Consider the following 60,948-nt stretch of genomic DNA (forward strand, 5'->3'; position numbering starts at 1 on the left):
TGTTAAGTAACACGTTGAAATGGGTATATGCTTTCTTCTAGGCTATCTGATTTGCTGCCTGTTCTCATTCCCCCCTGCCCAAGTTAACTTTTCCTTCTGTCTCAACCTCTACACTGCCCCCTCGTTCTCCCTCTCTCAGACACTGAAGGGGATTGCTTTGGGTCACTCTGTCTCTCTCTCTTTCCCTTATCAGCTCTCTCCATTCCTCCGCTCTGTTCCCTCTTGTTTAAGAGGCTGTTGATTCAAACGTCTCTTTTCTGCCTATCAGCATGTGCCTCTGTGGTAACATGACCATCGGCGGTGCCAAATACCGTCCTCCTATGCAGTGGGATGCTCAGAGCTCAGAGCTGATGGAGCCATCCAGTTAACTGCGGGAGGCTCAAGTACAAATACCACATAATGCTCTGAGCGGCCAGCAAATGCTGCTGTCATCTGCATCTTATAGAGTGAGTTACAATGAGTAACCAGGAAGAGGTTCACTGTTTGCCAAAGGACAATTTGATGGGACTTATAGCACTCGATGAGCACACTGGCTTTCAGTAGAATCAAGTACAAATGTTAAGCCACTGAAGAGTCTCTTAATAGTCTGACTACAATAGTCAACCATTTTTCCTCAAAACACCTTCCTTTATCCATCCTTTATCAACCGAGGACTGAAGTCCAACTAAATTGGATCGCACCTCATTTAAATAAAACATAAACTTACATGTTCTCTTCCGTATCTGCAAAACAAAGCAGTGTTTTTCCTCTAAACTTTTTTACCTAGGAGACTTGAAATCTCCCAGCTGTCAGCATTTGAAAGTTGGCTTGGCAAAGGGAAGACACTGTTCCTTCATTGCACTCTGTCTCCTGCTCAGTAACAATGTCTCTCCAACTGACTACTATGTCTCGTGCCTGGCTGAACACAGCGCTCTGAGCTCGGCTTGTCTCCCCTGGCAATTCTTCTGTCTGAGGTGATCATGACAGCGTGATCATTTTGTCAGCCTTTGGGAGCGTAGACGCATTCACTCGGCCATAACCAGCTGTCAGTCCAGGCTTGACACTGTGTATGTGTGTGTATATGTGTGTGTGTGACGTGTGTGGGTGTGGGTGTGTGTGTGAGAGAGACTCTTATAGGCCCTGAATTTGTGGTTTTTTCATGAGCGAATATGCCTGTTCTTGAACATGAAAGGCTTAAAAGAGGGTGACATTTATGAGCACATCTGTCAGCACATGAATATTACATGCATGTGAGTTAACTAGCCCCTATTACGTAATAGGGCTACAATAAGATAATTTTATATTATTGATTCATTTTGCTTACTTTTATCAAATAAAATACTTTCCCCAGTATCCTCAATTTGCTTGCTTTGTCCTTATTAAGCCATGTTGCCTAAGGATAGTCACGTTCAACTGTTGGTTGTTCAGTCCACTACCTGTGTCTAGACTGAAATATCTCAAAAATCATTGGAAATGTCAACTATTAGATGGATTGCCATTCAATTTGGTACCCACATTTCCATGTACCAGCATCATCTGTTTAAAATGTCAGTTTATCCACTGCTTTGGTTTATGCAATAGCCTAACACTACTTACTGCAATACAGCCTTGGCGTCCTGAGGCACAGTATTAAGTGTGACACAATGTCTGCATAGCCCATAAAGCATAAGCAGTGAGTTAACAGAGCAGCAGATCCGGTCCCCGATCCACATAGGCACATCCACATTCGGGCAAAGTAATGAGAGGACTTGTGTTAAAACGGATTACTGAAAAAAAAAACATGTCTGAAATGTCTTCTATATAGACACACACTTCATCTTTTTTCATTTATAAAAAAAAAACATGATTATCATTGAATCTACATATTTTTGCATAAATTCTAGTCAAATCCACTGGTATATTCTAAGGAAAACCGCTCTGTTTTCAATTCCGGTCTTATTTACCCTCTATTGTGTCCTCATCTCTGCTTTCTTCTCTAGGCTCCATTCCAGCTCAGGAAGAATCATTGTCGCTGGCTGAGTTGGAGGATACCCTGTTGAGGAACCTTTTCTTGGGCTACCAGAAGTGGGTGAGACCCGTCCAGCACGCCAATGACACCATCACCGTTCGCTTCGGGCTCAAGATCTCACAGCTGGTCGATGTGGTGAGGAGACAACAACACAACACACACACACACACACACACACACACACACACACACACACACACACACACACACACACACACACACACACACACACACACACACACACACACACACACACACTCAGAGGAGTTATGTAGTGTAAAGAAATGTCAGCTTGTGTCAAAGGTTTACGGGTAGAGAATGGGCCCTCTTGGCTGTGTTTGCAAAAAAAACCTTGTGGAATTGGTCATGGTCAATTTTCTTGAAGTAGATTTTTTTGTTAAATGTACAAAGAAAGTTCAAGTGATTAAAAAGGACTTGGCCATTTCTGTCAAAAAGCCATTTTGATTTACCTGGAGTGTTCAACGGACTTTGATTAAAACGTCTGCATCTTATTTGTATGCAGATCGTGAGATTAATTTGCATTTTTTGTTAGTGAAAGATTAAGAACCGAAGAAAGGAAAATCAATAAGATCGGGCTGGCCTTTCTAAAGGTCAAGGCCACACTTTCCAAATTAAAAAAGGAAATATTAAAGACATGACCTCGGTTTAGCTTCTTCAGTGGGTTAGCTCTAGCTCTGTCCTTGCCATACATTATGAATCATATCAATATTAGATGGTTGAGGGTATTATAAACAGTCTCTGAAGTGATCAGATCCTGGGCGCCCTTGAGCCAAGTGGAGGCAGACAGAGAGGCTCTGGTGCTTCACGGAGACCACCGGTCTGAAACTGTGCGTGTATACCTGTTAAGCCAGCTCTCTGCAGACATTCAAATCGCTTTACGTAACATGGTTGATACAATCCAGGTACAGTACAGTATCATGAGGTTATGTTTTTGAATTGAAGAAAAAGGGGGAAAGGAGAGGGAGAAGAAGTGAAACTCACCCTCACTGCTACACATGAAGAAGAGGTGACATATCTGTGTAGGGGGGGACAGAAGGTTACTCTTTAATGTTAAGAAGCAGTGGTGTGCACAGGCTCTTTTAGGGGCAGGGGCGAAACATTTAAAAAAGGGCACATCCTCTATATAAACACATGGGAGGCCTGTGATATTGGGGTGAATATTAGCTTTGGTTAAATTAGGTGACACACATACACAGTCGCTCAATTCCCCCCTGGATGTGGCAACAAAGGAGCGTGGAAGGGCATCCCTTCAGATTGAAAACAGTGAGGGGCTTATGTGGTGCTACGTTGCCCCTATTGTAGGAGAAAAAGTTACATTTCTGCCCTAAGGTTAAACCAGAGGGGCACATGAGTTGCCAAAATGCACCTTGTATCATCTTAGGGCAAATGTTGAAGTTCCATTAGCCAACATATTAAATACACTGGTTTGAATAAAGATTTTAAAAAAGGGCACAAAAAGCTCACCGGATCAAAAGGGCAGGGATGGTTATTGCCTCTGTGCACGACAAACGACAAACTTTCTACAGAATCGCTGATTCCACCTTTATGGAAAACGTCATAAAGATGTGAAAGGTAATTCAAGGTAAGATGTAAAAAAAAACAGACATCAGAAGGGAAAGGAAAAATTATAGATGAGATATCAAAAAATAAGGCGCAACTCACTTTTCATACAGGACAATGTCAGGCAGCCATATAGTCTCTCGGATGACCAGGTTACAGAGTCAAAGAAAGGCAGGTTAGGGATGTAGCAGATGGAACGGGAGGTCAACTCTTGGACAGATGCTATAATGAGGACAGATGTGTGAGGGTAACGGAGCAGGAGGCTAAGGAGCAGAGGGATTTAAAGAGGGTAAAAAAAAGATGGTGGGGGCAGAAAGGTTCAAAGAGAGGTCCAAACTGGCCTTTCATAGCAGCAGAGGAAGTACGGTCATCAAGCTTTGAGGAACCAGAACAAATTCATTATTTAGGCATGGACACACACACACATAAACACACATACACACACACACACAAAGCTGCTACCCACAACTCTACAGGGGGCCACATTTTGACTACTACTTCTGCCATGCAGAAAAAAACATTTAGAAGAGTGCCATCTTGTGGTATAACTCAACTACTGGGGATAGGGAAAAAACCCTACCTCAGATCAATTTTTGTTCAGTGAGAATGGACAAGCAATCCTCTGCGCCTCTTGACAGAAGATAAACCCCAAAATCCATTCAGGAGATTTTTTTTTCTCTTCTGTAGTTTGGCTTTTTCAGCTTGTGCAAGGCTTTACTGCACAAACACTCGCCATCTTAAATCGAAAAGCTCTCAGACTCCCACAATCTCATTACTGTCTCTGTCTCTTATTCCTTTGCATCACCCTGTCTCACTCTCGTTTGTTATACAGTGTTCATAAATGTCTCATGGGCAGATGGGGCAGCATTACCTACATTAGTAATGCCAGTGATATTGGTCACAGAAGAGTAACTTGTGCTTCTCTCGCTCATTAAATGCAGTGTAGATGTACCCTGAGGCAAGGCACTTAACCCCCCACATGTTCCACTGCTCTTTCTTAAGTGGCATGCAAGAGATGCAATTAACCCACTTTGTAAAAGAAGCCCTCCTGTCTTACTAAGTTTACGTACTTTATTTTATCCCGCTAACTTTCTTCCCTCCAGCTTCTGGTTTGCTCCTCATTAGCCTTTCTTATCATTCACAGAGTAAACCCCGCTAAGATGTTTCAATAGTCAGAACTTCTTTCTTTTACTTTCTGCAGGATGAAAAGAACCAGCTGATGACGACAAATGTCTGGCTCTGGCAGGTAAAACCACATGTTTATATTGAAAAGAGTGATACATTTTTCTTTTCTTTTTTTCCTCTCTCTCCATAACAAGAGTGTTTACAGTCTGATAAGTTAATTTGATTCCTTTGCTCATCCCTTGATTAATCCACTTTCATCTAATAACTGATCATAACCATAGTATTACTATATTGATTATTTATATGATTATTTATAAAAGAATATAAGTGTAATTATTTTATGAATAAAGGGCTCTGGATTATATAATCTAAATATACCATGACATAATGATATAGCATCATCAAAATACATACAAAAAATATACAGACAATCTGTTAAAATAAATTAGTTTGCACAATAGTCACAATATCTCAGTTCGATCCAATTAGCAGTATGAAGGAGATTGGGGACTGTTCCTTTTACTCATTAGTTAGTAGATGCCTTAAAAAAAATTTACTTTGTAATTTGTTAGGTTAGACATGGACAAAGCAACATTCAATGAAAACCATTGTGTGTATTAGCTGTCAGTAGCCTAGTGCTGTCCATGGTGCTGAAATGATAAAGCTGCACATAGACAAATCAAGCTGCTTCCACAACTACTTTAAAGGATCATATTAAAATGTAGGCTTAATATTTGTGACTTGGCAACTAATCCTGCGTTCTCACTCATTATTTAAAGGAATGGATTGATGTGACGCTGAAGTGGAACCCAGATGACTACGGAGGGATTACCTCCATCAGAGTGCCATCAGAGACCATATGGCTGCCTGACATCGTCCTGTATGAAAAGTGAGTTATGCAGCCCTTTAATTAAAAAAAAAACGTAATAATTTTTTCTTTCCATTTTGATGGCTGTTTTTTTTCTTCAAATCTTACCTTGAGGTACCGTTCACATCTTTATCTTTATGACTTTTACCACAAAAGTGGAGATAGCGATTCTGGACAACACTTGTTGTCAAAATCAGTTAATATCTCCTCATGATCTGCCACCTGTCTGGAAAAAGATGCAGTGATAGTAAACAGCCTGGGACCTCTAAATGGGTATTTAAAAAAAAGGGGCCCACTGTAGCTACCAACATTCCTGCACAATAACACAGTACGGCCAGGCAGCGGATCATGAGGTGACATTCACTGATTCGGACAAAAAGTGATTCTGACTACAAGCATTTCACCAAAACTCACTTACTCCAGCTTTAAACTCATCTCCTCCTATTCCCTTTTCATCCCTCTATCTTCCTCCCAGTGCGGACGGCCGCTTCGAGGGTTCCCTGATGACCAAGGCCATCGTGCGCTGGGACGGCACCATCACGTGGACTCCGCCTGCCAGCTACAAGTCCTCCTGCACCATGGACGTCACCTTCTTCCCCTTCGACAGACAGAACTGCTCCATGAAGTTCGGCTCCTGGACCTACGACGGCAACATGGTGGACCTGGTGCTCACCGATCACTACGTGGACCGAAAAGACTTCTTCGACAACGGGGAGTGGGAGATCCTCAATGCCACGGGGCAGAGGGGCAGCAGGAGGGATGAGGTGTACTGGTACCCGTTTCTCACCTACTCCTTCATCCTCAAGAGGCTGCCTCTGTTCTACACTCTGTTTCTCATCATCCCCTGCCTGGGCCTCTCCTTCCTCACCGTGCTGGTGTTCTATCTGCCGTCAGACGAGGGAGAGAAGCTGTCCCTGTCCACGTCAGTGCTGGTTTCGCTCACCGTCTTTCTCCTGGTCATAGAGGAAATCATCCCTTCGTCCTCAAAGGTGAGTTTAGTCTAATCGTTTCCGACACTGAGCGGAACAGTTTGGTTTCGGCACACCGCGGACTCTTCATTCTTGCTGAGATGACTAGCCAAGGCGGTTGTTTCTCACATGGAAAGCATTATGTCGTCCAAGCAACTGAATGCAGTGTGATGCTCCACCCTTTTCGCTTCCTCTACGAAAGGGTGACAAAAATAGGTGCTGCACGGTTCGCTTATTTTGGTACAGTTTCAGACTTTTGACAATGGAAATGCAAATAAATGCGTCCTTCAGTCGCTGAGGATTAAGTGGGCTCACGTCAAAGTCGGTGTTCATTCAGAAGTTTCTACTGGGCAGTAATTTTAAAATCTATCCCACTTATTCTTGTGTTCAGATTATCCTAATTGGAATCTTTATTGCTACTTGCCCTAATTAACCCAGATCCCAGCAACAGCCCTCTCAATTAGCTGCAGCTTACACTACATGTCAACTCAATTGACATGCTATCGATTTCAGATAGATCTCAGTCAATTGCAGAACTCCACAGAAAAAAGCAGAGCTCAAAAAGAAAATATGAACACAATCACTGACTTCCATTTTATAGCAATGAATAGTGAATGTTAGCCAGATGACCAAACTGTTCTAAACTAATATTTGTAATGTGATTATTCAATATTATATGATGCATAAATACTTTTAAGAGGGCACTTCAAAAGATTACCCGGATGATCATCACATTTTAGAAACCTGTCTCCTGAGCCACATGACACATTATACAATGTTTTCACAGGCTGAGTTATTCAGGCATGTGCAGAAAATGGTGGATTGATCGATCCCTCATAGTATTTAAAAACATTTGACTGAAGTGTTTAACTGATTCAGTCTTTGTTCATTTCTCTGTCTCTAGGTCATCCCACTGATCGGAGAATACCTGCTCTTCATCATGATCTTCGTCACTTTCTCCATCATCGTCACCGTCTTTGTCATTAACGTCCACCACCGCTCCTCTGCCAGCTACCACCCCATGGCCCCCTGGGTAAAGAGCCTCTTCCTTCAGAGACTGCCCAGACTGCTGTGTATGAGGGGGCACACTGACAGGTAATACAAGATCAACTGTCAAATTGTGGGGAGAAATGCCTTTCTATACGCTTTCCAAGAGTAAGGGGAGAACATTAGCTTAGCTTTACACCAAGAGTGGTGATAGAGGGAAACAGCTAGCCTGTTAACCAGCCAAACAGTTAAAGGTGGGGTCAGTGATTCTAGACAAAGCTTGTGGTCAAAATCACTTTTTGTATCTTCAGGATCCGCTTCCTGTCCGTACTGTGTGCGTGCTGAAATAAAAAAAAATATGATGTTAATACACAGCCTAGGCTCTGTAAATTGGTATTCAAACAAAGGGTATGTAAACAAAGGGGGGCAACAGTAGCTAGCAACATGCCCATTTACTATTAACACTGGGTTATTTTTCAGCACACATGCAGTATGAACAGGTAGAAGATCGTTAGGAGATATTCCCTGATTTTGAACAAGCATTCTCCAGAATTGCTGTACCCACCTTAAGCAGGCAGTTAGCTGAGAAGAACCCAGTGCTGTGAGGTAGATTTTGTTACCTTTGGACTGAGCCAGGATATCGGTTTCCATTGTACAAAACATTAGAAGAAGACACACACCTGAAATACACAACAGTGAGTGTCCATTAATATCCTCAGATTCAACTATCCGGACATGGAGATGCGCAGCCCGGAGCTGAAGAGCCGCAGAGGTGTGGGGAGGAGGGGGGTTCCCGGCCCACAGAGAGGGCCTCTGGCAGGGAAGGAGGACGAGCACAGTGCCTGGCTGGCCATGCTAGAGAAAGCCACCAGTTCAGTTCGCTACATCAGCAGTCACATTAAGAAGGAGCACTTCATACGAGAGGTGAAGGAGGGGGCAAAAAAACACGAGGGGGGAAAAAGTGTCTGCATGCTTGTTTGTTTGACATCGTCTTTGAATATTTTATACTGCTACAGCGCCGCGCTTGTTAAGATTTCACTCCCAATTTATTTTTTAAGTCCTTACATAACAGTTTAGGTAACGATACAAAATAAGTTCTCCTTTTTTTCCTCTCTGAAAAAGTGCTTGAAGCTAACCCACACACAAACACTTCTGAACCTTTGTTTTTCTCTCTCTCCCTCTCTGTCTGTCTCATTCAGGTTGTTCAAGACTGGAAATTTGTGGCTCAGGTGTTGGACAGGATATTCCTGTGGGCTTTCCTCACAGTGTCCATACTGGGAACTGTCCTCATCTTCACCCCTGCTGTGCGGTTGTACCTCAGCACACCTTGACAGTCACACAAAAACTTACAGAAACAAAAAAAAACAGTTTCTTATTGTTGTCCAGTTGGTCTTTGAGTATGACTTATTGATTAAGCTCAATAAAACATGCTCACTGAATATTCCTAGCGCAGAAACAAACTTTGTCTGCCCCACACAGTATGGTTTGCGGCCCGTTGTGGCTACTGGGAATCATTCATTGTCTGGCCCAGGAGTGCAGAGGATTGAAAGCAATAAGCAGGTTCTAGTAGCGTGTATCGTTTGAATATCCATGTTTTGTTTATCTGTTACATTGGAAATATACATGCAGCAACATGTATTGAATCACTCCATGAATAGTGAGTTGTTATGTGTGTCACATGCACCATGTTGTCAAACCAGCTCTACTGTAAGTGCTGTATTAAGTATTACAATTATAATAAAAAAAAAAAAAAAGAAAGTTGTGTACAAAATACATTTACCAGTCCTGTTTTTATGACTAACTTAATGCTTAATGTGTTTTATGTATTCTAATCTTGCCCCTGTAAAGCACTTTGAGTGACCTTGTGTCTGAATTGTGCTATATAAATAAACTTGCCTTGCCTGACAACTAGGCATAGTGGACAACTACCCAGGGTGCACAATATTTTTGTGGTTCCATTGTGTGGACTGTTGTGCTTACATGGTGCAATTTTTCTGAAGAAAAGAAAATGCAGTAAACTACTTGACAACAATGGGGCAACAGTGGCCATTAAGGGCGCACAGCAAGAGGACAATCCATTCCCATTACTGTAAGCAAGAGTGTGGACCAGAGTACAGTATATGGAGTGGACCAGTGAGGCAGTGTTCTTGGCTGTAATGACACAGTATATCCACTGAATGGCAGCAAACATCTCCTTTTGCCACAAAAACAGCTGGTTTGGCTTCAAAACCTGCACGCTTCTCAGAAATAATGACGTGATAAGACTATTTTAATTATGGTTTTATTAAAACAACAAATAAGAATCTAACAATATCAAGACACATTTTAGGATGCCATGATACAGATTTGGCTTTTTTGTGGCCATGTCGTGATACTAATGGTGCATCTTCATTCAACAGCATCAACCCAGATGCATAGCTGCATGGGAGAAGGCTAAAGTTGTTAATATCTAACGGAGCAGGGCAAACACAGGGAGAAGGCACAGTAGGGTACACATATGTTCATTGTGTGCAATGAGATGAGTCACAGCATATGCTATTAAGCATTATTAAAAAATATATACTTTTATTAGTTTAAGTACATTTCTTGCAGTGGGGCGGCATTGTCATATAGCATTATACTACACTGTAAACTCCCCTCTGATCAGCTAAGTGTCCCTCGAGTTGTACTTTTTGCTAAAGGACACATTTCTAGCAATAATTATAGAAGGAGACAGATGAATTCCCCCCCGCCCTTTCACCTGGCTATGCACATTTGTCTATGCAAACCTTAGGGTTATTAGCTGCTGTAACTTTCTTGTCTAGCCCTCAGGCTTTTGTCACCCGCTATATATTGTTACAAGTGGCGGTCCCCGGATATATCATAGCATTTTTGTGCTTTGGCCTAGTTTTGGGGGAGACACGAGTTTGTTCTCTGACTTATTAAAAATGGCTGGCATGCTTAAGTGAAAGCCTGTTTCCCCTCCACTTTAACAGTCTGACCTCAGCCCACTCTTCTATTATTCACAGCTACAGATCTGACTCTGGCAGACAGGTGTGTGTGTGCGCAAGAAGGGCACAGCTTGTGAGTGCATGTGTGTATGTGTGTGTGTGTGTGTGTGTGTGTGCGCAAGAAGGGCACAGCTTATGAGTGTATGTGTGTACGTGTGTGTGTGTGTGTGTGTGTGTGTGTGTGTGTGTGTGTGTGTGTGTGTGTGAGACACAGACAGACTGTGACAGGGCAGGGTGTGAACCCCTCTGGATTCCATATAAATAAACAAGCCTTCAGGATGTTCAGCCTTCAGGTCTTTGGATGGAGTAAAAATCTGTGTGCATATGTGAGACACCCAAAATATTTTGAAGGGAACGCTTTCCAGCAGGAGCACATTTTATGAACTCAACATTTTCTTTCTAAATTCTACACTATTTTATGAAAATAAGGAAACAGCTGTGGACCATACGTAACACATTTTCTGCAATAAACTTAGTTGTGCCTCAGGAAAAACATCACCTAAACTTTGATGATAACCATACTACCTTGATTTAGAAAATTGACCAACAACGATATAACACTGTTATATAACAAATACAGTAGTTTAATGTGAGTGCCTAAGGTAGCAGCTTTGTGAAGCTCTACTTTTGCTGGAGTCCTAATATGCACACAATGAAAATGCTAATATGTTGCCGGTCTAATGTTTACCATGTTCACCATCTTGAGTTAGAGTGTAAGCATGCCAGCATTTGCTAATTATCAAAAAAACGAAGAATCCCAAATAATTAAAATCATAACTTGATGATGGCGCTTGATGAAGGACCAGGTGTTTACCAAAATTATTATAATTCATTCTGAGAGGGACATGAATGTCACGGTAAAGAATCCAATAGTTGTAAATAGGCCTACCTCTCTCCTAACTCTACAAATGGAAACCTCATGGTGGCGCTAGATGAAAAGTTAAGGGATCAACAAAATCACTAGAATTAATCTTCTGGGGACCAAGAAGAGCAATAGCTGTAAAAACCTTCATGGCAATCAATCCAATCGTTTTGGTTGCGATTGTTTCAGTCGAGTCTACAGTAATGGGCTGACCAACATATCAAGGCAGACAAACACGCTAACCCTAGACCCATGAAGCTAGGATGTATCTGAAAGAATAAGAAATGGTTCATTCGGAAGTTATTCAAACGGCTAATGGGCCATGAAGGAAATATATAGGCTACTCTGTATGGTGTCAACATACACTTTTTGTCAAATAATCCCTCTGAACAATTGTTTTATAGGGTCCCATACAGTCTGAATCCAGCCAATGTTCAAAGGCGGTATACAGTTTTTCCGTTGTTTGGTATTGACCTGGGAAGTGCATTCTTTGTTTTCTCAGAGACTGATGTACCGCTCCAGTAGCAATAAACAGGGAAAGATTGAACAGGTGATCACGAGAGCACTCGGGGGAATTCCGTGGTTTATGGAAAGACTCAATTTTCCGCTTCACAACTTTTATCACCGCTGTGAATCGAAGCTCATCTGGATGGATGGAAAAGGCTTGAAAAACACCTTCGGCACAAGCTCTGTCTCACATACATCCGTAATGAAGAAACTCAAGGTTGTACATCATGGGTAAATTATTGGGCGGAATCTTAACTCTGCGGTTGCAAGCTGCACTGGGAGAGAGCTGATTACGCATCCGATTACTGGTTGCATTTTACGAAAGCAGAAAGATGACCGCATCCCACCTGTGTTATCTCTTATAACATCACATACTAACTCTATGTGCTTTTGTGTGTGCGCGTGTGATCCCTGTCACTTTTTGACGACCCGACTCATTCCGCCGATAGCGTAATAAAAAGGGCATTGTAGGTGTTGAAAAAACATGTTCTATTATTGTGTGATGCTGCCTTTCAAAAGAAAAGGCTGCCAGATTTGGACATGACCTTTACCTTTTACGTCATGGGAGCAGACAACCAAACAGTGAAAAGTTGGTTTATATTCATGCAATGGACAGAGAAGCCGAACAGGCAAAGGAAAATGTATCTAAAGAGAGATTAGAACCTGTGCTACTGTGTGATATACTCTACCGCAAGTAGCCTACCAATGGTTGTGGATTTTAAGACAAATCTGCAGTGCACATACTGCATACAAATGTATAGGCCTACTATATGGTACTAAATGGTAAAGGTTGCTTTAAAAAGTTAAAGGTTAATCAATTGTCAGCCACATCAGTTCTGCAGTTCCTTATATCTCTACAGAGTTTCAGGATCTTTCAGCTAATTTATGTTGTCTTTTAGGAATAGTTCTAAGGTAAGCTATCTTTACTGCTTTGTTTTCCTCTAACTGCTATCCGCATACATTGATTCAAATGGATATATATATACTGTATATATATTACATATCACGATATAACAGACAGACTTTTAGCGTTTAGAGTTGAAGAGTTGGTGGAAACCAAAACAGAGTTAAAAGGAGAGTGAATATGGCTGTTGTAAGCAGAGGGTATTAGTTTTTCACATTTAGCAATTACTGATTTGTATGGCCACTATAAACAAGCTGTGAAGACAACACTGACATCAAGGCCGTTAGCAAAAATAATACTTATTTTATAGACTTATTATTAATGCCTTTTCAAGGGACAGATTTATCCTGGTAACTAATGGCGCTTTTCCACCGCATGGTATCAGCTCGACTCGACTCGACTCGCATTTTTGGCTTTTCCACCGCAATTTCATGGTACCTGGTACCACGTAGCGGCTGCTTTTTTGGTATCGCCTCGCTCTAGGTTCCAAGCGAGCTGAGCCGATGCTAAAAGGTGACGTCGGCAGACGGCCGGCCACTGATTGGCCAGAGACTATTGTTTGGCCAATCAGTGGCCAGAGACTACCGGCTTCATTCTGTTGTTTATTCTCCCCAACTCTCCGGGACTTTTGAGTGTATTTACGCCGCGTGCAGCCTTCTCTGGCTCTCTTTCGTTTGATTTGCATCACAGATCCGAATTTATTTTCCATATATTCGCTAAGCTCACCCAGTGTTGGTTGTTGGGGAAGTTACTTAACATACGAGAGGAGACATGTAGGGCAGCTAGCAGCTAGGCTAGTAGCCAGCTGGGACAGACATGATAGCGAGCGATTACATTACAAGCCTCGGACTGAACTGATTACCTCAATAAAATATTCAGGCTGAGACACGGCTTGCATTTGAAAACACGTATCCTGAAACAAGCACTAAACAGTCAACTTTATCATGCCCGTGTTTACGTAGGGATGTACGTGACGCATCCCTACAGCTGACTGTGTGGCACACATCGGGACAACAACCATCCCTTTTAATGGCACGTAGCAATATTCTTCTACTTCTTTTAGCAAACAGATACAAGGGGGGTATTTCTTAAACATTTTTCATCCGTGTTTTTGGCGGTTGGTTCAGTTAATAGTGCAACAACTGCTCGTAATTTCTGCTTTGCTACTTTGCTCCGGAGTAGGCTTTCAGCCCCTTACGACAACCCCGCCCACGTTCAGCAGGTACTATTTGCGGTGGAAAACGACCCGTGCTGCTACCAAACCAAGTTGAGTCGAGTCGAGTTGAGTCGAGTCGAGCTACATGTGCGGTGGAAAAGCGCCATAAGACAAAATGCTTTACGGCAGGCAGAGGGAAACATCCTGTGACACTACCGCCTTTGTCCAAAGGGGCCCCTAGAATCAGTATACATGAAAGATCTATGTAGCCACTTTGTTTTTTTGTGGATATGGCCGACCTGTTTCTTACTTATTCACACTTTTGCCTGGAGACGAGTTTGATTGATGGCGAGTCTGAACCATAATAGTGAAGTTTTGTGAGCCGGACAGTGAAACCATGAGCTGAACTCACTCACAATGTTCTTTGGCAGCGGCTTCATCCAAGTAATTTGTCTATCCATGCATGAACCACTCATTGTGATTTAACATGGTGTGGTAAGCATGAGACATATGCCATGGCACACGCCTCAGCATAAATCACATATCCAGCCTTATGCTTGGTGATTATGCTTGAGATGTTGTTTTTGATGATATTTATGGCATGGGCTTGGGGCTACTATGGAGTATATTAATGTGATGTGAGGGGTAAAGGGATGGAGGGGGTGGCGGTGGCTCATTCAGTCAGATCAGAACAGACAACACACCTACACAGGACTGCACTGTAAGTAAACCGGTGCATGCACAGTTACCTTTTCTCTTTTTACCCTTTGAACTTACGGAGAGAAACATATTTTCGATACCTCTGTATATCTGCAACATATTGAATAATTAACAATAAAGTTGACTTGATTTGACTTGACTTGAAAAAGAGACATATATATATACACGCACACACACACACACACACACACACACACACACACACACACACACACACATACACAACTCCAGCCGCCACTGCAGGCTATGGGCTCAAGACATCTATTTCATGTGAGCTGATGGCAGCATACATGTACAACACTGTGTCCGGACTGTAGCCAGAGGGAGACGGGGAAAGGCAAAGGGAGTGAAGGCGTGGGTTTACACACACACACACACACACACACACACACACACACACACACACACACACACACACACACACACACACACACACACACACACACAGTGAGGGTGAAGCAAACGGGAGTGGGTGAGTGATAGATAGTGAGAGCAGGAGAAACGCTGCGGGCGTTCTTGTAATGGTCTGAGGACATCACTGCATCTGACGCTCCCAGGCAGAGCTGCAACAGTTACAGAGCACGCACACACACACACACACACACACACACACACACACACACACACACACACACACACACACACACACACACACACACACACACACACACACACACACACAGAAGTGAAAGAGTAGGAGTGGGTACAGAGTGAAAGAAAGGAGGAAACTACAGGGAGTGAGAGACAGTGAATGGGTGACTAAGAAGACAAAAAGGAGAAGTAAATTACGACGATGATGCATAGAGGATAGGGGAAGCATATATGAGTAAGCCAACAGATCATAAGCACATCCCCGTTTAAGCTAATGAGGGCCACACACTGACTCCCGCACACTTGCACACATACAGACACACACTGGCACGCACGCGCACACACACACACACACACACACACACGTTTATACGGCTATACTTGTGAGGACACACATTGAAGTAATGCATTCCCTAGCCCCTTCCCCTAACCTTCAAAACTAAATGCCTAACCCCAACCCTTACACTAACCACACACTACACACACACACACACACACACACACACACACACACACACACACATACACACATATGTCATTATTTGTTACAATATGCTTCGACAACTGGTTTAGTGTGCTAACATGAAATAATTAACTCAATTCATCATCTGCATCGCTGCCACGAGGAAATGCTTATTACTCAAAATAGCAACGTCTAGCCTACAGTCCTAGATGAACAGTCTGCCAACTGATGTCCATAATAGTAACACAAGGTTTGAGCTGTATAGAATCACAATGCAGAATTCCAAGGCATTTCAAACTCAGCAGGATAATTAACTAGGAAAAAAGCAATATACCTGTATGTATAAAATTAGAAAGTAGATGCTGTTTAACGTTGATTTGCCACATGCTGAGATTTACAGTCATTAGAATCAACAAGCCTCCATGATACTCTAGGTATACAAGCAGCACTACCTCACCTTCCCTTACACCTCCTTCCCATTTCTCCTCTTAAATACCTGAAACGATCCCCTTTAGATGTTTTCTCTTGTCATACATGTCTACTTTGCACCACCAGTGTACAGGTACTGAGAGTAGTTGTGTTGTGAAGGTTTAAATAAAGTGAAAAAGAGGAGAGAGGATCAGGTGACAGTGAGAAGGTAGAGACTGGAGACGAGAAACCAAAGAGGATGAAGCAATCAAATCGTATTGTTAGTTAGTTGGGGTATGGATCCCCCCCTCTCCCTTCAGTTAAAACAATTATTATCTGGACCTCATGACAGAATAATACAATTGTGTATTATTCACACAGGACAAAATAACAAATTAAAGCAATGGTGACAGTGTCCAAGCAGGTAACTTTGGCAAGGGGAGAAGAGGAGGAGGAGGTGGAGCAGACAGAGTACTTCGAAGTAGTTTGGAAATCAATTATTTAATGTTGCTCAGTTGCATTAGACTCATCGTGTATAGACTCCTAAGAGGATAAGTGGAGAAAAAACCAGAAAACCAAAATCATCAAATCCTTATTAATTAGGTGCTCTATTGAACATGCGCAGAAGAAGCCTAGAAAGTATTTGGGTGAAATTTTTACATGGGTAAAAAAAAAAAAAAAGTTTTCCAAAGTCGTAAAGGGAGGGGCCGAGAGGGCGGGGGGGGGGGGGGGGGGGGTGGTGAGGTCACGTCGCCCTCTCTTTGGAGATTGCTGTGTGCGAACAAAGAACGAGCGCGCTCATCTTAGTCATCACCCGTAAAGAGCTGATGAGCCCGAAATGACTGGAGGGAGCAAACCTTGACGGTATTGCGCAGGAGTCAGCCAGTGAGCCAGCCCAGCGGACAGGTGGCCGTCATCACCGCGCATAGGGACAGACGACAGGATGAAGGCACGCAGCGGAGGACACGCTGCTCGAGGTGTTTGATATTTAAAATACAGCTGAGCGCAGACAGAGCTGGTCTGGACCGGAGCGGAATCCAAAGTGACTTTTGAGGCGAAGGACGGTATTTAGACTCAAACGCAAAGAGACAGACATCGGGTTTGAGTGCGTGTGGAAGTGCGCGCGCGGGTGGGCATCTCTCTCTCAAGCGACAAGGAGAGAGAGAGAGAGAGAGAGACAGAGATTCAGAGTGAGAAACAGAGTTAAAGAAAGAAAGAAAAAAAAAATAAAGCGAGTAGCACCAGCAGTCTGACAAAAGCTGCAAAGTTTGACATCCCCAGTGGGGCCACAGAGGTAGTCCTGCGCCGCCGCCGCCGCCGCCGCCGCCGCCACCGCCTCTGCTATGGAGCCCCTGAAATGTGCTGGATGTGTATTGATCGGAGTTTACCTGTGGGCGACGTTCTGCTGTCAAGGTGGGTCACTGCTGATGTACAGCCTTCAGGCTTCTTTCCTGTCTGTCAGAGACATGCAGGTTTAAAGAGATGCATGCAATTATCTTTTTTACATCTTTTGTCAGTGGGGCATAATTTCCATAAATATTTGTCAGAAAGATGAGCGCTGCAGTTCAGACATATACGGTGGAGGGTCCTAGGGGTTAAATCTCTGTGATATGTTTGAGCCACCTGGTTTAATATGCTATAGGCATATTGACGTGTTCACTGCACATCTGGCATGACAGGAGCATCTGGATCCATCCACAACTGTCAAAGGTATGTTCAGGAGTTGTCTGCACAATAAGACTTTTGAGACATGCCACATATACTATTAAAACATTATTTCAGAAAGGAAATAAAAAGCAGAAGTCGAATCACTGAAAAAATCTATACGCACCTATTTTTTGTGTGATGCAAGTTTATAGCACGCAGGTCAGTAGGCATGTCATTTATTTCCATATATCACTCACACGAGTCACGAGTGAGTCTTGCTTAATAGTCAGGACAACAACATCTGGTCCAGAGTTGGGAGGGTGACCCGGCAGTAATGCACAAAGCCCATAGGGAGCGTTCATCCCCTCTGTGTAATCTGCTGCTAGAGGATTGACCCATGCGTGACTCCAGTGGACCAGGGGTGGAGGATCTCAGGGGGTTAAGTCTATGTGATGTGTTCCAGTCCCTGGTTTACATGCTAGGCATATTCTGTATGTTAAAAAACAACTTTTTGTTAAATGGAGTCAAAGGCTGATATCCTATGTTTCTTTATTCCTTTATCTATAAGCTCCACCATTCACACAGGTGAGGAGGCTCCGGTCTTTATGTGTCCTCACATATTCTCTGACAGGTTGAACAGTGTTGGAAATGAGACTGGACAGACGTTGTAGGTTAAAAAGGGGATTTATCTTGAAGAAACTACATTGCAAAGACAAAGTCAAGTGAACAGTGGCTCTGAGATATCACGCGGTGTAATGGCTTAAGTGGTTGTTCCCAGATGACAACATGGGGATGCTTAACTGATAATTAATAACACATTATACAGCAGATTTACAGACTCGAAAATGCAAATGTTCCTCAGAAAATCCTTTTTGGAAACAAATCCAGTGTATAAAGTATATTGTTATCTCTTTTAACGCTCAATAGAGTCGAGGGCTTTCCTTCTTCTTGGGAGTGATACTGTATAGTCCCCCTAGACATTGGTAACAATCTCTAGGATAACATCACTAGAATGATGTAAGCTCTTCCAAGAGTACAAGGTGACATGTTCACTGATGTTCACATAATTAGCTGTTCCTTCTGTGCTCTAGACACAGTCCTTATGATCAGTTTCTCAGTTGTTTCTCAGTCTTTTTCAACAGTGGTCAGTAATGAGAATTGTGACTATGAATCACACGAGGAAACATAGGTGTACTAATACCCTTAATGTAAACTATAAAAGTGGAGAAAGGATGGGCTTGACACTTACCATCTTTTTTGTTGTTGTCAAGACATCAACATGTGGGTAATTTATCCCTCCAAAATAATCTGTAAAATGTGTCCCAGTTTATGATATAAATGACTTCGCTGTTAACACACTTTTTGTCCTTAATCAAGCGTCTATAGCCAGTGTTAGGGTTAGGGTTAGAAAACTAAAAGAGCTGGCGTTGAGTTGTTTGCACCAAATACATGGACTGAACATGCACTAATCAATATCTCTATAATAATAAATGAAACAAAAAATAGACTGTAAGGGTTTTCTCGAAGTGAGGAACCAATAATCCATCATAGCTCTGCTTTGCAGTTCCTCCTGGCTCTACTGATCCTTTTGAATGTATTTCCGCTCATGTTGTTGTTTTTGGGCCTGCACATGTACCATCTTGGTTTAGCCTCACTGCACACCACCTCATCAGAATCAAGAGACTTGAGACAAAGAAAAAATGTGGTCAGACACATTACTGCAAATTGATGCTAATGGTGGTCTGTGTCTGCTTTGCCAACAGGTTAGCCATCAAGACTTTATTACAAGATAATACGTGTTGTGTTTACGCCCTGTTCGACTACCTACAAGTTGCCATTAAATCCATGAGGAATTTTTAATTGTTAAGACGCTGCACCACGGCATAACTGGAAAACTGTGAAGTTACTCTGTAAGCAGGAGAACCAGCATGAAGCATAAGAGTTTCATTTATGATTCGTGTTTGTGTCTCAGAGGAAATCCTCCTTCAAACATATTTCCACAGGACAAAACAGTAACCTTGTTTGATATTCACAAGGAAAATAAGTTGAACCATTCCGATTCTGCTTGGTGGTCTACTGTGCTTCTCAGATAGATTCTTGGTACTGTATGTATTGATCTTTTATAGGTATTTGTGAACCAGCGCCTTTAATGTGATTTGATTTTAAACTTGCCAATATATCCAAGGTGTTCGGGACATCTGAGGATAATCAATATTTACTCTGTCAGTGGTGAGATAGTACACATGGAACTCCTCATGTTCTTAATAAATTCCTTCATCAAGTATAGCAGCATGGGAAACAACAGGTGCTTACTGTTAGCCTGGTCCAACCAGACCATCGTACTTAATTTAATTTGTACAGAAGGTCTGGAACTGCTCTATTGGCAAACGTTCACTCACTGTTGAAGTTTAAAACTATTGGATCTGCCCAGTGCCACTCTGGATCAGCCAACCAATCGCATAACGTTTGGTAGTGACGTATGTCATGAGCCGGCTTCTGACGGTGCTTACCAGTTGTACTGGGAACTCGGGAATTTCCGACTTCACTACATATTGTAGTCAATGGATCTACCGGTACCTGGCAACGGTAACTTGCTAGAGCCTTTACGTTTAGTTATTTGGATGAGAAAGGTTGTAGGCGTCCATACTTTCGCGAGCAGATGCACTGGAACACTGACTCAGAACTACCAAGTCGGAAATCTCTGAGTTCCGAGTAAAGGAACGCAGCATTCAACTGAAACTGGAACGCGACTTCGATGTCATCGTTCTCAGCCACTCGCTCTGTTCGCTGATTGGACGGCCGGAAATTTTCTTGAGCTCGAATACATGAATTCACCGCAGCCCCAGACTGACTACTGAAGGGAAAATTAAATTTGAGCGGAAGTGGCTAGCTTGCTGTTACTTAGCCATGAATATCTGGAAAGACTCATCTAAAAGGACTGTGTTAAGCATTCATTATTTGCACAACCAACATGAATGTAAAAAATTATGGGAACATCCTTCAATAATGCAATCATCTATATGCCTAGATGTAGATATGCAGTAGCTATGACAACAATATGCAAAGCCTATAAACGTGCCATTCAAATTGCAAATTACAGCCTGATGTATGAAATAAATGCTGTTCGCTCTTTATTGTCCATTAGCTACTGGCTTTTTAAAACACGTAAACAGTTATGTGTTGAAAGTATTGACAGCAGTTTCTCTCTAGTTTACATTGTGCTCGGTTGAAATGTTGTTTTGACAATGGTCCCTTGTGTCTTTTTATGTATCGTGCATCTAGACTATTTTTCTCCTTCGGCTATTCGTTTTGACCACTGTCTATCGGGGACATTGAAAACCCTGCTTTGGCATTGTCCTACTGTCCTCAAGTGTCCTTCTGCTGCGAGCAACAAGCTGTCAGGGCTTGCCCTTCAAAGCTTCAATATGGTGCATACTAACTGGGGGAAAGACCCAGATAAGTATTGGCCAAAGGCAGTGAAACTTTGGATAGTTTTTCCACAGCAGTTCTGTACTTTACAATTTGTCAAATTATACAAAGGCCTGCAGAGATACTAATGGGTGTGTGCTGTGTTACATTTTATGACTTAAGATCATGCAAGGTGTGTGTATGCTGTGTTCATCCATAGTTACTGTTGGTCACACAACAGTAGTTTGTGTTAATATAGCATTTACTCGCGGCAGGTCACATAGTAAACGTGTTGATGTGTTGATCTTCATACCTGCAAACTCGTCGCTTTTCGGCGAAAATCGCCGTTTAGAATCAAAATATATGACCCACGTGAATCGTATAGATCCGAAGAGTTTTTGTTTTTGGGAGGGGGGGGGGGGTAGCGGCAGCTGCCAGAGAAGTCAGCCAGCGCTTCCCAGACTGGACTGTGTGGGCGAGTTACCGTAGTGTGAGACAAGGGAATATCGTTATCTTGGCAATAAAACATCTTTGGTAGACGTCATGAGTATTGTCCAATCAGCGTTAAGATCGGGCACAAGCATCACTGCTGCCGCTGTGTGTTCAGACTTTAGAATTGGCTAAAAGTCTCAGTCAAAACCCTTTTGATAATAAAAAATTAGAGGCTTTGATTAAACACTGTCAATGCTTCAGAGGTTAGTGTAACAGCCTACTGAAACAGAAACTATACGGAGGGACGCAGCTCACTGTACAGTCCCTTTATTTAGTCGCGCTGTCAGTTTGCCGACATGGCTCTCTGTTAAGGTACGAACACACTGCACATCGCCGCGCGGCGAGTTTCAATAGAAAGTCAATGTATTTCGAGCGCCGCCGCGCGAACCGGCGGCCGGCGGCCGGCGGAGAGCGGATCACGCGGCGCGGCCAGGGGCGGCGCGGCGCGGCGCGAATGGGGCGGCGCGGCCGCCGCAGAAGTTGAAAATATTGAACTTTTCGCCGCCGGCCGCCCCGCGATAGCCAATCACCGTCGTTGAGCTCCTCCCGACGTCACTCGGGTGAGTCTGCTGAGCTACAAGACACGTGAAACCTGGCTGGCGGTGCAGTCGGGAAAGGAGGGATAAAGGGAAAAAAGAAGGAAAAGACAGAGAGAGAGAGAGAGAGAGAGAGAGAGAGAGAGAGAGAGAAAGTTCCAACACATCGATAAAATGTATGACAGCAGTTTAATGAGACACCTTTTAGTAAAAGGAGCAAGGAATAGACTCACATTATAGAAGAGAGAAGGAGAGAAAGCCAGGGAAGATGTACTGCAGATGAGTGGGTTGTGTGTGTATGTGTGTGTGGGTGTGTTTACGAAGCTTGGGTGGCAGGTGGCGGGGAGAAATGTGTGAGAGGTGCAGTGAGACCAATACAAGGGCCGATGGCAGAGATGATGAAGGCAGAATAGCCTACTTCAGAGACGCTCCCAACAAAAACAAATCAGTGAGGATGACGACGATGATGAGAGAGATGTAAATAGCGGGAAGAAACTGGGCGTGCACATTCAATGAGTCATCGGGCGGCGGCCGGCGGCGGACACAAATGAGCCAAAATGACCACGCGGCGCGGAACCTGCGATTCGCGCGGCCAACCGCCGCGCCGCGCTGTGCAGTGTGTTCGCACCTTTAGACTCGAGACATAGAAAAAGATCGCGGAAGCCGTTCCCGTAGACAAAGTTAACAGGCAGGATTTCCCCGACTGATTTCATCCATCAAACCACAGAGTTTTTTCTGAGCGGCGTCTCACTCGCTCACTGGGTCTCCCGGGTCCCGGTGATTTTCACCGTCACAGCGATCGACTCGCTGCTTTGCTGGGGCGGAGACTTTGTGTGAAGGTGATTTAACATCACGGTCGTAGACGAATGTTATAACTTTATGCTGCATAGTTTGCACTGCACTGTTGACCCACACAGGACTCTTAAGTGAAGCTGATAGTTTAATGAGCGCACATTGCAGAAATGAAGTGTCTGCAGTGCGCTCACAATCAGAGCCGACCGACAGCCCCCCCCCCCCCCAATTTATTTATTTTTATTTTTTAGTTTGTGTGTTTGATATTAACATCATATTATTATATCATACAAAAATAATAATACAATGTTTTGATCTAGATAGCCTAGTTAATAGCCCAATAATTTAATCAGTTCATCTGGGAGGTAATCCAAGTTTAACTGATCACGTCACGTTCACGTCCAGTGTGTATTGAGTTTATTTAAAAACATTTGGAAATGGGGCTCAGATGCCCATGCACTGTATAACCTATTTCAGCCTCATCTGTGGAAAAAAAGATAGCTGGACAACAGAGTTCTTCTGCTTCATTCCTCTCACTGCATTTAAATGTATTCATTATATTACAGAGAAATATGTCCCTTAAAAGAAAAAGCACCAAGCCCAACCCAGAGGACCCTGCATAATATTTTATTTTAAATGAACATTTTAATGGAAAATCCAAGAAGCTTCTAATTCATCCGACCCAGTGTCTCCAACTTATTTGTTCACACAAAATTCCTCAGATTTAGCCTCTTAATTTCCCTCTCAAAGTGCACCAGATTCATGCATTTCACTTTAAAAAGTTTTTAAAAAATCTCCCGGGGGGGCATACCCCCGGACCCCCCTAGGAGGGTCAGGATCTCAGCTGGCTATTATTTTCACCCAGCTTGACATTGGAGGCAATAGTGGAGAACTCTGGTTGTGTGAATGATTTTTAACAATAGCCAATCGTTTGGACAGCGAAAAACACCCGACCCCCCTAGAAGGGACGGGTGTTTGTCACCTTTTTCACCTCCTATGAGTTTGCAGGTCTGGATCTTTTCACATATAAAAACATACAGATAGCTGTTAGCCTACAGGGAACATAACCTCAATAAGTGCTCCATTAGGAACAAATCACAGATGCCAAAAGTTCATTCCTCTAGAAATTGGGACAGCAGGATTATGACTAATAAAAAGCACTTACTGTGTCTTTGTGTATCAAAGATGTACATAAAATAGATAAAATGTATATCCAGATGTAAATATCTGATATAATATCATACTATACCTAGAATCATGTTTGGGGACCTGTTTTACTTTTAAATACATTTACATTTAATTGTATTCTGAAAATGCAATGCTTCTTTTATTAAAGGAGCACTCCACTGATTTGAAATAGGACCAGCAGCCAACAGGGCATGCTTAGTAAAAAACTCATCCAGGTAAAAAACAATTGTATAAAACCTTATGTGGTACTGGGAAAAATGACCCTGAGGATGTGACGTCATCAGCCTGTGTGGCAAACTTTAGGATGGATTAAAAAAATACAACATCCAGTTGCATTGTGGGAAATGTAGGATCCAATGTTTTGGGAGCCTGACCAATTGTAGGTGCAAAAAGTTAAGCAACCCTACCCTACCCTCTCCTTAGCTATGTAATGCTGTTACCCTGCCCTCTAGTTAGCTATGTATTGATGTATTACCCCCTTAAGGACATGCATTGACACAGTTGGGAAAAACGTATTGATTTATCCCAGATTGCCACAGTCGAAAAAGGGCATTTTTGAGATTTAATTTGGTTTTATACCTGGGGAATACTTTATGTCATATCTAGGGCTTATTTTGTCTCAATGATTTGTTACACATGTGAGTGTCTTCGTCTGTCACAATGTCAATGAGACCACCATGGAAAGAGACAAAGTCTGTTAAAATGATTTTGTAGGCAGCAGTTGCTTACACAGATTTACAACTCATAAAGTGAATCGCCTGTGTGTCCTCTGCTGCAGCTATGAAATAATCCCTTTTTTATTTCTTCAGAATATAACTGAGCTTTAACGATTGACCGCCGAATGCAGCCCCCAGTGGCCTCTGAATTAGATATATGAGAGGTCACCAATGCAATGCTTGAGATATGTTCTAGCCATGTGAAACGTATAGATGCCTTCAGGCCTTGTTATAGAGCTCTCTATGTATCCGTGTATTCAGAGTGTCTGTCGAGGTTATGGATCATGTAGCAAATCAGTGAGTGCTTAGTTTATTGCTGAAAGTTGAACAAAAAAAAAACAATGGTTGCAATGTGATGAAATATAGCAGAGGATTGGTGGTAGGTGTGGTTTGGCCCTGGGAGACTAAGGCCGCAATTCTGTCTGTCATAGCTCCGAGGGACAAGATGAATGTAAAAGGATGAGGATAAGACCTCTCATTGAGCTTGACCAATTCAAACTAATTCAGAGCAACTGAACACCGTTGTGTGTGTAGACAAAAAAATCGTCTAAAAAAAAGGAAATTCTTTGGGACTGGATAACTGATTAACAAAAAGCAGTTATATTGAATATTTGCTGTTAGCATTATGTTGATTTTCAGCACAGTGTTACTCCCACAACTCCCCCCAGCCTTTTCAGAAGAACAGTCAGGATTCAAATCATCCTCTCAGAGATGAATTGTACTTACTGTACTTACACCTCACAACATACTTGTCACAGGCCATTGTCTAGCAGTCATTCACAAGAGCAGACTGTGCTTTTTCTTCACTCACTTGCCATCTTTCACCTTCCATTCAGCTATTCATTGATAGACCATTATTTGTGTAGCACTTTTCAACAACGATGTCATACAAAGGGGCTTACATCAAACATAAAATACAGGGTTCTCAAGAGCTTTGGTCTCACGCAATGCTATAGCTGGGTAGACAGAGGCCGGGTTGGCTATTAATATTAACATTGATACAGATTTAAAAGGTACATCTCAGTGTAATGCAGCCTGGGTCTTTTTCTGATCTGATTAACTACTCTTGGTTATGCTAATTTGGCACTCACCGCCGCCTCTGTTGTGGAGATTTGGGAGACATGGAGCCTGGCAAAAATAAAAATAAAAAAGTGTATCTTTGGTAATGGTTTTAAATAAACTTCAATTTTAAGCCAGGCCAGGATTGTGAGGATAATACCATATCTGCAACTCTTTGTACCTCTTTTTCGCTTCTAGCCCGTTATGACATGGTGTGACAGTTTGCCCTACTCTAGGATATTTTGCTTACAGGTTGTGGGGGTTGGTTAATGGATTTTAAGATGAATGCACTGCCATTATTTTTTTAACTTAAACACCACAATGCATGATGGCTTGACTTTGCAAAACGAAATAAAGTTCAGTCATACAAAATAGACATACATTAGGGCTGTCACAATTAGCATGTAAAGTGACATCAACATAACGTCGGCTTTCTGGCACAATTTAACTGTCTTCCAGAACGTGGGCTGATTTACCACGCAAGCACACACAGACACCGCAGACTGCAATCAAGTAGTATTCTGGAAAGCAAAATCTGACCAGAAATTATATAATCTAATGTCATTCACATATGGGATAAAACACACATTTATCCATTGATTCTGGTGTAACACCAAATAAATGCCATTCTATATATTCGCTTAGGGGAATAGCAAAGGGACAGCCAAATGTTTTCGTATGCTTTTAATTATTTTCAGGGAAAATTAGAATTTTTCAGGCATTTTTCGAATGGTAAAATCAATCGTGATTCATCTTGATTTACCCCAGCTACCCTGTGATTAACCGTTATAATACTTCCAAGTTTTATGGGACACAGGCACACAATATATATATATATATATATATATATATATATATATATATATATATATATATATATATATATATATATATATATATATATATATATATATATTTATTTATTGTGTGCCTGTGGAATGTCATATATATATATATACAGTTTTGCTGACGTTGAGATGGAGCCTGGAGGTTGTTGTCCTTGCACGGAGACGTTAGGGCTTTGACCTCCTCTCTGTACGCCGTCTCGTCGCCTTGGGTGATCAGGCCGATGGTGGTCATGAAGCCAGAACACTTGATAATGCTGTTGAGTGTCACGCCATCTCGCATGAACAGGGTGTACAGGAGAGGGCTTAGCACGCTGCCCTGAGGGGCTCCGGTGTTGAGAGTCAGCGTGGAGGATGTGGTGGTGACTATCTGCACTGCCTGGGGTCTGCCCGTCAGGAATGTCAGAATCCAGTCACACAGGGAGGAGGTGTTTTACCCCGAGGTCTCTGAGCTTGATGAATACTGAGCTTTTGTCATTTAACACTATTTCCATAATGGGTTCTTAGGGTCCAGGTGGGAGCAAGCATTGTGGACGGTAAAGGGCGATGGCGTCCTCTGTTAAACCGTTTGCCCTGTATGTGAACTGAAGGGGGTCCGGCGGTGAGTCAGAGATGGTTATGTGTAACCGCTTTGAAGCACTTCATGACGATGCTACTGGGCAAAGGGATTTGGGCAAAACTAGCCAACAACCTGCTGGATGCATCTCAGTGCAGTCTACCGTATCTGTTAGTAGTCAAGTCTTTCCAAATATGTCGTCTAGATGTTTGTCTTGGCTCCTTTTTTGTGATACATTGATAAAGTGGAAGCACTTTTTCTGGCTATGTAAGACCTTTCTGATAACAAAAAAAGACGGGAAAGAACAGCTCTAATCCATATCTTTCTCTGCACTGTTGCTGCACTTCATTGATAATCTACTCTTTGATTTGTCTTCTATTTAAGCGTATGTTTATCTTCTATGTTCATTTAAAAGAAAATCTTATGTATGGGTCTTTTCTCTATGCCTGTTTCTCAGCTTGAATCCTTAAACAAATCATTCAGAATTGTACCCGACTCTCTGTGCTCTTTTCAGTCTTATGGGCAGGAGTGTTCGACGCGGAGCATTGTTAGTTAAAGGACAAGAAAAAACCATTGTAAAAAAATCCATATGTTGCAAACAATGGAAACACCCAGGAAGGAAATAGGAGGATTTACTCAAATAATTGTACTCCTGCAGTATATCCCAGTTTGACAGCCAATCAGAGTGTGTTATAAATGTGCTCATTTATAAAGTGGCTCTGTGACAGGGCTCTTATACCGTTAAGCCCAACTCTGTTCAGCTTGTTTTGGCTCGACTCGCTTCACTCCATCAACTGCCAACACTTTTACCGGCTTTACCACTCTCACCCATTATGCAGACTCCCTGTCACGCCAAGATTTAGGGATGCCCTGTCTGACACCTGCCAGTATCCTCTCTCTCACTCTCTCACACACACACACACACACACACACACACACACACACACACACACACACACACACACACACACACACACACACACACACACACACACACACACACACACACACACACACACACACACAACACACAAACCAAGCTGTTTTTGTTTATGTTTGCCTCATTAGGTAATCACTCATTCACTCAGTCATTGTGGGCACACTCACGTCTTGGTTGTCACTCCGTAATTGCTGGAATATGTTGAGAAAACATCTCATTTGGACAAGGGTCACTGGGGAGAGGTGGGCTGAGACCTTGTTTGGTTCTGGCTGAGATGAGACACTGACAGATGAGGGTCTCTGGACGTTTTTGTTGTGCTGATGGCAACCTTGAAGTGAGGGGAGAAGCTGGCCCTCATATGTATCAGAGGCTGGGTAACTAAATACTACTGTGTTCACAATTGTTATATTAAAGGAGAAGTAATGTATGTATGTATGTATGTATGTATGTATGTATGTATGTATGTATGTATGTATGTATGTATGTATGTATGTATGTATGTATGTATGTATGTATGTATGTATGTATGTATGTATGTATGTATGGTTCTTTTAGCAAACTTCCTGTCAGCGACAATTAGCAGTCCCCCTCCCTCATCCATCATGCCACAACATTAACGCAAAGCAGTCTTCAAGCAGCGAGTTATCTACGGTCATCTCAGATCTGTCAGTGCGATAAAACCATAAAACAGACATTGGGAAGGATTTTTACCTGCGCCATCATTGTAGGCGCATAAACATTCACCCCTCTGTCGCTCTCTGAGCATGCACGGGTAGAGAGACGTGCCTGTTTGTAGCGTTTTCTCTTCTGATTGGATTGTTGTGGGATAACAGAAAAGTTTCTCGCCGATTACGTGCAGAGCGGAGTGACTGAGAGACCTGTGTTATGAAGCACGCAGACTATATAAGTGATCACTGTATGAATATATTTAACACCTATTTTAACATATGTATAATGATTACTTCTGCTTTAACCTTGGTTACGTGTGAGTAAACAAACCATGTAGTTATGGTTGAAAGAAGTTCTTTGTTCACCTGTTCACTGTGTCAGAATAGGAGATTATGGAGTCATTGACTTTTGTTGTGAGATGGTCCTTAACAAATCATAGCTTGCCGTCATCACAACTTGCATGATGCAATTGGGAAGGAGAAATAAAACAATGGTGTCCTCAGCTGTGTGTAAGTTACTGACTGTAGTGTGAGCAGAAAAGCCTCTGACATCTTTCGGGTCCTCCTTTGCGCCTGTCATGATTACAGTACTATGGCCACTAGAGGGCTTTGTTTTTGATGAACGCAAACGTGCATTTTTGGGTTGCTTGCGCTAACGACTGACATTATGGTTCTTTCTCTTGTTTGTTTATTGTTTATCATTTTCTTTGAGCTAGTTTGGTTTAAATGTTGTGATTTGGTAATATGATGTGTTGAAAAGTGGTTTTATGACTGCTATTATTGTGATGTGTGTGGACCCCCTTGAAGAAGCTAACAGCGACCCTCAATTAGAATATAGTATTAGAATATAATAATAGTATTCAGGGGTTAATTAAAGAATGTTTGTGGGCTTTGAAATAATAAGACTCCAACACCAACACAGTTCAGGGTTGTGTGAGGATGACGGGGACTTGATTCGGCAATATTTTACTTGAGATGACATTAATTCCCTTAGGCTTTGTTGAGTTACATTTTACCATGGTGAAAGAGAAACTATGCTAGCACTGTTGTGCCAAAGAGAAGACACTTATACCTTTGTGATCGACTGCGTTTTCATTTGCATCGGGGACCGTGCTGTAATATTCATCCATTTTTATTGTTTAAGATTGATGCCTTGTTGTTCAGTGTAAACCTCTTGATGAGGACTAATGAATACACGAGAGACAGAAACAAAAGCACAGCCGACACAATTACAGCTCACTGAGTCAATTATGTGCTCATTACGAACAGCATATTGTGACTTAATCAGGAGTTCTTCAGGGCTTTGGTTGCAATAATAGTGTTGATGAGATTACAGGCATTGATATTTGTGGGAGCATACTTTGAATGAATGTTTCATAACACTACTGGGTTGATTGAGTCTTTGTTGAACGCTGTGAAGGGTAGAATTGGAATTTGTCAGTTCCTTCCACCATTGTTCTCGTAAACCCCAGACTATCTGTCATCCTTCCCATCATTTAATTTATTATTTCTTTCTTTCTCCCTCTCTCCTTTACTCTTATTTTCATCCAACCTCTTTTTCCCAGGTTGTCATGGCGGTGTGCACCAGCGAAAGCTTTACAACGACCTGATGGTAAACTACAATCGGTTGGAAAGGCCGGTCCAAAACGACTCTGCACCCATCGTTGTGGAACTCGGCCTCACACTGCTACAAATTATCGACGTGGTGAGTTTGTGTGTGTGTGTGTGTGTGTGTGTGTGTGAAAATGTATGTGTTTTGAGAAGGCATCCACAATGTTTAGAGATGATAGAACAAGATATACACAGACAGGAATTTGTATTCTTGGAGGCATCACAGAGTGAATTACAGAAGGTCAAGACTTACTAAGTGAAACTTTTTGCATTTTAGATGTTCTTCAGTATTCCATCTGATTTATAGAGTATACAGTGACTGTGGTGCATGCTGATGCACAAACCTTGTGGTTGCTGCACTTCATCTTCCTCTGAACTTAAACTGTTATTCCAGCAGTGGCAGCACCCAGCCAAGTGAGAGTGAATGTCTTTGAAAGAGCAAGTTCTTTGTTTCTCCCCTCAATCTCTCTTTTTTTTCATTTGGTGGCACTTCAGGCTCTCAGATACTTGTTTCATTCCACAAGAAAATGAAATCTCGGCGTTGAGATATGCCCTCTGACATTTTTGCTCTGTTTTTCCTCTGAGCCTCTCCTCACTCTATCCCCCTCTTTAACCTTGTTTTCCATTCTAAATCTCAAATGTGTCTACTCTAAAGGAATAGTTCAACATTTTAGGAAATTGGCTTATTTGTAATATAAGAGGATCAATCCTACATTCATCTGCCTGTTTAAAATGACGCTACAGCTAAGTGACATGTCATCTTTGAAAATATTAAGAAGAATGAATACCAAAGAACATCAATTTGAGTTCTAACAGGTTTCTGAACTGGACTATATTTTGGCCAGGTCCAATGAATTCTTAAAGTCTTTACTGGTTGCTTGGCAATCTCACTGTGACCATTACTGTGTGTACAAATAGAATTTGAAGCACATTTAAGAGGTGGCACGATTGCAGACAATGGTGAGACACAAGTTCATGCAAATTTACTGTGGGAGTTGAACATCTTTTAAGTTGAGCAAACAATGAATTAACCCAGGGCTTTATGAATAGGTTTAATACGCAGAGACAAAAAGGAAAGGGGGATAGACAGAAGAGAACTGGAGTCTGCTGAGTTTTGAGTTCAGTCAGAGACATGAGCTGAACACAAACAGACACATATGCACACTCCCTCACAATGCCGGTGCATCTGTGGTTAGCTTGCTTACAGCTACCGTCTGTGCTGTTGGTACCTTGGCCATTTGGGATGAATACACAACAATCTGTCTGAACATACAGTACCTACAAGAAGTCACTGCACCCAGGCAAAAAATAGTCAGACACATTACTGCCCATACAACTACAACATGGCGTTTTAACAATTCACTTTTTGTTTGGATTGCAATTACATACCAATCATATGAAAAAGTTTGGGAACCCCTCTCAGCCGGCATTATAATTGACTCTGCTTTCACAAAAAAAAATATAAAAGTGGTATGTCTTTAATTTACCAGGAACAGCTAAGTACTGGGATGTTTTCCAAACAAAGATTTTTTGAAAAGCAGTATTTGGTTGTATGAAATAAAATAAAATGTGAAAAACTGGCTGTGCAAAAATATGGGTACCCTTGTGGTTTTGTTGATTTTAATGCCTGTAACAGCATGTAAAACTGATGAATTTAAACACAAAGTTGGTTGGATTATGTTGTTAAGCCTTGAACCTCATAGAAATGTCTGTTTAATCATGAGAAAATGTATTTTAGGTGCCTAAATGCAAGTTGCACTTCTCTTTGACTCTCTGCTGAAGTGAGACAGAATGGGATCATCAAAACTGCTCCCAAAAGATCTTAAAAACAAAGATTATTCATTATCATGGTTTAGGGGAAGGCTACAAGAAGCTTTCCAAAAGGTTTCAATTGTCAATTTCTACTGTAAGGAACGTTGTCAGGGAATGGAAGGACACAGGCACAGTTGCAGTTAAACCCAGGTCTAGCAGACCAAGAAAAGTACAAGAGCGGCATATGCGGCGGATTGTGAGAATGGTTGCACACAACCCAAAGATCACCTCCAAAGACCTGCAAGAACATCTGGCTGCAGATTGTGTATCTGTACATGGTTCAACAAATCAGTGCAATTTGCACCAAAACATCTGTATGGCCAGGTAATGAGAAGGAAGCCCTTTCTGCGCCCACGCCACAGATACAGTTGCATGGAGTATGCAAAAGCTCATTTAGACAAGCCAGATTCATATTGGAAGAAAATGCTTTGGACTGATGAGACAAAAATTAAGTTATTTGGTCTTTATAAAAAGCAGATGTTTTGGTGCAAATTGCGCTGAATTGTTGAACGATGTACAGATACACAATCTGCAGCCAGATGTTCTTGCAGGTCTTTGGAGGTGATCTGTGGGTTGTGTGCAACCATTCTCACAATCCTCCACCTATGCCGCTCCTGTTTTTTTCTTGGTCTGCCATGCCTGGGTTTAACTGCCACTGTGCCTGTGTCCTTCTATTTCCTGACAACGTTCCCTACAGTCGAAATTGACAATTGAAACCTTTGGGAAAGCTTCTTGTAGCCTTCCCCTAAACCATGACAATGAACAATCTTTGTTTTTCAGATCTTTTGGGAGCTGTTTTGATGATCCCATTCTGTCTCACTTCAGCAGAGAGTCAAAGAGAAGTGCAACTTGCATTTAGGCACCTAAAATAAATGTTCTCATGATTAAACAGACATTTCTATGAGGTTCAAGGCTTAACAACATAATCCAACCAACTTTGTGTTTAAAGTCATCAGTTTTACATGCTGTTACAGGCATTAAAATCAACAAAACCACAAGGGTACCCACATTTTTGCACAGCCAGTTTTTCACATTTTATTTTATTTCATACAACCAAATACTGCTTTTCAAAAAATCTTTGTTTGGAAAACATCCCAGTACTTAGCTGTTCCTGGTAAATTAAAGACATACCACTTTTATATTTTTTTTGTGAAAGCAGAGTCAATTATAATGCCGGCTGAGAGGGGTTCCCAAACTTTTTCATATGACTGTACATGTAAATGAGTGTGCTTCAGAGGTGTAGATGCATTGATTTAAAAGAAAATGTGGACAGAACCAGGCTTCCAGTGTTTCTGCTAAGCTAGGATAATTGGCTCCTGCTGGAGCCTTACATTTACCAAACAGATATAAAAAATGGATAATATTCTCCTCCAACTCTCGCCAAGGTTGTGAACAAGCGTTTATGTCAAAATGTCAAACTATTCCCTTAAAATATTTAATGTACACTCCAAACTCCGACCCAATGTTCTTTCTCATTTTTGTGAATTACATTTAAAGTGGTTCCTTGGAAGAACAGCCTTGTTCAAAACAGTTCGGTTTCCCAGGGCGTCTGAGCATGGCACACCCACATAGATTCACCGAAACCCCATTTAAGCTCAATCTGGACTCTCTGTCGCTCATCACTCTTTTTCACGTCAGACCCTCAGCTCTTGAGTCAACACTTCAGTGGTTTGAGCAGACTTTCTGTCACATCTCATTCTATGACTGTGCTGTTTCCTCCAGTTCCCCTAACTCATGCACCTAGCCTCTCTGTCAAACCCACACACAACCGCCTGCCTGTTAGCCTGGACACACAGCAGGAGCACCCATCCACAAAACCCAGGCCGACAACCCGTCACATCCCTTAGTCAGCCCTGTCATAAGACGTGCATGTCTTCTCATGATCACTACATGGTGGTAAGAGCCGTTGGGCTGTAATATAGGAATGCCATTCTATTATTCATATGGCCGAGTCTCTTACTGCAGCACATACAAAACAAAACTTGAATGTATTCTGAGAGCTCGGGCAGACGACAGACAGACAGAACACAGAGTGAGGACGTGAGGCAATCTCAAGGGAGAACATATGGCGCTCTCTAAACACCATGTGACGATACCATTTAGTATTATTAATATTATATTATTATATTATATTATATTATTAATATTATTAATTTGGTTAGGACTGAACGGTTAAGATGCGTGTTTGCCATATGCAGTATGTATGTGTTTTTAACTTCATCGTTAGCCGACTCAATACATAATGGACAAACTGCCAAGACCATGTGAATTTAAGCTTACCAGGCAGTTATAAATAATATAAAGCTAGTTTTGTGTGTTTGTGTGTGTGTGTGTGTGTGTGTGTGTGATGTGGCCTTTGATTCTCCCATCTGCTATACCCTCTCTAACTAGGGAACTGGGGCAGGTTGATGCCCTACCACAGACACTGGGTTCAACAATACCATGAATAATGGCACAGACACACACACACACACAAAGACACACACACACACAGACACACAGACACACACACACACACACACACACACACACACACACACACACACACACACACACACACACACACACACACACACACACACACACACACACACACACACACACACACACACACACACACACACACACACACACACACACACACACACACACACACACACACACACACAAAAAAACTAGTGACTGACTGGTCACCATCTTCTAGGAGCACCATGAATTAGCCTTGTGTACGTGCAGAGCTTTAGTTACAAGTTTTACTTTACAATTAAAGATGTTACGTACAAAAAATATGATGATCTTATTCAGTTTGATACCCTGTTGATGGTATGAATAGAAGTGTTCAAATTAGCTCCACCTTAACCAACTACAACAGTGAACAACTACTACATATGTAATAATAACCTATAGGGTCATTTTTTCTGCATTGTGATATTTTTAATTTGACTCTTAGAGTAAGTATGTTCAGTGTCTTGCTCAAGGACACTTTAATGTGGACAGGATGAGCTGGGATTGAACTGTCAACCCTGTGATGTAGTGTACACACCAGTCGGCCTTGTGCCTACGACTGGAGTGTGATATTGCATTAACAACTTTTCATTATGAAGATTCACATGGGCTTTCCTTTTAATAAATGCTGCTTTTCACAATATAGGTGGCAGCTTTCTGCTTGTGTTCACATTTGGTTCTTTCAACCCTGTGACAGAGCTTAGTGGAGATACATGTCTCATTGTGCTCCTGCTAAACCAGACTGTGATGGGCACACCCTGTTGTGGTGCAGCAGAAATTTGACCGCACATGTCTAACCATTCAAACGCGAGGGCATCTTGTTTATCCTTCATATGACAGTGTCCTGTAAAAGAGTGGTCTTTCAGGATCACTGATGGACATCTAAAGTGAAATCAAGTACATGAAGCACAATGGAGGATTTTGAGATACGATTCATTATTTTAGGATTGCCTGTTCCCTATTTAGTAATTGAATATCATTGAATCAACGAACCAATGACCTGGACTGAAAGCAAAGTCATAGGAAGATATATTGTTCCCCTTCTGTCGACAAAACTGTATCAATTTTACAAATCAAAAGCAATTTCTGGAACAATATACTGTATATAAGAGATTTACAGCAATGCACCAATTCAAATATATGACAACATCTTTTTGTCCTTCGCCATATGATGTCAGATTGATGAAAAAGAAAAAAAAAATACATTGTAATGTCTGTCTGCCTGTCTAAAACCAGTCCGGGCAGAACAAATGTATTAACGTGGCACTGATAAGATTGATAACACCCTTTTGCAGCCGAGCGAAATCCCACAAAACACAACACAACACAAAAGAGAGGTCAGGCACAGAACAGAATGGGAACACAGCAACCTCAAATCCAAAGCCACGTCTCCATGATCGCAAGCCCGATCACACACAGACCAAAGGGACAGAAGACTGTTGCTTTGTCAGGCACACAATGGGCGGCTGTTCTATTTCAGCGGCGGTGAAAAGAGGGCTGTTTAAAAGAGGGGACATATCAGAAAGGACAGGTCCAGATAAGATTAGAGCGTGGGCAGAGTGAGGTAAGAGGTGGGGGGGGTGGGAGGGGAGGGAGGGAGGGTGAGAGAGAGAGCAGTGGCGATTGAGGGAGAATGAATTTTCACTACACGAGGAAAAAAAAACTCCTCCAGTTTGCTTTGCTTGTCTTTTGAAGTGGACCATAAAGTAAATTCTATGTGCTTTAAGGATGGGGCTCAGTTCCCTCTTGGACACAGCGATAGTTAGTTGATTAAAAGGTTAAATTAAGCGCCCCCCCCCCCTTTTTTTTTAGCTGAATCAACACCTCTAGAAACAGGGTTTAATCAGACCTAACACTCACTCTATTTAGGCTGGATATAGAAACTATGGAGATTGTGTGCAGTGGCTCAAGAAAGGCTTATGCACTATATTTGAATATAATGGAATGATATCAGCTAAGAATACTGAACAATGTGATAACTTAAATCAGGAACACCCTTCTCTTCAAAGACCGTTAAAAAGGATCATAGTGGTGGTTTTGCAAGAATTATCCCGTTAATTACAAGTTGTGTGCACTCTACAATACTGCCAAGCACTTTGAGAAGCACTGATATGGCACCGTGGGCTGAGAAAAGTACTATGGCAGCACTAAATCAAGTGCCTTGTGCACAGTTAAGGTCAAGCCTACACACACTCCTCTGACCGTCACACAGCATCAGTTTAATTTGTCAGGCTCCAACGCTGAAAGTTTGTCCTCGGAAAGTAAAAAAAAACAGAATGAAAGAAGTGAGAAACTGACATAGGAAAGACAACTACACAGTGGACTAGGTTGGGTTGGATGGAAAATACAAATGAATATACAGTAGTGTACACTTGATTTTATGATTTGACTTTACCACCGTAAAAAAATGAAAGGAAAACTTTTCAAAAGGTTGAACTCCCTTACAATAAGCAGAACTTGTCGCTGTCATGTAGGATTCTTTAAAAAGGACTTTGTTTGTTGTCTGTTTTTCTTCCTTGTGCTTCTACTTGTCTTATTTTAGGAATGTTCTCATCCTCCCTTTATTCTGCTTCTCTTTCTGTCAATCCAGATTCTTCTCATTCTACCTCCTTCTCTCTCTCTCTCTCTCTCTCTCTGACCATTTGACTATGACCTGATGCATGTGGAACACCATACGCAGCTGGAGCGACCGAGTCCATGCATTTCTGTTTTCATGACGTTGATATAAATAGCTGTAAACTTATCTCTTCTACGATCCATCCTGCACTTGTCACTGTCTACTTCCAGTGCAACTTATTACTCTTGCTTAATTTGTCCTTTTTTCATTTTTGTCATTATGTATATTGTTAACTATTTGTCAAAAGGCTAAAAAAAACTATGACTTATGTTGCATTACATTAAACAAATCTCTCCTAAGAGTAATCAAATCTGGAGCGTCTCATTGTCATTCAGTGAGCGTGCCAGCTCTGAGTCATCTGGGCTGCAGTTCACTGCCGATCTCCCCCATAATCTCACCTCGTGTTTACCAGACATGCTCCGCTTATTTTTTTGTTATTTCCTCTCACCCTGCAGAAAATGTTCAATCACTGTTTGCCTACAGTCACGTCTAATCGTCTAATTGTTTGATCATTCTCTCCCTCTCTCCTTCTCTCCCTCTCTCCTTCTCTTCCCCTCCAGGATGAAAAGAACCAAGTGATGATCACAAATGCCTGGCTGCAGCTGGTACGTCTGCTCTCCGAGCACCTTTAGTGTGATAATTGTCTTTCAGTATATTTTTGGAAAATGTGTGTGTGTGTGTGTGTGTGTGTGTGTGTGTGTGTGTGTGTGAGGTATGTCTCCTGAAGATTCTACCATTCATATTTCAAAATGTGCTCCCATCTAACAGATAATCCAATTTATACCTTTTTGTTTGCATTTTGAATTTTTAAAAGGTAAAACATCCAAATGTCTTTAAAGTTGGAGTCAGTGATTGTAGAGAATGCTTGTTGTCGAAATCTCTTTTTGTCAAAATCAGTGAATATCTCCTCATGATCTGCTACCTGTACTTACCGTGTGTGCGCTGAAAAAAATCCAGCGTTAGCACACAGCCTAGGCTCTGTAAAATGGGCGGTTACTAGCTACGGTGGCCCCCCTTTGTTTACACACCCATTTACAGAGCCTAGGCTGTGTATTAAAACAATATTTTTTTTTCCAGCACACACTAAGTACGGACAGGTAGTGGATCATGAGGAGATGTTAACTGATTTTGAAAAAAAGTGATTTTGACAACAAGCGTGCTCCAGAATTGCATGACCGAACCTTTAAATGCAGAGTATTGTTCTTACGGCCCCATGGTTACGGGAAGTTAGAAATGAGATAATGGTACAAGAATTGTGCATTACAATGCTCAGGAACTTGTTACATAAAGCCATTCATGTCGGTACAACAGCCTCATTATCAGAGCACTCCCCTGCCAGAAGAGCTCTTTAAGGATGTCCCAGCCCAGTGAGTCAGATGCTGACTGGCTAATAAGTTATGAATTAATCAGGTATTCAGGAAGCCACCTCTTTAATACTGGCATTCACTATGGCTAAAGGTGGCTTTGCAGATGCAGCAGATTTTCGAAGGAGACTGGAAAAGTAGTAGCCTAATAGCTCACATAAAGTCAGGCTAGAGAGAAAGATTCAACTCCGCTTCACCGTGGAGGATTTTAGGATTACAGGTTTACCAGGTAATGAATGTCCCACATCCGAACGGAGAGGATTTCATGTGGTTTTATCTGTGAAAAAAATGTAATGAGCTTTGGAATGGGTGTTACTTCAGTGTCTTCCTCTATAGCAAGTTATTCAAGCTGATGAAAGAGTGATCTCTAAAGGGTTACTCCACCTACATTACCAATAAACAGTTTTTGTCAAGATTTTGAGATACAGTTTGTCTTGGATATATCCGTCTCTACAATGCAAGTCAATGGAGTTGTATTTGCGGTGCACATTACACAGTCATTATGGTCTGTACACACAACCACTGAGACACATTTCTATTTGTGATATTGAATTGGGCTACATAGAGACAACTGATTTGATTTGATGTGCCTATTCAAAGAAACACGACGAGTAGGATATTGATAATCATACCACGCTTTTAACAGTTTTCCGTATGATAAATAGCCCACTCTTACACCTTCTCACAGTGCTTTCTGTGGATTATCAGAGTAAGCAGCACACTATTTCTAGAAAGACATCTTTCTGTTGAACATTGTAAATACATTTATTCAGTGCTGTGAGCACCACAAACTGAATTTCTCTTTACCCTCCATTGTTATGGTGAAAGATATTGCAAAACCAGGGAAATTAAGTCTCAAATGTAGCATGGCTTAAATCCAGAGGTGACCTAAATACAGGTGCTTTACATGTAATCATGTGGAAAAAAAGTGAAAAAAATTAAGCTTTTTTTTGTTGCAGTGGTAGTACAAATGCAAGCACAAATAATAATAAATGACAAAAATGTATCCTTCAAGCCTAATATTGAATTGTGTGCCTGCTTTCTTGAGCCGTTACTTATCTTGTCTGTGTGATGTATTAATACACTGCATGTTTGCACTCTAGCCCCTAAAACGTATCATGCTAAGTCTTTCACACTCTCTTAACAAGGACTCAATTTGTCTCAAATTAGTGACGCTTTCTTAAATTGCTGTTATGTAACTCACAATCTATTCTTAGACAACTGTTAACTTACATAGCCCCCAGTGTTTTCCTAATCCGTTCTTGTCACACTATACAAAGTTACAGGGCTGTTATCAGTTTTCTTGGCTGTTATTTATGCATTCACAGCCAACACACATGAAAAGAAGGCTCTGTAGTGGCACAGCCAAGGCCAACATATGACAAGTGAAGTGATTAAGTCATTAGCTGCGTGAGTGGAGACATATGTCAAAAGGCCCACAGTAGACGGATGGCATCTCTGTAAAGCGCTTCATATCAGACACCTTCTTTACATGATTTTAGGTCGACTGCAAAATCACATGGACAAAGACAGATTTGCACAGACAGGTTTACATGTTCACATATAGAAACAATCCCAAGAGCACATTCAGCAAACACACATCTCAGACTGTCCATGGTTCATGCACGCAGACGTACAGATATGTACATATAGGCATACACAGATGTGCTCGGTGCACTGTAGTCACATTCGTGTTGGGACTGTGTTTGCCCCATAGAGGTTGTGCCCTGTGGCTACAACATCTGAGGGCCTCTCATCTATAAGCGACCTCTATACGTATACAAAAGACACACACTTATGTACACAGAGAAGGACAGTACAGTAACATACAAAAATGAATGTTCTTACATGCCATACACACTTAACTATGTATACCATTCCACAGATCACACAGCATCTTGCTTGATATTAAAAGACAGGACAAGACGTGCAGAGGCAGCACACACTCACTTTTTGCGCTCTTAAAACACATTGCTGATGTTGCTAAGTTAGCCCCTCGCTGAATATGGTTCCGGGCTCAAATGTGTGCGCAAGGGGTCAGTGCCAACAACGCTTGGCTTGGTAACAGTTTCTCTGCCAGCCTTCATTCTACAGTGCTGCAGACAAAGCGTAAGAGCCAGCAGCTGTTGGAATATTAGTCTGGGTAAAAGGGAGCATGTTTGACTTTAAGGCTGAACATGAGTGTGGCCCTGCATTGCTGTCGTGTCGTGTGCTATAGGCTACATTTGAGGTTTTATGAAAATTGCTCTGCACAGATGAGAAGTGCAGTTTGCGTTTCTCATCTGCTGTCAGAGCGGAGAACATTGCCCAAATGCCTTAGTGCAAAAACAAGATATCATCGACGACAACAACAAGTCAGCTTGCCCGGCTGGGATACAAACCAAAAACAGATAACAGTAAAGAGCTCTAAATTTGGCATTCATCTTTTTTTATTTCAACACCTTTTTTATTTATTATCTTTCCTGCTCTGCCATTTTCCTGCTGACATTTTATAACAATGTGTTTTGTCTTCATATCGCTACCAGCTTCTTTAAAAGTTGACTCCTCTACTCTGGCTTTTCTAATTGTTTCAGTATTGGCATGACATTTACCTTACATGGAACCCGGACAACTACCCCGGGGTTCAGAACCTGCGCTTCCCTTCTAGTCTGGTGTGGGTCCCAGACGTCCTCCTCTACAACAGGTAGGGTATGCTCATAACTGTTCTTTCCATCAAATTGCTTGGTCTCTCATTTTGCTGTGTATTCTCTCCTCTTCACCGCCACGTAATACTACAACAATCAATGCATTCTTCTACTGCCTATGTGTAAGTTCATTTTAAGACACTGAAACAACCCCATGCTAATATTGAAATACAGAAAGCTAGTGGATAGAATTATAATATTTGATGTAATTCTACTGTGCAGGCCCTCGGAGTCCCTCTACGTTTGCTCTGACAGTATGATTTATTATCTAACCAAGATCCATTTAAAATCATCCACATAGCGTAGTTTTACTATTACGAATTACAGTGGTTATTTAAAAAAGTCTGTTGATATTAAGGAAGGGATGAAGAAAGTCAGCTGAAATCTCACTTTTGCTGGTAATTACAGTGGCTCCGGGCCACTGGCATGTTCGGCAGAGTGGTTAATATGTCCCTATTCTGGCCCTTTCATTCTATTTAGCATTATTCTCCTTATTTCCATGTACTTTTTCCTCTTCTCGTCTGTTTTCATCAGTCCTTCTCTGTTATTCCCCTGTTAATACAATTTTTATTTTCTGTAATACATGGGCAGACATTCGTGGTTGCCTGCGCTCTGTTTAACCAATAACACAGTGGGAAGAAATTGTCCCCAGATGTAATTTCACTCTTGGTTACAGCCTCGTGTAATGAGATGATTGAGCCACAGTTCCTTTTGGGAGGACACACAGCATAACTCCCAGGGGGCTTTGCATCTGTTCCCTGACAATGAATGGGCAGCAGGAAGCATTATACTTGTGAAAACACTGTGCCAAGTCGCTGGAAATGTCAACAGATTGGCTATTGTAAAATCCTAGGTGCATCAAACTTTAGAAGAAAAGACTATATGAAATGTTGGCCTTTATTTTGACGTTATTATATATTTTAATAACATTTTTAGGGATGGTTGGCTCTCATTTAAAACTCTATAGGTTCTTGAGACTTTCATCTGCTCGTTTTTTGTTCATACTTTAGTCAAAGAATGGTTCTGAAAATGAAACAATCTATCTCTGGCACAGCCCATTGCTTTCTTTCATTCAGGTCAGTCTATCTGAACCTCTTGCCTATTCAGCCTGCTCAGCCATTTTGGCTTTCTGCTGCTTGGATGGAGAGGAGGCGGCAGTGCCTATTCAACAAAATGAAGTTGATAGGTGTTTCTGAGATTGACATTCCCAATGTGGTCTAGACTTGCTTAAAAAATGCTCCTTAGAATCAATGCCAATGTACACATTTTGTACACATTTAAATAATATGTCTGGCTCAAAGTGTGTCCTTAAACACAACCTGCTTTTAGACATTTGCATTGCCGCACAGTAAACGATTAACATTGACACACTGGAAAAAAACAACACCTACCCAATGTGCCGGTATGTGGTACATCCAGTGGAATCTCATGACTTTGTCAGGTCTAGGTCCTGTTTGCTCACCTGGAAAACTACAAAAGGGTTGTAATTATGGAACAGTGTGCCCAAAAGGACAATGGGAAGGGAAGGCTGAAAAAAAATCTTTACCTTGCACAGAAATGATTTTGTCTTTGTCCTCAAAGTCCTTTGGCTCTGGAAATTCCATTATTTATTTTGGGCCTGCAACACCAAGATCACTTCATACATCAGATAAAGTATGCAGTATGGGATCGAAAAAAACAATCTGATGCTTTACACACTTATCAGGTTGTTGCAATGACAAAACATTCCATACAGTTTCACACAGTAAACAAGGTGATGGAGTACAATGAAATGAGGACCTCACTTACCAAACATAAATCATACTAATGTGAAATAGAATACTTTTGGTATAGTGTTGCTGACTCTAAAAAGCACCAGGGAAGACCATTTGTGTGATTGTTGCCCATAATTGAACTGTCAGTCTGCAAGGAGGGTATTTAACAAGAAAGTCAGAAGTTGTTAATGCATCAATCCTTTTCCTGCCTGCTTAGAATCACACACACACTATTTCCCCCCACCTAGGCACGCACACACACACACACACACACACACACATACACACACACACGCTTGAAGGATCACACTTGTAATGGGGGAAAGACAACAAGATAAAAGGCAGAGTTGAAGTTGATTGATGATGCTGGATATTTAACTCTCCCTTCAAGGTGATTGAGGATTCCTGCATGGGAGTGGGATTGGTACAGATATACCGCTTGGTTTGTGTCGAAATGTGTGTCTGGGTGTGTGTACATGCATGAGAGAAGGAGAAGGTATAGAGGGCTGGCTAACAGGGATGATACAGAACATTAAGCAGCTTACGGTGGGGATCAGAGATCACTAACGATTACAAAAATATAGTCTTGACACGGACCAAGATTGAAACTGACGTTCCTTATTCATGCCGTGTAAATCAAGATTACAATTATTTATATATATTTTTAGGAAGCAGGAACACCATCAAGAAAGGAGATTAAAACTCAGAGATAAGATGAATCTTTTCTGATACCCATCTAGAAAATAATTGATTACAGTAGAAACACTTCAGTGTGGACTGTGAAGGCCTCCTCAACCAATGAGGAGGGTAGCAGAATGACTCAGAGCTTTTATTAGTACAACTAGATATAAGATTGGGCTTACCTTGAAAACTCCTCGAAGATTGGACACATGGGGAGACGTGATATTTTTGAGATATTGGAATAACAACAAACAGTAAACAGTGTGACAGCATTCACAGTGTTACATTTGGATGTATTCATGTAAAATAACTGCATTGAAAAACATTAACAAAACAAACTTTAAAAAAGAAAAAGATGAAGTAGGTGTGAAGGTCGCTTTCTTTAGGTTTCTGAAAGTCACAGAAATTGCCATTTTCCAAGCTATTGGACCATCTGACAACCACCTGACTATGCTGTCAACGTCAAGCCATGTTCAGACTGACTTCAACCCTGCCTGAAAATAAACACATTCAGTTGAATGAGGTTTGCCAACCTTGAGGGTACTGGCAAAGAAAATGCAGTTATATGTATATATATATATATATATATATAAGTATTTTAGAAAGATGCAAATACAGGCAGGTGCTCACTCTTGGGGGATAACCTTCTACTGTTTATCTCACTAATGTCGACTCTTGACAAAACATAAAATCATTGCAGCCATAATGACTTTACAGAGTTGTACAATATTGTCTCACAATAGGCTATTATCAATCAATGTATGATTTGGCATGTGATAAGCCTTGATACGTGTTGAAATATACACCCCAGCCTTAAAAGCAAGCAGCCTCCTTAAGCCAGGCGGGGAGCTTCTACCATGTGAGCCTAACTCATTTAATGTTTTGTCTGAAGTTCAATGTTGTTCTGTCAGGATGGGGTTTCTGGCATGCTGACATCTGTCTATAAAAAACTGTATCTGGTGATGTGGAAAGTCAACTCTCTATTGGGAAAGAAACAACAGGTAAAGCATGAGGTGTAACTGTACGAAAGGTCAAAAGCCTCTGGCAATGTTGGAGTTTTGTCAGAGGAACAGGAGAGTGGACTACCCAGGATATAATAGAAAGGCCTGGTACTGTTGAAAGTGTCTGTCTGTCTGTCAGTCCCCTGAAGGAGTTTGCAGTTTGCTGCTCAAATATCTCACATATACTGGGAGTGTGTTCAGTCAATCATCATATCAGCTGTCACACCAGATCCTATCCCTCTCTGCATACAAATTCTATGGGGTTCAGAGGAGAAAGCCACTTGGGTACTTCACGATAAATAGATTGTTTGATTATAAGGTAGATGGTGATACAACCCCCTTGGCCAAATATCAATGACTGGCTTTGATGTTGTTAGCAGAAAAAAAACATACAAAGCAGGGTAGACTCTCCAGATTAACCCTGGGTTTTGGACATGACTGGTGTTAAACCTGACCAGTGGAGGACAGTAGCATGTGTCATACGTTTCAGCATGCATTTCAGCACAGCAACAGACCTGAACCCAATTCACATGAATAATATAGGAACCATTCATGCCCGTCCCGCGCATGATTTTGAATATTTCACCAACTGCAGACACTTGGGAAGCAGGGACACAAAGGGACAGAGTTTTCTGCTCTCATTGTGTTTTTTATGTAAATAATGTAAGCCCGTCCCACTGTTGAGCTGCTTTCTTTACACGTAGAGATGGTTTTGCCTGTGAATCTTGACAGAACAATGCTTTCTTTCCTTAACTGAGCAGCATATTTTAACATAATGATTTTTACCATACAGTATACTGACAGTATACTCTGGCATAAAATGTCAATGTGGTTGACGTCATTTCATTGAGCAGGTCTGCAGTAAAGGAGTGGAGTGTTCCTTTCTTTTCTTTTTTTAAACTTTTATTCAGGACTCTGGAGTTCTCTTGTAGGTTACTTAAAGAACTGTAACCCCTTTAAAGACTAGTTTGTCCATGTGGGTATAGCAGGTTATTTAGACTTATTGTTTTTCTATTGTTGTTTCACTCACACAAACACACACACACACACACACACACACACACACACACACACACACACACACACACACAGACAAAAAAGTCCATACAGTTTCACACAGTAAACAAGGTGATGGAGTACACTCCTTACTTAAATGAAGACCTCACTTACCAAACATAAATCATACTAATGTCATGTGAAATAAAATACGTTTTGTATAGTGTTGCTGACTGTAAAAAGCACCAGGGAAGACCATTTGTGTGATTGTTGCCCATAATTGAACTGTCGGTCTGCAAGGAGGGTATATAACAAGAGAGTCAGAAGTCGTTAATACATCAATCCTTCTCCTGACTGCTTAGAATCACACACACACTATTTCCCCCCACTTAGGCATGCACAGACACACAGACACACAGACACACACACACACATCTGTATTCAACACCTTCCTCGTGCCCTTATCTTTACCAAATGACATACGACCTTTTTGAATCATGTTCTACTTAGCTAGTGATCTGATTTAGATGTGTTTAAGGTCATGCTTCAATAAGTCTCCTTGAAGCCAATGTGTGCCACTGCTATGTTCAGGCATGTTATGTCCACTCATATGGCTCGCAATATATTAGGCTTTTTTGTCATTGAGACATTTACTGAACCTTAATTTAAAAGAATAGATACTCTTACGGTATATTATTCATGACTTACATTTGATGCATTTTGATGGATGGCATGTGAAACTGCAGGTTCTACTAATGCTACCCAATACATGTATACAAGATAGATGCATTCTTAATACCATAACAAGGCTTAATGCAAATATACCTAATTTATTCTCTAGGATGAATGCGATTGATAACAGCTGTTCCAAAGTATTCTCAAAGCCTCTTAGTTTTTACCCTCTTCAAAGTTAAAAGAGTGATTCAATTTAGAGTATTATATATATAATTCTTTATTTCAGACCCAGGGGGATCCATATCAACACAAACAACATAAACAAATACACAAACACAGAGTAAAAAATACACAGCCTTTCACAATATTCAGTGCCAAGCATACAGACATGATCGCCAATGGTTCCACAGTCTGGAAGAAAATCTGACCGAACTGCATAGAGGGTTGGCCAAAACTGCAATTAAGTTATTTTCAGACTCAGATGCCCTACACATAAATCCATGCATCAGGCCACCATGAGTATTGATGTGGTGGCTGTGAATCTGCACTTGCTGTTATAAGCCTCCAGGGCTCAGTCCCAACACCCTTTGCTAAAATGTACCGATGCTCTATCCGTCTGACAAAACACCTTCAAGAAGAGTTTGGGCATTTCCATCTTTTTCTCACACTGCTTCCTGTCTTAAAGTGGTAGAAATTCAATATTGGACAATAATAGATGGTGGTGTGATTCAGGCTGTGTGTCTGGCTTTAGATGAGCAATCATTCGTGTTCAAAATAAGGTGCATTCAGTGTATCGCTCTACATTTTTAGGGGTGACAGCCTACCAAAGGGATGTAAGAAATATTATACTAGAAATGAATACATGAGTGAGTGCTATGTTGGCATAATAGAAAGGCTTTTACTGCCTCATTACGTCCATCAAGGGGGTTATGCGTTTGGTTTAGTATGACCTTCTGTAAATGTGTCTGTTTGTTTTTGTCTGTCTGTTGACAGCTGTACTTAGCGCACAGCTGGCCTATGAGCTATTGCTAAGATGCTCACAGCAATGACAATGCCAATGCTGATATTAAGCAGGTATAATTACCACCATTATGTCAGTAGGAATCTATACAATAGTTCTTAAGATATTTCAGTATGGACCAAAGTGGTGAATAGACAGACCAACATTGCCAGCCCTAGAATCCTCTTGGAAGATAGTTTATTCACAAAATAGTCCACCCCCCCTGTATTCCATGATTTACCAAATGCTTACTGGCGTGGGAAATTCATAAGAAAGATGCACATACAAGTCTTAGGTAGAGCTGAATACATAAGCCTGCCTCAACAACATGTATTGTTTTCTCCAAAAATCATGGCCGTCATTATGCATAGTTTAATGCAGAGTTGGGTTTATCATTTCCAACATGACATTTTACTTTACAAAAGAAAAACATGTCGAGGTCTGACCTTCTGCAGGGCTCTTTAAAAATCCATCTACTTTTCTTAAAGGAATTCATTTAGCCAGGAATGAATTCCACTTATTCATGGGATGCTTTTTTCTTTTGCGATGAATGCAGACAGACACTTCATATCTAACAAAAAATTGCAATCCTACCCCGAGAATGGCTGCTTTCAGAAATTTACAGTATACGAGTCCACATGTTGTGAATGTTACAGGGTTAATTTATGTAATGTGTAACTTTCTGATTAGGATTTCTGTAGTTTGCTTTCCGAATGTACACAAGCCTTGTTTGTTTTTGAAGAACATCTTGGGTGGCGGATGACCGTGTTTGTTTAAGATGATCAGTAAAATTAAACAGTGTGTCTGGATCTGCACTAATCTCCTTTGACTCTGCCTCTCTGTCACCTTCATCCTGGCATATTGTCTGGGTTACCCTTTCTTTACCTTTGTACTTAACTCCAATTCCACTATCAGTAACCTATGATTCCCCCGTCTGGCATTTTCTCCAGATGTATTCTGGAAATGCTACAATTTTATGTTTTTTTTTAAATAAAATGCACTCTTTTTTCCTTGTAGTGCTGATGAGAGGTTTGACGCTACGTTCCATACAAATGTGCTGGTAAATGCTTCAGGATCCTGCCAGTACATCCCACCAGGTGAGTGTCACTGTTACACATCATATATAAATCACTAATTATCCAGTTCCAATTTGAATTCATAATTTTCATCTTGTCACTGTGTTAGTATTATTATTTATGGATTTTCTTACAGTATCTTTTCTCATTACAAGTGTTAAGATCATCCTCAAGGTGTGATGGTATTTAAATGTCAAGTTTAATGAAACCAGGAACATTTTACGTATTATTTGTTTAAATACCATGGTTACAGCTGAAAATAATTTTAAAGCCCCAGCTGTTTCTACCAAAAAAACACAGAGGTATGATTATTAGTATATACTCGTAATTTAAGTTTTCAGTTTAATTGAAAGAGTTTTAACAACTTGGGTTTTCCCATGAAATAATGAGAAACTGTAATGAAACCATTAAGGTTCTTTGGTATACGATTTGACTTAAGTGTACTTTACTTTTGTTTTTAAGCAAATTAAGCAAAGAGTCGACTAGGTTTTCTCCAATATTTCTCTGCAGGCATTCTGAAAAGTACCTGCTACATAGATGTGCGGTGGTTCCCATTCGATGTGCAGAAGTGTGACCTGAAGTTTGGCTCCTGGACCTACAACGGCTGGCTGCTGGACCTCCAGATGATGGACGTGGACATCTCTACCTACATACCCAACGGGGAATGGGATCTTGTAGGTAAGAAGACAAAACAAACAGGCACACTGAGGACACGTTCACACTGCCGGCAAATATGGCCCAAATCGGATCATTTTGCTCACATGAGAATCAGGCGTGTTTTTTTGGTGAGGAAGCTGATGTTTCCAATTCTGATTTTCACTTTTACATCACTACGGAGGCTAATATTGGCCATATTTTAAAAATAACAAAACAGCCAAACAAAAGAAATTGGATCTGAGCAATACATCTGAAAAGGCTTGCAGTGTGAATGTAGCCAGACATATGCAGGTGCATAACACCAGGTGCAAGTACAGTATACAGTATAAGGAAATCAGAGACATGACCCTTTTTACAGTTTCTGTGTGGTTAGAAGAACCATACATATTAACCAACTGTACATCGTTTGAGCAAGCTGTAGAAAATATTTTCAATTACAACATGTTTTTTTTTAATGGATAAATCGGTCACAGAATCTGGATCGACCTAATCACAAGTACACCAATAAATATAGAAGAATTTGCGAGCAGACATAAGGGGGATAAGATCAGGTGTGACAGCAGATACAATGATTGACTGAACACACTCCCAGTATACTATGTGTGTGAGCAGCAAAGTCTACATTTCTTCAGGGAACTGAAAGACTGACAGACTGAGACAGACAGACATATACTTTCAACAGTACCAGGCCCTTGATATTATATTCTGGGGAGCTATATAACCAAGTCAGTGTTACACAGCTTTGACAGCAGGTGTTTCAGTGATGTCGACTTTGTCAGATGCCACTCTCACTGAAATGTCCATGTCAATCAGTCCTGGTTAAAAGACTACAACAGACATCCTGCTGTTTGTATATGTACTAAACAAACTGTGTTTTATGGAGCTAGCCACATTAACTTCCTGTTTTTGCTGGTTGCCTGGATACTCGTAATTTTGTACAACGCACTTTGTGTTATGTACACATTAAAGAAACAAGATATAGAGTGGTCAGTAGTAAACTTTAGAGGGGAGGCAGGTTTTGTTACCTGTGGTCAGAGAGCCAGGCTCCCAGTGTTTATGCTAAGCTAAACTAAAGTTCAGCTTCATACTTACCTCAAAGACAGGGACGTTGTATCAATTCACTCATCCATTTCTGCAAGAAAGTGAATACGCGTAATCACCCAAGTGAAAAACTACTATTCTGTTAACATAACAGCTTTGGGTCAGTGGCTCAGTTTATTTTCATCTGTGTCCATGACCTTTGTTTATTTCTTGGTCTGAGTTTCTTTGACTCTGTCAACACTCATTCTCAGTTCTTCTATCTCTCTTCTGTCTGGCTGTATAATACTTATTAACATGCACACTAACACACACAAACATACTTAAAAACAAACTGAGCTGTGGGTGAACCCAGCTGGCTGGGAATTGAGGGGGGTAGGGTGTGTGGCGACAGCTGGCTTAGGGATGGTTCACTTAATTCAGGCACAGCCAGGCGGCAAGCTGGCCAAAAACACACACTGTCTTGGTACCTCAGCACATTCCCATGCCCATGCTAGCGTATATCAATCAGCTTTATTCGAGGGACTCGAGGTCCATTAAAAGACATACAATATACACATTAAAGGAGTCCAATACCAATGTTTCCAAAAGGAAGACTGGTACCGCACAGCATTGAGCCTAGTATACACACAGACACACACACACACACACACACACCCACACACACACACTTGCAATCCATCACATTAATAGATGGCTAAAAAAGGCCATTTCTCTTCGCCGTTCAGGTGACAAGGTTTAAGTGCAATGAAATTGAATCCGTGCAATTCATTTAAATAGAATTTCTCTAGGAAAGAATACACACACACACACACACACACACACACACACACACACACGGCTTATACAATTTTTTTCCTGACATCTCGCACCAAAATGAATCTGTGTATTTTCAATATGCTACTGATTGCATTGTACCAGGGCTTCATTCAGAAACACTTTGGATGGTTACCACAATCACAATTACTCTCGAGGCATAATCAAATTCAGGGCACTTCAGGGTGTTTCACTGTGCCCCCCCCCCCCATCCACCCCTCTACCTCTCTCTCACACATAAACATGCACAGAAAATCTAACAGATAACCCAGAGTGTTGATTTGCCTACTTTTTTATATGATTGCATGAATTAAATCTATCAAAGTCACAATCACACTGTCTCACACACACACACCCACACCCACATTTGTAGCCTCTGTCCAATGTGCTTTTGTTTTCTCTTGTTGATCTGATGTATTAAGCAGGTAATATTATTGTATATCATATACGCAAACATCACAGATAAGGCCACAGGGATGGGCTTTAGAGATTAATAACTGATTTAGGATTGTTCTTTGGAGGTGAGGACGGTTAATCCAAAATTGAAAAAAAAAATGTGGAGGCCTTAAAGTTTAGATTTTAATAGAGGACAAAGGTTTTAGTTGGAATTTGCACGTTCATCTTCTAGTTGAACTTTGTTTTGCTTTTAATGCTACAACTCGCTCTGCAGTGTCTGTAATTGTCTTTTTTGCACTTAAGGCACTTATCTGTATCGAGTAGCTTGGGTTGCATTGTGGGTAATTTAGGCCCTTTATTTTGATAAGGAAGACGAGTAATACATCTATGGTTGTGTTGCATTGATTTTCAATGACTCCAAATCCACAGTCCTTGGTCTGTTTAAAATCATTCTAAAGTTCAGCTGAAGTTAATGTGAGGTCTAAGCAGCCTGAGTCATACAAATTAGGTGAATAATCTTCTAATGTCCTAGACTTTTTGGTATTATAACTTCCCTCTGTGTCCTTCCAAGATCAGTGTTTGTTGAGTTACTACAAACAATGTAATACTAAAAAAGTTTAATTTAGAAAAATATCCACTTGGTGATCCTGAAGTTTTTTTTTTTTTTTTTTACATAAAAAAGTCAATGGATTTTGTCCCCCATCACATTGAAATCATTTATGTAGGGGTGTATTTACAGCCACTACTGAAAAAAAGAAAGTGAACCAGCATGTTCAAATCAAATCAAATCAGTTTTATTTGTCATGCCCAATATCACAAATGGACATTTGCCTCAGTGGGCTTTACATTCCATACAGTATGACATCCTTAGCTCGGCTGAGAAAAAACTCCCAGTAAAAAACCCTTTATCGAGATTATTATTATTTTTTGAATCTCAGGGAGAGTCGACAAAGTAAGGGATCCCTCTCCCAGGACGGACATGCTGCAATAGATGTCATAAGTAGAGAAAAATCACATGTTAACTTATTATATAACCTTTGATTTTACAATTCACTAGTTAATAATCATCTTATTTTCATGTTTAAATGTTTTATCCGGCTGCCTTACTTCATCTTGCAATTTGTAGAGCACTTTGACCTGCCATTCAATATGAAATGTGCTATATGAATAAATTGTGAACATGCTTTTCATCAGGATCTGTTGCTCATGTTATGCTGTAAAGTCTATTGACACACTGGATGTGACATTGGACTGTCCATAAACGTGTCCTGGCTTGTCTGCAAATCACATTTACGAGAAATGGCTGCCAGCCTCTTAGCGGACAAAGACTGCTCTCAAACAGGTGGTTGCCATTTTAAAATGACAATAAATATGCGTTAGAAAACATTTAATTTTTTAAGTAAACCCCCTGACCACATAAGCTGTGCTTCATTGTGATTTTACATCAGCTAAAATATGCTGTTGTACACAGGGTTAAACAGTTATGGGAAGATTATTGTTTTAATATAAAATATTACATCGGGGCATCATTGTTGTAGGTACAGAATTCATTTGGCAAGAGTGCATTTGCTGTTTTGCGGAGACAAGCTTCTTCCAACATGTTTACGGTAAAATCTTCCTAAAATCACAACATGTGCTGGATCTGTGCTTGATAAAAGCTTATCATTTCATCCCTCAGATAGGGGCATATTTGAACGATTTGGATGAAAAACCACATTTGCTTGTAGTAATAAAAGGTAGCGCCCTCCTAAGAGGCACATTGACATTGGGACAGGGGAGTTTTTATCATTTCAATTTCTCACTTACTCACACGTTTCCTTACCGTCCAAGGATTCAATATGTCTGACCACACATCTCCATAAGTATCTCGATATTCAAATGATGGTCAACACATAATTGTATCAATACTGACTGTTAACTGATCGTCTCTGCCAAGCATGCCCTTGAACACTTTAAAATGGCATCTATACTGAAATGGGTAGCCACAGCTGCAAGTTAGCGGCTTATTATACAAGGACTCATTGGTTTTTGTTTTATAGCTCTCTGTATTTGACCTGTAATTGACATCCTGCCTACCTCTTGATTTCTCGCCCAGGTGTGCCTGCTAAGCGTAACGAGTTGTACTACGACTGCTGTAAGGAGCCCTACCCCGATGTGACGTTCACTGTCACCATGCGCCGCCGTACGCTTTACTACGGCCTCAACCTGCTCATCCCCTGTGTGCTCATCTCTGGCCTGGCCCTGCTGGTCTTCCTGCTCCCTGCTGACTCTGGAGAGAAGATCTCACTGGGTATAGGGCGCGTGCACACACACACTCTCTCACACTAACATAAAGGGACAATGAGTCATGATTACAATCGTACATGCAGACAAAAATGATGCTCCACCCTCCCCCCCCCCCGCCCGCCCGCCTTTGGTGATCTCAGTCCACCAGTTCCAGACACCCTTACTAGCCAATTTGTTTCTCATTGCTCGACGCTAATGCTGACATTACGGCTGGGAATTAGCATTAGTGTTGGATGTATTCATTAGCAGGTGAATTACAGCCTCATTATGAACACAAAGATACAACGATAATTACCTCCACCTGAAAATGCCGGCTTGTTTTTAAAAATACAATTCAGTGAGACATGGTCAGAGTGAAAATGTAATTGCAAGTAGTCCCTTGAGTGTAGAAAAGATGCGGTGCACACTGTTCTTGAGTTTTTACACAAATTTTTCTGAGTACTCTCAAGTCACGTTTAAGAGAAAGCTTATCTGCGATGCAAGAGTTAATTGTGCTCATCCCACTGTCTCCTGTCTTTCCCCAGGGATCACCGTGCTGCTGTCTCTAACAGTGTTCATGTTACTGGTGGCGGAGATCATGCCGGCAACCTCAGACTCTGTTCCTCTGATTGGTAAGATACATTTTTTTTGCTATAGTTATTGCTTGAATCACGATTTCCAGACTTGGAAACTGATGAAAGCAAAGAAAAACAATTAAGATGGATCATAAAAATGTTTTACAAGGGGCATATTTACCAAACAGTTGGCTATATATGATAGACATGTGACATTTACTCATAACTTAAAGGAATAGTTTTGGAAAACACATTCTCTTTTGCAGTCACATGAGAAATAAGTGTGCAATGAATTTAAAGCTACAGCCAGCAGCACATTAGCTTATCTTACACAAAGACTGGTAACAGAGGTATCAGCTACTCTGGCTCTTTCTACTAGTAAAAGGAACATCATGGATTATATAAAGAAGGAATGTGTGAGATAGTAGGAGATTTATTTTTTTATTATTCAAAGAAAGCCAAGATAGTTTTTCAAGCCAAGGAACTGGCTCCACATCAAAGGTTGTGAAGGTGTGTTCAGGTTGAAAGGGTTGCATCACTAACACCAAAGAGAGAGAATTCATCTACAGAATATACATTTGACAAGTTCACACATTTTCTGTTTTTCCATTTACTTTGTATAAAACTTCTGTCCAAACATAACTTTTTAATATATTTTTTTGAGAAAAAGATAAAGATAGCGCTTCAATTAAATTGCCACATGGACATTTTGGGCCTGACGTCCTACCTCAGTCTGCACTGACAATCATAAAGAAACTGCACAGGTGTGCTTTATTATAGAGGAAAAACCCAAATTTAGATTCCTTTAATACTGTGCATCCAGCCAGTTTGGTAAATGCACAGTGCAGGGCATTGTAAAAGCCGTACTGATGCAGACCAGAGGTGGAGAGATGTTGCTCTGTTTCATTTGGCAGCTCAGTGATTTGAAACCAAGCTTTTAGCAAAACTAGCCTTTATTGGAGCTGACATATTGACTCACTACAGATTGAACTGGACCGATTGATTGAAGAAAAAATACTATTCACGGGGGTGTTGTCAAGTGGTTAAAGCGTACCAGAGAGGCTCAGCCCTCCTCGCAGCAGACCTGGGTTCCATTCCAGCCCGGGTCGTTCTCTGTATGTCATCCCCTTCTCTACCCCATTTCATCTGTCTCTCTACACGGTCTAATAAAGCATGGAAAAATGCCAAAAAATTAAAACATTTTAATAAAAACTAAAATTCTCCTCAGGGTCGACTCTGACAGGTTTCCATAAAGCTGGAATGATACATGTATATTGAATAATTGGATTGGCCTTTCTGTGAGGATGCTGACATATACTGAATATATGTCAAGTTTGTGTATTATCTATTAGTATTATTAGTGTGGATAGGGAACCATGCTGTGCTACATACCAATACTGTGCATTTTCATGTCTATGTTTTTTTCAAATGTCTGCAAGCATGTGCATTTCTATTGGTTTGTTTGTATATTAGAAGTATTACGTTATTCGTCTTCTAACTAGCCCCATATGTCCCTATAACCTTAGGCTTGTTGACCCTGCTGACTAGCCAACCGATTTACTCACTTGGCAACGGTCCTTCTGCCACAAAACTTTGTTTACATCTTATGTTTATTATTATTTTAATTTATGCAGAGGAAACATGAGCTTTAAATTTATGTTACACTGCATTACTTGTTCTCTCAAATCTCAAATGAGAAGTGCTGTGCTATGTGTTGTTCTCCTCTTTAGCTCAGTACTTTGCCAGCACCATGATGATAGTGGGCATGTCTGTGGTGGTAACAGTCCTGGTGCTACAGTTCCACCACCATGACCCCCACGGAGGGAAGATGCCTAAATTGGTAGGTTAACCATATTTCTTTTATACAATAGTTAATTATCAACACAAGCTTAAGCTGTAGTTATACAGTTTATAGAGTGGTACACTCAACTAATACAATCAGCTGTTACTAGGCAATTGCTCCCAAATGTTGGTATTAAATAAATATATATAATCAATTTAAAGATTGAAAAAGGTTTTAAAGGTATTAACAAAACATTTGTACCCCCATATATACACCGTCGAAAGAACCATCAGATGCGGGTATAACCGTTCAATTATATATTTTTTCTATTTATTTATTTTTATGTGAAGGTCTCAATTAGTGGGTATTTTCCTCAAACTTGAATTAGACACAGAAAACACTTAATTATTACTAAGATTATCCACTTTCATTGATACAGTTATTAAGAAATAATGCACTCCAAGTTGGGAAAACCTCTAGGGCTTCAACTCATACATTATTGTTCGATACACCCATGGCATATTGTACATCATTTCCTACAACAACTTTGACAAATGTCAAACCATTAGAAAAGAAATTGGAAAGTAAAGGTTATTTTATTGTCTGTATTTCCATTTTCTTCCCCGTCTTTCTATTTTTATTTTAACCTTTAACAGTCTGTAACTCACCATTTTCCATCTCCCCACCTTTTCTCATCACTTCGTGCAGGTGCGAGTCATCCTACTCAACTGGTGCGCTTGGTTTCTCCGTATGAAGAAACCTGGAGAGGAAAGAAAAACAGCTGTGAGCTCCGGCGGCCCTCCAAACTACAAATACTCCCAAGCTCCTCCTCACCATACCAGCACCAACAGTATCCAGATGAGCACCATACCGGGGCAGGCCCAGTCCACGCAGTCCACCGCTACCAACGGGAACCTGTACTTTGGCTACCACTCCATGGGCACGGACAACCCGGCTTTCCCACCCGGCACTGACTCCGGTGTGGTGGTGTGCGGCGGGAATGGCGGCCCCCCTAACGGCTCTTCCACACAGGACGTCCACTCGGGACAGACGCGGACTTTGCTCCTGGATCAGGTGCCAGAAATCACCCGGATCCTGGAGGAAGTGCATTACATCGCCAGGCGCTTCCGGGAGCAGGACGAGGGGGAAGCCATCTGCAGCGAGTGGAAGTTTGCCGCGGCCGTGGTGGATCGGTTATGCCTCGTGGCATTCTCACTCTTCTCCATCATCTGCACCTTCACCATCCTCATGGCGGCTCCCAATTTCATTGAGGCAGTGTCCAAAGACTTCACATAAAGGTCAATCTCTTCCATTCTCCGAGAGGAAAAAACTAACATTAAAAAATCCACCAGTAGAACTGTGCCCGTTGAGCCTCCATGCTACAACTAGGTGAAGCCACACAGGTGTTGCTGCAAAGAACCAAACCTCTCCCTCTATCTTCGAATATTTGTTGGTAGTATATGGTTGTATGGAGTTGCTTTTTTCCTTTCAACCTGGCTCTCTTATCTTACACTATACATACAAGGAAGTATTCCACATACGATGTTGAGGCTACACGTATAGTTAATGATGTAGAAACTCACAACTCATTCACTTTTCACCCGTTTTCTTGCTGTGCTACATAATTGCCACCTCTTGGGCTTCGCATAACATCCGAATATAGTGTTCCCTCTCATTCCCTTTCGATATCTTTCTTTTCTGCTACTTTCTTCCACTTCCTCTCCTCTGCTTCTCATCTTCTAGAGACATCCTTATGTCTTCATCCATTGCATAGCCTGCAGTACATTCAATAATCAGTTTTAGAAATTGTTTGTTCAGGCCTGTATCCAAATAAAGCTATAGTTTTAGTTTTATTAATTTTTTGTATTTTGTAAATAGATGTAAATGTAACTTTATAAAGTGGTGAACCTGAGATCTTTTTAATTAAGTTGGTGAATTTATTTAAAGGAACTGACGTGTTGACTCCCAGCACTGTACATCTCACTTCTTGGCTGCAGCTAATGGGTATTTTCATTATTCATTATTTTGCCAATTACTGTATTGTCACATTCATTTGCTTTGTATATAAAATGTCAGAAAAACGTTTTTAAAAAATACTTGTAATGATATAGTTGATGTGTTAAGAGTGCTTCTGTTATCCAATCAACAGTTCAAAACTCAACGATATTCAATTTACTATCATAAAGGACAATTAAAAGCAATACTTACTCATGATTGAGGAGCTGGAAATATCAAGTTTTTGGCATATCTCCTTGAAATAAACAGTTAGTTATTGATCCAAAAAGAATAACTTTCTGTCAGTGGACTAATGCACACCTCTTTTCACCTCTACTTCAAACAGCTCCACTCTGTCACTAAATCTTTTTTTTTTTTACTTGATACTTTTATTTCTTCCACTTCCTTTGTTGCCACTGATGATCTCATTCCTTTTGCACTATTTAAACCAAGGCCATATATCCATACATGTGAATTGAGTTTTACCATTACCAGTAAAAATTATGACCTCAAAGACACAATTTTGCTTTGTTTCCAGACATATTTTTAATATTTCACTTGGCCTACATCCCTTGTGTCAAACAGCACAGCAGACTATAGTTTGTGCATTTAGCATATAGTACACTGTGGCTATTTCTTCATTCACAGTTCAATGTATACTGTGTCTAACTTATGGCCTAGCTACACAGTGTGTTGCTGTTCAGTGAAAAAACTCAAAAGTAAGAAAGAAAGTCAAAGCAAGTGGGGATATTACTCTACAACATGTGTTGTTGTGAGAGTTGAATACAAATGGATTCTGAAGGGACATCATCTCAGTAGAGATGGGATGTAGCCTATTCCTTATTTTTGAGTACTTTGTGTTTTTATTACTTTATACTCAGCCAAAGGCAAACACTTTCTTCTCCAATCTCTAGCAACTACATGCACCAAGGATTAATAGGGCAACCTTATGTAACAGATTTGTGTTAAGCCTGGTATCTTCTAGCCACTCGAGCATTCTCTCTGATCCTCTGTGTTACAGGACCCGAATGAATTCCTGCTTTTACGCACGCAACTGAACTTGCAAACTTCGCCAACTATTAACACTTAGCCTTTTTTAAGTGGAGTTCTACATGAAGTTCCGACACGAGGAATAATAAAAACAAACAAATAAAGTGCACTGTGGGGCCGCTGCAGAAATAGTCAAACAAAAGGAACTCATGCTGTTACAGTGACTCGATTGGGGTTGAGTGCAGACAAACAGTTGCCACCCACTGACTACCTGTAGACTGTATTAAAGCATTTAAATGTCATTACGTTTTGGACAGACTGGAAAGGATGACGGCTGAGATGTACTGTACAGTATGCAGTCCTTTGCAGTTCTCTGTGTTAACATTGTCCTTCATTTTTTTCAAGTATTCAATTTAAAGAGCCCTTTTTTATTTCTAACCAGGAATGTCATTTATTTGGTTTATGTTTCTCTTTTGTAATTAAAACGTAATGTAATTGTATTAGAGATCTTGTAGCCTATCGCACTTTCTGATAGGCCTAAGTCACATGTCTGTAGTCCTAAATATGAAGCTGTAGCTAGTTGGCTTAGCTTAGCATAACAAGTGAACACTGGGGGTACACTAATAATCATTGATTACTCAAACAGTTTTTGCACATCTGTTTTTGTATGGATTAAACAATATATGTAATAATGTGTTAATTAGTGAGCTTTATCACATGAAGCTTCAGCCAGTTAGCTGATTAGCTTTGCTTATCATAAACTCTAGAAAAAGAGGGAAACTAATTAGATGAGAAAATGAATACCACTCTCATGTCTAAACTGTGAATATGATCATCCACGGCCAGCAGCAGCTGTTAGTTTAGCATTACGTAAGCCATGAAAAGCAGTGAGCTTTGGAGATGGTGGTATAGCTTTTAAGCTGAGGCATTTGTTTACTTATGTTGGATCTCTTTGTTAAGGTGTATGCCTACTAAGCTAACAGGCTGTTGGCTGTTACTTCACAACACACACACATGATAGTTATTTAGTATTTCAAAGTTCATGAACAAAAGTGGGAAGATGGGTCTTGGCTGTGTTATATTACAATGTGTTGCATTACAGATGTAAAACCTTCATCTCTGACTCATCTGGGAGGATATAAACAATGGAGATGTAGGTTAACGGCGACCTTGAGAGTCTTGAAAGGCGCCTCCAAATAAAATGCATTATTATTATTATTATTATTATTATTATTATTATTATTATTATTATTATTATTATATGAGACATGGGATGAAAAGTGTCCTTTACATAGGGACATGTGACTCGGACTGACAACTGATTTAAGCCAATCTGACCAATTTGGATTGTGACCAACTCATGTTGATCTATAGCCTATACAGCAAATATTTTTCTTGTGAGAAGCACATCTGAGTCTCTACTGAATATATTAAAGGATAATAAGGTATTCGGACGAAAGACAGTCTGCAATTCAAAGCTGAATGAAAAGCAAACAACTGGCACAAACACATGTGATAATTCTATTGACTGTTATTGGAAAGAAAATTTGAGGGTGGAACCATTTTTCTTTGTAATCATCAGTGCTGTATTTTGGTCACCTTGAGCGTCTTTTCCCTTGTGGTCTGTGCCTCGCTGCTCAGTATGACTTGTTCACTTTTGAAGGATGTAAATAAATGCTCACTGTACATGATA

At 41.0% G+C, this 60,948-nt stretch overlaps 2 protein-coding genes across 2 annotated transcripts in view; both read left to right on the forward strand.

Annotated features, from left to right (window-relative positions):
• The window catches only part of chrnb3a (cholinergic receptor nicotinic beta 3 subunit a), a gene marked incomplete at both ends in the record, with an annotated part of 12,978 nt that extends 4,131 nt beyond the window's left edge, over positions 1 to 8,847 (forward strand). Inside the window, 7 exons of the mRNA XM_080029643.1 lie at positions 1,971 to 2,122; positions 4,770 to 4,814; positions 5,473 to 5,582; positions 6,037 to 6,550; positions 7,434 to 7,624; positions 8,236 to 8,440; positions 8,716 to 8,847. Of these exons, the coding sequence (XP_079885769.1) occupies positions 1,971 to 2,122; positions 4,770 to 4,814; positions 5,473 to 5,582; positions 6,037 to 6,550; positions 7,434 to 7,624; positions 8,236 to 8,440; positions 8,716 to 8,847 (1,349 nt within the window). The remainder of the gene's footprint in view (positions 1 to 1,970; positions 2,123 to 4,769; positions 4,815 to 5,472; positions 5,583 to 6,036; positions 6,551 to 7,433; positions 7,625 to 8,235; positions 8,441 to 8,715) is intronic.
• An 8,613-nt stretch (positions 8,848 to 17,460) lies between these two features.
• On the forward strand, positions 17,461 to 57,566 carry chrna8 (cholinergic receptor, nicotinic, alpha 8; the record flags this gene model as incomplete). The annotated part of the gene is made up of 10 exons (XM_080029795.1): positions 17,461 to 17,530; positions 30,530 to 30,669; positions 38,070 to 38,114; positions 41,447 to 41,556; positions 48,682 to 48,761; positions 49,251 to 49,418; positions 53,743 to 53,937; positions 54,458 to 54,544; positions 56,218 to 56,327; positions 56,979 to 57,566. 10 exons carry the CDS (start codon positions 17,461 to 17,463, stop codon positions 57,564 to 57,566), a joined length of 1,593 nt encoding a protein of 530 aa, XP_079885921.1.
• Between the last annotated feature and the right edge of the window lie 3,382 nt (positions 57,567 to 60,948).

Source organism: Ammodytes marinus (genome assembly GCF_949987685.1).
Source record: "Ammodytes marinus genome assembly, chromosome: 6".
NCBI classification, from domain to species: Eukaryota; Metazoa; Chordata; class Actinopteri; order Uranoscopiformes; family Ammodytidae; genus Ammodytes; species Ammodytes marinus.